This window comes from Ziziphus jujuba, chromosome 4 (assembly GCF_031755915.1).
Source record: "Ziziphus jujuba cultivar Dongzao chromosome 4, ASM3175591v1".
In the NCBI taxonomy this organism is placed as follows: domain Eukaryota; kingdom Viridiplantae; phylum Streptophyta; class Magnoliopsida; order Rosales; family Rhamnaceae; genus Ziziphus; species Ziziphus jujuba.
In genome coordinates, this window is record NC_083382.1 from 23,734,416 (window position 1) to 23,806,310 (window position 71,895).

Sequence of the window (71,895 nt, forward strand, 5' to 3'; positions counted from 1 at the left end):
TATGGGGAAAATTAGCATAGAAAACATTTACTAGTAGTGACTCGAATAAAGCTCCTAATTGGCTGCACACACTTTCTAAAAAGAAAAACAAAAAAAACAATTTTACTTTGCAGTGACATGAAAGTTCTGAATTAATTGAATCACGTTGTAATCCTGTTCTCTTCCAATTACCTTTTTGTATCTTTCTTCCAAATCTTAATTATTAATTAGTTCACTTTGGACACCTGCCTCCTTTTCCCTGTTTGTTTCAAAATTATACTTCTCTCTTTCGCACTTTTTTCCCCTTTTTTTTTTTCAGATCTTTAATATAATATATATATATATATATTGTACATTAGAATTTTAATATATTAAAAATATATTCTAATTTTATATTTAAAACAGTATTAGATATGACACCTTTATTAGTGTTTTAAATACAATTACATATCTAGTTTGACAAAAAGCAATTTTAACATTTGTTATGTTCGTATTCTGAATGATTCATAACCTACAATGAGATCATATGTCCAACCAATCAAAATTATATATTTTTATACACATACATATATGAATATATATGAGGACAAATATTAATTAACAACCCAAAAGAGAAAGGACAACCTAAAAGGAGGCGTCAAAAGAAATCCAAATTTTGAAGGAATTTCACACCAACCATAAATTCAACCATAGGGTTGGACATATAAAGGTGCTGTATAATGTGGGGAGCTTTTATTATAAAGAAATTAAGAGAGGTTTTTTGGATTTGAAATGTTTAAGACCCTACGTGAAGAAGAAAATAAAGGTGTATCCATTTATTGCTTTTGATTTAGAATTTATGACAAGTCACGTGACTCACAGGGGGAGAGAGAGAGAGAGAGAGAGAAGAAGAAGAAGAAGAAGAAAGAAAGAAGAAGATGAAGACTGAAGAAAGTTGGAGATAAATGTAGTGTGGGAAAAGGTAAAGAGAGGATGACCCTTTAATAAATTTTGCTCTTTTGACTTCCACTTTCAAATAATGCGGCCCACCCTACGCCTCCCCTCCTACAATATGTTGCCAATCCAATGACTCATTCTACACATATCCAAACGTCGGATTTTATTTGGAAATTTTAGGCTTTTAGCTAAACATGTTTCTACACTTTTAGTTTTCACTCTTTTAACTAGGTCTTTTTTTTTTTGGGTTCATATATTTAGGAAGATTATATTTGGTAATTCCATCTTATATATGCATTTTTCACTTTTTTTCTTTTTTGGGTAAATTATTCATTTTTCACTTCAAATCACTTCAAACATCTTTTCATACCATGTCATTGCTTTGACATATCAGTCTTTGCTTCAATCAGTCTTAAGGTCCCCCCTCACTCCCCCAACACACCCCCTACGCCCCACCACCCCCCAAACCAACTCCACAACAAACAAACCAAAAAAAAAAAAAAAATATTGAAAAACCTTTTTATTTTTTTTTATTTTATCATTTACACACTTTTATAAACTAAAAATTTTCAATAATTGAATAATTTTTTCAATTTAGTTTGGACGTTGCAGTATAAGTTTTATATAATACAATTTTATAAATTCATGAAGATTCATAAATAATTAATGTCATAATAAGTCTATTTAACAATTTTATTATAAAAATTTCGTTTATCGATTTTTAAATTGATTTAAAAATTAAAATTTAAGAATATATTAATGAATTATAGAGATTCATATTCTATATAAATTTTTAATATTCTAATAAACTTATAAATGCTATTAATATATTTTTAAATTTCAGATGCTTAAATAATCCAAAGATTGATAAGTTATATGTCACACATAAAACCAAACTTCTGTTTTGGGTTAGAAATCAGACTTACATATATATTATGGCAATGCACAAAAAGATATTTTAAAATAGATATAAAAAGGGTGATGAATGCCAAATAACATTGACTTTACTTTTGAGAGATCCTAACATTGGTTTTCATTAAAAAAAATAATAATAATAAAATACCCAACGATTGGTAAAACATCATGTCTCATTAAACATGCAAAGGTCTTAAGTTAGGATTTTTTATTTTCCCCCCCTTGCTATTTGGGGCCTAGTTGCATGGTAAATTTGATTCTTTGTAGCTTTTTATTTGAAAAATTGAGAAATAAAATAAACGAGGAAGATATGCTGTAAATGAACTAGAAATTGTAGAAGTCGTGGATTATTCGTTTTCATACTTAGCAGACAGACAGTTCTCATAAGAAAAAAAACATATAAATAAATAAATTAATAATAATAATAATAAAAGGAAAAGAAAAAAAAAAAATGAGAAATGAAAAAGGCGGAGGATGGATTTGGTGTGTATGAGTGGACGGAGTCAACCCGTCACCGTCGGTCCGAAACAAAGCCAGGCTCTACGTGAGTGGAGTCAAAATTGGGATCTGGTTCTGGGGGGCGCATTAGTCATTGCCAAAACGAGTCGTCACCATGTGGGCCCGCCACGCAGGTCCACATCACAGCCGTTGACTCAGACTACTCTTTTTCACGAGCAAGAAGCGCCGGACCAATCGGGGCGGTGAATTCTTGGAACGCGTCAATCTCATCCCGCACATCTGACAACAAAAATATATATTAAAAAAATATAATCAATAAATATTTAAATCAAACGGCTGTCCTCATATGGACCCCACACAGACTCGTGGATCCCACGGTCACGTGGGCCCTACATCCTTTCTTCCACTTGTCTTCTAGTGTTTACCTCAACATTTACAAGGAAAATAAATTCTCTTTTCACAATATATATATATATATATATTGCGTGTTATCCTTTCCATTTAAATCCCATGCTAAAAATTTTATGAATCCACTTGTACCAAAAAGCCAAACAATATCTCAAATTTTTCCACGTCTCAATTGCTTGTGATTTTTATACCCAAATTGCAAAAATGAGTGGACCAGAATTTCCTTCCCTTCCTAAATATCATTTTCTTTTTCTTTAATTTTCTATCATTAAATAAAATAAATTCACTCTCTTTTTTCACAAATATATATATATATATATATATATTATTAATTTTATTTGGGGTTGTCAATAAAAAAAATATATATATAGGGATATCGAAATATAGTAACACATGTACAAGGAGAATAGTTCTTTTGACAATCATTTTTCAACTCAGAATGAATAGGATAACAACATGATAAATAATCAATATAGATGACATTTCAATTAATAAATTTAAAATAAAAAATTTATTTAAGATTCAATTCTAGACACTTACCACACAGACCAGATCAATTATATATAAGAGAAATTTTTATTCACTTAAAAATCAATGATTTTTCTTATTTATTAAAAATAATAAAGAAAATAAATGGGAAGATAGGAATATACTGTCATGTGACACTTTGAAGGAAATAATGGTAAGCAATAAATTTGACTGAGCTGTGGCCAATGTGAGCATGATCTGATACATTTTCCCACACAAAATCCCCTAATTTTCTCTCATTTTCTTTTTAATTATCTCTGCATCCAAAAATCTAATACAATATTCAACACAAACAAAAACACACCTTCCCCACTACTACTCTTTTGGTCTTCTTCTAAAGTCTCATCCCTCCCTTTTTATTGCCGAGTCCATTGCACCGTTTAAAGACTTCGCACACTTCTCTTCTCTCTCTCTCTCTCTCTCTCTCTTTCTTTTCTCTCTCTATAATTTTCTTGGGATTTATGGCCAAAGGAAGTGGACTCTCCATTGATTCAGATCCAATTGGGTTCTTTCTTCACAGGCCTATAGTACTTAACTCATTTCAAGATGATAAGAATAATTATATCCATCACAACAACAAGAAGAAACTTCTTTCTAATTCCATGGATAACACAATTCACCAAAGGTCTCCTCCTCCTCCTCCTCCTCCTACCACTCTCCAATTCCCAGTCAACCTTAATCGTACCGGCCATGACGATGATGATCATCATCATCATCGTCATGATTCTCCGCCATCTTCGTCTGATCAGAAACGGACTGTCATCGATGAGATGGACTTCTTTGCTGATCATAAAAACTATGACCATCGTTCCAATGCTAATTCTTCTTCCGCTGCTGATAACAACGGTCACCGAGAGATACAACTTAATGTAAACGTAAGTGTTTTACATTTGAAAATATTCTCTTAATTTCTTTTATTCATTCGTGTTACTGTTTATTTAATTAGGACAGTTTGAGCCTGGTTAATTGAATTTAATTTTCTTTTTTTCTTTTTTCTTTTTTTTCTTTTTTTTGGATTTGTTTTCGTGTTTATAGACTGGTTTGAATCTTCTCACTACAAACACTAGCAGCGATCAATCAGTGGTCGATGATGGAATATCACCAAATATTGTAGACGAAAAAAAAGCTAAAAGTGAGGTAAATTAAAGAAAAATTAAAAGAAAAAATCTCTTGGAATTCTGACTTGGGTTAATTTGTTTTTCAAAACCAAGCTTAATCTGACTTTTAATTTGGTGATCTTCTCTTCCGCCTCTTTTTTTTTTCCAGCTGGCTGTTCTTCATGCGGAGCTTGAGAGAATGAACGCAGAGAATCAGCGTTTAAAGGATATGCTTAACCAGGTTACTAGCAATTACAACACCCTTCAGATGCATTTGATGACTTTGATGCAAAACCAAAAGGCTGACAACTCATCAGAAGGTCATGGAGTATTTGATGGTAAATTGGAATTAGAAAAGAAGAACAGCGACAATGGTGGAGCTGTAGTGCCTAGGCAGTTTATGGATCTTGGATTGGCAGCTACCAATAATGGAGATACTGATGAGCCTTCCCTGTCTTCGTCCGAAGAAAGACGATCAGGGTCGGCTGGAAATAACATCAAGAACGGACATGGTGATGATCAAGGGCCAGTACTCGATCAGGAAAAGAAAGAATTTGATAGAGGAATAGGTAGAGAGGACGGTGCAGATCAATCTAATTCTCATGGTTGGGGTCCCAACAAAGTTCCCAGATTAAATTCTTCCAAAGAAGCTGATCAAACTGAGGCCACCATGAGAAAAGCACGTGTTTCAGTGAGAGCTAGATCGGAGGCACCTATGGTAATCATATGCCTAATTTTCCTTCAGTCTGTTTTAATTTTTTGTAGCACTTATTAAATTTAACTACATAAACTTCCTCTGGTTAAATTTTTTAATCGGAAATTTTTTTTTTTTTTTTCAAGATTAATGATGGTTGCCAATGGCGAAAATATGGACAAAAGATGGCAAAGGGAAACCCATGTCCACGAGCATATTACCGATGCACCATGGCCGTCGGTTGTCCTGTTAGAAAACAAGTGAGTGAGTAGTGAATTTATCATTAAAATCTGTCTTTCAATCAAATATTACTTAGAATCAAAGTTATAAATTTTTGTAATTCTTCAATATTTCTTTTAAAATTTTAGTATTTTTGAAAAAATGATATTTTCAGCTTTTAAAAGGTTTTTAGTCAAAATGAAGCTTTTTGATATTTCCATCAATGCTGATATTTTAAACTAGTTTGGAATTGGAAGTTTTATAAACTGGTTCAAATATGAAATTTTAAAGTTCTGTTTTTTTTTTGGTTTTTTTTTTTTTTTTTGGGGTTAAGTTTTAGTAGGTTTTATTATCAGACTGTTTATGATCAAGAATTACTTCGAATAAAAAATTTTATAAACTAATCATTCAAATATGAAATTTTTAAACAGGTACAAAGATGTGCTGAAGATAGAACCATCCTTATTACAACATATGAAGGAAATCACAGCCATCCATTGCCTCCGGCGGCCATGGCGATGGCATCGACTACTTCATCAGCAGCAAGAATGCTACTGTCAGGGTCTATGTCAAGTGCAGATGGTCTAATGAACCCCAACTTCCTGGCTAGAACCATACTTCCATGTTCCTCTAGCATGGCTACAATCTCAGCCTCAGCTCCATTCCCTACTGTTACATTGGACCTAACCCAATCACCTAATCCTTTACAGCACCAAAGGCCACCAACACAATTCCACATCTCATTCCCTAACCCTTCTCAGAACTTGGCCAATTCACCATCCTCTTTGCTTCCTCAAATTTTTGGTCAAGCACTTTATAACCAGTCTAAATTCTCAGGCCTCCAAATGTCCCAAGACATGGCCGAACCTGCTCAATTAGGCCACCAGCCGCAACCACAACAGCTGGGGCAACACGGCTCTTTGACCGACACCGTGAGCGCCGCCACAGCTGCCATTACAGCCGACCCGAATTTCACCGCAGCTCTTGCGGCCGCCATCACTTCCATCATCGGCGGTGGTGCCGGTGCTCATCCAAACAATAGTGCCGCAGCCACTACCCCTACCAATAACAACACTAGCAGCAATGCCAATGTTACTAGTAGCAATAGTAATTAGAAGTTCAAGTTTGCCAATTCTTTTTTTTTTAATTTTTAATCGTTTTAGAAAAATTTTCCTTTTTTTGATATATAATTAAAAAAAAAGTGCAAATATATACCTATATAATATCTTTTTTTGTTTTCCCTATAGGTTTTTATTTTTATTTTTTTTTAAATTTTTGTTGGGATATTCTTTCTTGAATAATTATGTTTCAAATTGTATGTGAGTACAAAGTGGGAAAAGAATAGAAACAAAGAAGAAAGAGAAAAGAATGGCAAATGGTTTTTTTTTTTTTTTTTTTCCTTGCTTGGTGTCTATATGGATTCGGAAATTAAAAGAAAGTTGTTTTGTCTGCTATCTTTGTAATTTTTGTCAATGTTTCTATGCATGTTTTCGTAGATACCCTCATAGGAGAAGAACAAAGAAAGAAATAAAAGGCCAAAAAAAAAAAAATAATAATAATAATAATAAAGAAAAGGAAAAAGAAGAAGACAAAGGATTATATTCTTTTTTTGGTGCTACGTGCATTAAATGGCAGTCAAGGAAAAGAGTCAACAAAACCGTCTGAAAGAGTGGTTAAAAGGGATGGGATTTATTTGACACGTAAAAGAAAGAAAGCGAAGAAGAGAAAGTGACTTTTGGAAAAAAAAAAAAAAAAAAAAGTTGGTTGTCACATTTCAATTTTGGTGTTTGTCTTTTGCTGGTTAACTTAGACCAGCATTTTTGAAATTTGGTTAAACTTCTATCCTGTGACCACATCTATTTCTGCCGTCTCCTTTTGCGTAACCTCTTTGGCATTTTTCTGGGTGGGTTTTTGTTTTCATACTCCTCGTGGATAAAGTCATTGTCTATTAACTATGGACGACTTATTTGGTGCCGTGTTAAATTGCTAAATGATGATAGGAATAGCTTATCCATAATTACCTTCTATGATTCGTGTACTTTTTGGTTTTCATATTTCTTCTAGTTTTTTGTTGACTAATTGTTTTGAAAAATATCAAGATTTGATTGGAAAAATAATATATGGTTTTGTTTATTACACAGTGTCCTTTCATGGCATAATATTTTTAATTGATATAGAACATAAAATATAAAATTAAATCTTTAAAAGGACAGTATGATAATAAAGTTTATATTTTATTTTACATAATAATTTTGAATTTGAATTTTTTTTACTTAAACTATTCAGTTTATGATCTTTATCATATTTTTCTACAGTAATATATATATACAAAATCCATATCAAAATTTAAATAAAACTTATCAAAAATGGAACCCGCAAGTCTTTTAAGCACATGTGATACATCGGCGGCTTCCTTGCATTTGATCCACCCCTTGGGTGTCGGTAGTATCAGGTCAATTGATACCACTCCAAATCATTTAATACCATCTGTTAAAAAAGTTATGTTATCCGGTTAGCTCATCATCCCATTTACTATTATCAATAAAGGTATAGTCTTTTACACGTGTTTATTCTTCTTCAATCCTCATTCAATTCTTCCTTACCCTTCCCTTTCATGGTTGTCATCACCCATAAACCCTTTAAAATAGTCGGAGAAAGAAAGCATTATTTATCTTCTTGATACCATTCATCAGTATTTACTATTGGGTTTTGTTTTTCTGAAGCTTTCATCTTAAACCTCTCTGTCCGTTCCTCTCTTTTTCGTTTCTTCAAACCCATCTCACAATTTTTTATTTATTTTTTATTTGCTCTTTTAAAATTTATATTTATATATATATATATATATATATATATATTAAAAAAAGAAAATAAAAAGAAAATAATTAAGTGGAAGAGGGGTTTCATTGAATTTTGGATCTGGTGAAGCTAAAGGTTATTGGTGGCAATAGAGACACCCAAATGTGTCTTCGTTTCTTGGTCTCTCTTTTAGTTGAGAAACAAAACCCATTTTTGTTCACTTTTTTGAGTTTATAGGGCCCTTGCATTTGACATCTACCTTTTGGAACCTATGGTCGATTCTTGTGGTTTAAATCTTGTATTCTCTTGGTACCTTGATTCATCAAATGCCTAGCAAGAGAATTCGGTTGCTTCAATTTCTTAAGAAACCATGCAAGGGAGGAAGAGAGATCTCTAAAAAAATGCAAAAGAAGAACCATAATATAACGCATGCAAAAGATTTACCTTTTCGATAAAAAAAAAATAATAATAATAATTGGAATGTTAAGCTGGTCTGATGACAGGATAGTTTTTAACAAATATTAATAAATAATTAAAAATGATACCAATTGATATGGTACTCCTGATTCATAGAAGATTTTCTGAGGTTTGTTTTGGTTACAATGGAACTCAAAAAGTCAAAAACAAAAATTAACAACAATAGTAATAAACTACTACAATGCCAATGAAGGAAATCTCCTAGTAATCATTTCGGGCTCTCAAATCCTATACTTGATAAGGAACTTATCAGACACATGTAAACATAGAATTCGCTGAATGCTCAAGTAAGTAAACAAACTTTGCAACTTTGCTTTTCTTAATGAGGTGACAAGACCTGTCAAAACTATTCCATTCAAACATCTACTCCAATTGAATTGATGACTGGCCCATGCACCTCTAAAAAAGACAATACATGCCTGCTTGAAATGAGAATATGGATTTTAAATTTAGTGCGATTATTTTAAATTTAATTAAATTTAAGTGTCCCATATTTAAAATGGTTCAATCCACTCTCATATTCCAAACAGATTTCAAGCTTAGAAAAACACTAGGTTTATAATGCCTACTGGTGATTTCATCCAAACCTTCTATCACAATTTCCATATTAGTGATTTGGGGAGGATTTTTTTGTTTTAATGGAAAACTTTGAACTTATTCAAGTATCCTTTTTCTATATGTAGATAGATGACATGGAATTGACAATAATGCAACATTTTGGAAATTTTTTTAATACGTTTGTAGTAAGAATTCAACTGGGAAAAGTGAATTTATAGAGAAGTTTAATTTTTGATAAATTTCGAGAAATTAGTGTGGAAAAGTAATACCAGGACACTATATATAAAGCATAAATTTTCCATGCTTCTATTATGTAGAAGTAAAAAGCAACATACACACGGCTGGTGGAGGAGCATAAAGCTACGTGATAGAGGGGATGTACCATGTGAGCCGAGAGCTTACTTTCCACAAGCCTGGAGTCTTCGCACTATCAACTTTTCGCTGTTTTATGACTTTTGTAGTTATTTGAATTTCATTTTCCACTGCAATTATTACTTTTATTATTGTTATTATTATTACGTTTTTTGAAATTTGGAAGGCTCATTAGTGAAATAGTACCAACTTCACTTCATCTAATAAGACTACGCTCGACTTGAATATTATGTTTGCTTTTTTCCCTATTTTATCTTTGTTCATCATTAATAATAATATCACTTTATTTAAAATCATTAGTAAAAAAAAAAAAAAATAAGAAAAAAAAAACCACTTTTTAAAATAAAATGTAGTTTCATCCCGAATAGAAAAATAAGAGAGAAGATTCACATTCATACTATCCTACCTATGTTTTCTTTTAATTATTTTTTTTCAACCAAATAATACTAATTAATTAACTTCCCAAAATAGTCGAGTGAAGCAATAAAATATAATTATTATTATTATTTTTTAAAATGGTATATATTTAATTGGATTATGATCCTAATACCAATATCATACCTTTAATATTTAAATTTTATTAAAAACATTGTCTTGAAACTGGATTGATAACCACAAAGGTCATAAATAACTAAATCTCTAGAAAAATTAGATTGGGAGTTCTTTTGCCAAAATGTCTTCTAACATTGCTATTTTCTCTTTAACATTTTCTTTACAAATTTAACCTATAAAAAGTTACTTAAAAAAAGACATTTATAGAATATATCTAAACACTTATACAATGTTTGGTTGAATGCAACCAAACATCATATCGATATTCCAATATTAACAACTAAACATTTTATAAATGTTTAAATTTAAACAATCATATTTACTGATAAATAAGGTGTGTTTAATTGATAAATCACTCATAATTATATTTAAAAAGATATGGGTTTGAAACACTTAATGGAAGAATTATTGTAAATGTAAAAAATGTATTATTATAAATGATAAAAAAAAAAGAAAAAGAAAAAGAAAACCAAACTTACCAATAATTTTCGCAAAATAGGTGTGTTAGACAATAAAAGCTTCAACAAGGAATTATTGTAAATGTAACAGGGTTGTTATTATAAATAATTAAAAAAAATTAAACTTAATCATTTTCATATTATTATAAATGGTTAAAAAAAAAATTAAACTTACCAATCATTTTCACAAAGTAGGTGTTGTCGACAATAAAAGCCTGAACAATCTAAACTTGTTCAAGAAAGAATCAAATATTACTTTAACACTACAATGTTTTATTTTTTCTTTCTCCATATAAACCAAAATCTATCTTAATGCATCCAAACCTCGTTTACACATTTAAACCCTTTTAAAACAGAAAATAATTAATGATATACATTCTTGTAGTTTTTTTAATGTAGGAATCAAAATAAGTTTAATCTTGTAAATAATTTTCCTTTGAATCGAAAAAAGTTTTAGTCTCTTTCTTTTGAATGTCTTGCAATTCTCACTTCAAACCTATAAATTAATCTCGAACATCTTTTAATTCAAACTTCAAACCCATAAATGGACTTCTACATATTGCAATTTTGTTTGAGGAGTTGGGTATGTTCCGATTTCGTTTAAGAAGGGGCTATATGTTCCAATAAATGAACTTCAAAAATCTTGTGATTCAAACTTCACACTTAGAAATCAACTTCTACGTATTGCAATTTTGTTTGAGAAGTTGGGCGTGCTTATGATTTTGGGTTTAAGAAGATGTTGCATATTTTTGGTTTTTAAGAGGTCTGTATAACTGGAGTAATTTGATATTACCTGAAGTGTAGATAGATATTTTGGAGCAACCAAAAAAAAAAAAAAAAATTTGAATGGCTATGGCTTTATGAAACTAATTTCATTTCTTTTTTATTGGGCCTGTTTCATGGACTTCAATGTTAATTGGATGGGGTATTTCAGTAAGCCCATAAAAACCCAAAGTTAAATATTATTGGGCCTAATTCTAGGGCTTGAATCTCCTCTCCGTTTAAGTTACATTTTAGCCCATGGCTATTCGAATCAGTTTGAATGGTAGTTGAACAGCGAATAACGTCAGTTTTCGGTTAATCCCAAAAAAAAAAAAAAAACAAAAAAACCAATAACAGATTGACACCTCATCATCCGCGACCCACTAAATTTTGTTGACCGTTGGATAAATATCGCTTTAATTCCAACTGACGGTAAAAGCATCGAACGGTCTGTATTCCATCAACTCGGACGATCATCTCGCTGTTGTTCTTTTTATTCTTTTTATTTTTTGTCATCTTTGACTTCATTTTCCTCGTTGTTTCAGTTTTCCTTCGTTTCGTCCGTGCTTCCTCTTAGCTACTCTCCAGTACTGTAAGTAACATTTCCAATCCCATTTTCATTCCGATTCTATGATTTCGATTTTTATGCTCATTTTTTATTGGTTTTTCTTTTGTTTATAATTTATGTATAATGATTCGTGTGGTTAAGATTCAGAAATTGCTGTTGCTAGTTGTTGATAGGGGCTGAATGATCTATGTTTGGTTGCTGAGAAAGTTTGGGAAAAGAAAATCATAGCATTACAATTTGATGTTGTGTTGGACTTAGGGAAAGAACAATCTGCAACTATTAAGTTTGGTAAAATCGTTTGGATTTTCGGGCCCTACTTGTTACTTAATAAGTAGGATTTTGATCTTGCTTCATTTACTTTATTATTCTTATTCTTATTATTATTATTATTTTTCAAAGGGTTTTGTACCCTTTTGTATTTCGTTCGATATTCTGTTATTTTGCTATGCTTTATTTTTGGGCGTTGAGTGTCACTGGAAGATTGAAAAACGATAATAAAAAATTAATAAATAAATAAGTAAAAAAAAAAATTTTAAAAAAAAAATTTCCTTTTTTCTCCACCGGGATTTAGGGCTGCAAAGGAGTTGTAATATAGAAGCACTAATCTTACTGTTGCACTATTTTTCTTTCTTTTTTTTCTTTTTTTAATACTAAAAAATATCCTATATGGTTTGTTGCACTGCTGAATATTTGTTGGAGAAAATATATGGTAATATAGAAACTTCTTAAGTGTTTCATTAGTTAATGATTTTGTTCTTCTTTGCTTTCTATGAATATAGAAACTGGGATATCATGTTGGTTAATAACCGTATTTGTAGGCATGGCCCATTGGTAAAACCACTGATAATACACCTCTAGGTCTTGGGTTTGAACAAACTTGGGTGGAAATCCCCTCCGTTTTAGTTTAAAATATATTGCAATCCTTATCCCAAAAAAATAAAATAAAATAAAATAAAAAAATAAAAAAATGTTAACTGATAACTGATTACTATTGTTAGTTTGAAATACAAACAGCTTTTGTTTATATGTATTTATGTTTGTAATATGCCAGCTCACTTAAATATTTTCAGGAATAGAAACCATTTAGCAAAAAACACATAAGTCCATAATTCTTAACCTAATTTCTTGACTGGTAAAATTAGCAACTGGACAGAATGTTACTGGTCTATCAATTGTCATGATCGCTGTCAACTTTTCAGTATTTTGTATATGCAATCACTGAGCAAGAAATGTTTGCACATTCTTTTTCAGTTCTCAAAATGGGCATCAAATTTGAAGCCAGTTTGGTTGCTGTACTTCTTTTGTTCATTCTGTCGCCTGTTGTGTTTTCCTCTCACAATGATGGGTTGATTAGAGTTGGACTGAAAAAGAGACAGTTAGATCGAAATGTCCAGATCCTTGGACATAATGATGCTAAGGGAAAGCAAACGTTCAGAGCTTCTTTTGGAAAGAGTTGTCAACATGGTAATCTCAGGAATTCCCAGGATGCTGAAATTGTCGCGCTAAAGAACTATATGGATGCTCAGTATTTTGGTGAGATTGGCATTGGCACACCTCCTCAGAAGTTTACTGTGATATTTGACACGGGAAGTTCTAACCTCTGGGTTCCCTCATCGAAGTGTCATTTCTCAGTAAGTTATAATCATTATTTGGGGATTATTTGAAAATATTTCTTTTAGTGATTGTCTTTTTTTTATTTTTATTTTTTAAAATATATATATACATATATATATATATACATTTTTCAGTTGGTTTACTTTTTGCATTTGACTGCAGATTGCATGCTTTTTTCACTCCAAGTACAAATCTAGCTATTCAAGAACCTACAAGAAAAATGGTAAACCTTTTCCTGGTTCATAGCAATGTTCTTTATGTTCAGATGTTACCAACCTGTTTTTCCTAATCTTCCCCTACCTGGCTTTTTCCTTTTCCTTTTGAGATCGATATATTTATGTGACCAATAAGATTCATAAGATGCTATATGTACTTCTAACAGATACTCTTTAAGCTTGGGTTGAAAAGATTGTTGTTTTCTAAATGAAATGGGACTTGCATACTTAATTATGATGATATTTTCCCAGAAAACATTCTTGAATTCGTTTGAATAATTGAATCCCAGTATGATAGTCTGTGCTGATTGTTCTCGCTGACATAGTTTCTATCAGGACAGTTGATTGTCCACATTACTAGTTATTGAACTCCACGCAGCTTACAAAGATATGAAGAAAATTTGCATATGTGTTTAGATATATGTTTTCACATGCATACATGAAAAGCTGATACATCACTTGTCCCAACTGAAAGTATTTTAGTAAAGAAAGGTCAGGGGCATAATTTATAAATCAGCTTATAACTTTTCTGAAAAATGGATGAAATTATTTTTAATTAGCCATGTATTTATTCTTAATGTAGGGAAATCTGCAGAGATCCATTATGGAACTGGAGCAATTTCAGGTTTCTTTAGTCAGGACCATGTCAAAGTTGGCAATCTGATTGTTGAAGATCAGGTAATCTTTAGCGAAATCTATACAATTAATTATCATTATTGCAGAATTGCTAATACCGTGAAAGCCATTAGGATTTTATTGAGGCAACAAGAGAACCTAGCATCACATTTGTGGCTGCTAAGTTTGATGGTATACTTGGCCTTGGATTTCAAGAGATTTCAGTTGGGAATGCTGTTCCTCTTTGGTAAGTCAACACTTCTCATCTGTTAAACAGACTGCCACACAAGTTTGAATAGTTGAACCTAAAACATGTGAAAGGCTTGTATGTTAATTCTTTATACCATATTCAAATGCTGAAATTTTTGTGAGAGGACCATTTGTCTCAGGTGTTAATTTCTTGTACTGTCCCCTTTAAGGTTTCAATGTTGATTTCTTTGCCTAAGTACTTTCTGTTCATGACTAGGTATAATATGGTTAATCAAGGTCTTGTCAAAGAACCAGTTTTTTCATTCTGGTTGAATCGCAATATTGAAGGGGAAGAAGGCGGTGAGATAGTATTTGGTGGTGTTGATTCTAATCATTACAAGGGAGAGCATACATATGTTCCTGTGACACAAAAAGGCTATTGGCAGGTAATGCTTCAAAATTTACATTATCTTTGAGGTTACCCTTCATGTACTTTTATTTATTATTATTTTCTTTTCTCTATCTTGGCAGTTTGATATGGGTGATGTCCTTATTGATGGTGAAACAACAGGTAATTTTATGGAACTTGTGTTTGAATTGCTATGTTAAGACATTAATATTTCAAGTTATGGTTTTAGCCTATTTTATTATTTATGTTGTTGAGAGATCGGCATATTGCTTGCAGGATTTTGTGGTAGTGGTTGTTCAGCAATTGCTGATTCAGGAACCTCCCTATTGGCAGGGCCAACGGTGTGTGCTATAGGAACCATGCTCATGTTCTTATTTTTCTAACCATTCATTTAAGTCAAGAAATATGACAAAAGACAAGCATTTCAAATGATTTAGTTTCAGTTGGATTGTAGATTTCTGGCCGTCTTTTTAGTATGACTATAGTATTTTTTATTTTTTATTTTTTTCTATTTTACTGATGCTTTTGTCTTGAGGATAAGGGATGGGCCTGTAAGTTGCCTAGGGATCTGACTTGGTCATATATTGAGTTTATATATATAAAAACTCAACCTATTTGATTTGGAGAGATAATTTTATCATTTTAAAAATAGCTAGAAGATTAGAAATTGTAATAAAATTTAGTGGCCAACTTATGCAAGTTTCTTCTATAAGGTCTTAGTTATGGGGTACTCTAATTGCTATTAAATAGCCCTAAATTCACTGTAATTATGCTATCATGTCTTGCTTAACCATTGCTATAAAATTTCATATTTCCAGACTATTATTACTCAAATTAATCATGCCATTGGAGCCTCTGGTGTTGTAAGCCAAGAATGCAAGACACTGGTTGAACAATATGGAAAAGAAATACTTGAAATGTTGCTGGCTGAGGTACATCTTCATTATTTGTTTACAATCCTTTGTAACTTTATAGCATATCTCCTATCTTGGTTTTGACATGTTCATAGACTTGTTTCCCCGAGTCTGTTTTTGTTTTCACACTATCATTCAAATTCTTTTAGTTGAAGAGATTTCTGCTTCTGTTGGCATTTTTTTACAGGCACAACCTCAAAAAATCTGTTCGCAAATTGGCTTTTGTACTTTTGATGGAACTCAGGGTGTTAGGTTAGATACAAGTTCAACCTATTTTCTCAGAGTTATTTCAACTATAAATTGTAGTAGTATATGCATTTATAACATGTATGATTTAGAGGTGTCAACATTTTTTCTCAGTATGGGAATTGAAAGTGTTGTGGATGAGAAGATGGAAAAGACTTCTGATGGTCTTCATGACGCCACGTGTACTGCTTGTGAGATGTTAGTGGTATGGATACAAAAACAGCTGAGGCGAAATAAGACTGAGGATCAGATCTTGAATTATGTTAATGAGGTAAACTAGCCTCCTTCTTCATGTCTCCATAGAATATGTCTTTCTGCAAGCTCATGCCCTCAATTCCACTTGCAGCTCTGTGAACGACTTCCCAGTCCAAGTGGAGAATCAGCTGTTGCATGTAACTCTCTGTCTTCCATGCCCAATGTGTCATTTACCATAGGCGATAAAGTATTTGACCTTGCACCGGAGCAGGTAAGTAGTCATGCAATTTTATAGGCTTTTCCGCTAGTTTACTAGGAATGAACTCTCATCTTCTATTAGAACAGTATAGAACTTAGTTGTGCAATCCAATATTCTATTCCATAAAGTCATTGTTGCCATTATTATAGTTTGCAACTGTTCTTGTCTTTGTCTTATATAACCCAAAATAAAAATCCTTGAATATGTTATTTGTGAAGTATAATGTTCTATAAGTATAGATGTATTCTCAAACTACTAATATGTTTTCCTAAATTTCTGGATGTGTATGTTATAAATCAGTATATTCTCAAAGTGGGAGAGGGATTTGAAGCTCAATGCATTAGTGGATTTATAGCTCTAGACGTGGCACCTCCTCGTGGACCTCTCTGGTATTTGACCCTTACTATTGTTGGTTATACCATCTTGTGGATTTTGATCTTGATTCTGGCACAGTTTGTACTTTATAGAACTATAAATGATCCATGCTCTGTCATGGTGCCTTTTATGCTTAGTAATGCTGCAAATATGTGATACAGGATTTTGGGAGACGTTTTCATGGGTCGATATCACACGGTGTTCGACTATGGGAATGAAAGGGTCGGATTTGCTGAAGCAGCTTAACAATAGAAGTCTCTCTGATGTTACATTATCTTATTTTCTTTTGCTAAAACTGATGTTACATTATTGTAATAAATCCCGTCTGGTGGACAGCAACCTTAACTTTCTATCTGTAAATATAAATCAATACGATGATTGACAAATATATTTACGTCAACTGGGAACAATTGAGTAATGTTATTGCCTTATTTCGAGAAGAAATTTGGTGATTTAGACTGATAAGCTTCCTTGCGTTGCTTCTACACCTCAGACAATTATATATATATATATATATATGGTGAATAATTGGTGCCCAAGTGGGCCAGTCAAATTAGGACACATGTGCACTCAACTTTTGTCCAAATCACAACGAAATATGACATAATCTCAAGGACATGACCTCAAGCTGACATGGACTTGAATAGATGTGGCAGGTTATTGTGGATGTGTTACCTTTTTAGGTTTCTAGAAGATCTAAAATTTGTGCGTTTTTGGTTAGGAGAGACTTCCACACGTGTTTCATGGATAGAGAAACGACAAGATAATGGAGATTGGAAAAGAAAGCTAGTTTCCTAATTCAACCAAGAACCAACCATGCAGTGACACATAAACAAATTTTATGCTTGGCCCCTTTCTGTTCCACCTACTTATAACGGAACGTCCAAGCAAACACATTAACATCTGTCTCTGCTCATTCAATGTGCCGCTTAACGACCTTATCATTCCAAACCAACACTCCTTTTCATCTCTCATCCAATCAGAAGTCGAGGACAATTAATAATTGTTTTCAAAAAAATATATACAAATAATAATAGTGGCGATTAATTATAATAAAATAACAAGGTCACTAATGAGTAGCTTAAGTTCTTCTTACTCCTTTGCCCACCTTGCTTTTGTGGCAAAAAGTGCACTTTTAGACCCTCATGTACTCTCTCTCTCTCTCTCTCTCTCTCTCCCTCTTTATCTCGCTTTTGTAAAAGCAATTTTCTAACTTCCTAAGAATTCCTACACAATATGGATGTAAAAAAAATAATAATAATAACAATAATAAAATAAAAAATAATAGAATGACAGGCAAATGACGTATGCATGAAAGCTTAGAGGAACATAGTTCAAACCTCCCATTCATGTTAAAGAAGAAATTGCTGAACAAAATTCTAAGTTTAGAATATTATAATATATAGAATTAATTATATTTTAATAAGTTTTAGTTTTAATAGGTTACAATTTAAACTTTTTTATTTTAAAATTCACCATATCAAACCTTTTATTTTTTATGTGGAAATTTGGTTCACATTGATCCAATTATTAACCAAATTCTTCGTTATAAACCATCAAAAAAATTATATTTGGTATGCTTAACAGTTGTCAATTTAATTGTTATGTCAATTATAGAATTTTATTGTTACCTCAATTATAGAGGTTGTTGATATTTGATCATTAATAAATATCATATTTTAACAGATTTTAAGAAAGAGTGATCAAAGCCACGACATTTTTTTTTTTTTTAGGGTGTAATTTCAAAACTAGGACTTTATGACTGAAAAATATCTAACTAGTACAAAAGAAAGTTGTTTATATTAATTGAGCAATAATTAAGTTTCAATTTCTAATGTAAATTTATTGGTAAAAAGGTCAAGATAAGACTAATAAACTATTCTATATTTATTGATACAGTAGCTGTATTATCCTCTGGCGTAAGGCAGAGACATTAAAATGCAATAAAGAAAGGCAACTATGTAACTATATCGTACCAAGCAGCGAGAAATGGTGGGTAAAATAATGAAAGCCACTAACTTGTTTAATCTCACTTGAATTAAACGCACCGAAAACGTTGCCACTCTCCTGCCCATTCACTAACAAAACGTGGCCCTTATGTGCTTCGACACGCATACATATTTGTACCCTGTGCCGCTGCTTTTCTTGGACCCCATTCGCATGCCATAAGTAAGCAAAGCCTTTTTCCAGCTTCGAATAGGAACATATTATTGTTTTCTTTTATTTATTTGTTTTATATACACGTGACTTGAGTGTGAACGAAGCCTCTTCATAATTGGCAATTTAGCAACCTTAGAAGCCACGCATAGGAATTGAGAGGCGTTATTTTGATCCAACCAACGGAGCGAAAAATTGAGACAAGCATTAGATGGACAAGTAGTGTGAAGAGGAACTATTAGGGGATTCTTAATTTTCTTTTGTTGGGCAGATAAAAAAAAAAAGGTTTTTTTTTTTCTATATTAAATGAAAAAAGAAATTGTTTACATATATGCTTATAGGGATTTTTAATTGAGTATAGCTATTTGTAATCCACTTATCATTATTAGTGAGATTTATAAAATATCTAAATTATTAATTTTAAATTACTTTTTTAACTTTTTAAAATTTAAAATATATGTAAAAAATGAACTAATAATATAAATTAATTAATAGTTGACAAATCAATATAAATTCTATTAATAATCCCCATTAGATATGATAAAAAAAAAATAGACTTTTCGTTTTTAATTAGATCATTATTGACCTTCATACTTAATAACAAATAATAATAATAATAAAACAACTGAAGCCCACCTGCTTATTTATTGTGAATTGTTTACTTTCGGTATTAGTTACAACCTCTATACCACCTTTTTTGCCCTTTTGCTTTGATTCCGCTCTTTAACTCTCACCCAAGTTCCAAACCCTCCCCTACCCCCTTTCGTAGCTAGCCTTTTTTAATTTACGATCCTAATTCTTCAACCATTTTGTTTATCATTAATTATGTGGTAGACTAAAGTGTTTAATTTACGTGGGTATTTGTAATTTTCGTGTAAGGTCGAGTTTGGAGGATCTAAAGGGATTTTTAAGGGCTTCAAACAAATTGCGTGTGGTTCTCCATTGATTAGTCAAATAGGGTGTTAGACATAAATATATATTATTTTATGGCGGTGTTTTCGTGTAATTAGATTATTGAGGGGCTATTAAGAATTTGAATTACATTAATTGGCTTTATAGTAGATAGAATCTATTTTGTTTCTTTTTGTAGGTAGCTATTATTAAGTGGATCAATATCACCTTTCCTTTGCATACAATCTAATCTAGTCAAGAAAAAATGGGGTAGCTAGGGATTGAGTACCACGTCCAAGATATATATAATGATTGCTTTACTTAGGGAACACAAATCCTCTGTTTAAGTTAATTGATTCATATTTGTAATTAACCTTTAAACTAAAATATACTTTCTAGAAAAAAAAAAAAAAGGGGTTGGGTGTGAAAAATAGAAATAAGTGTACAATTTGGAAATTAACGTGGGTTCATGTTTTTCTACAATAATCTGATGTAAAGCCATGATGTTCAAGGATTTTCTAAGTTTTGGAAATGACCAGGAATTGGCATTCTGGAAGAGGAAAAAAAAGCAGCATATCATAAATATACATGCATTTTTTTCAAATTGTTCGCCACATTGCCTAAAGCACACTCTTTGGATGAGCATTTGACTTTAGCAAGCTTATTATCATGAAAGCCATTATTCAATTTATTGGTTACCCCCCCCAAAGGGTTACCGAAGAAAAGTCATATCAAGTACTTTCATGCATGAAGTTTCCACCAATCCAGTGGCTAAGGCATTTCAATCAAAAAGCAGTGCATGGCAAATTAGTAGCTAGAAGTCATACAAGTACATATATATATATATATATCTTCTTCTTTTTTTACTTTTTGACAATGTGCTTCACGTATAATTGACTCCTACTTTCTTTTTTAATCCAAAAGACCTCAATTTTGACAATTATTTTGCACACACAAAAAAATAATAATAATAATAATAATTCTTTTAACAATATAGTATTAGATTCAACTCACTACCAAAAACCTAAAAAAAGTGATACTAAAATTCAACCATATTGGTGGTTCAACCCACCCCATAAATTTTCCACAACCTGTATTATATTAAGAAAAAAAAAAAAAAAAAAACCCTCAAAACACTGAATCCATACAAAACACAGAATCCAGTTTGGATTATCCATCGCAGCTAACTTCATCCCCCTACTCAACCGTCAACCCCTCTCTTGTCACTTCCACCAAACCAAAAATACCAAAAAAGTGAAAAAAAAATCCAAAAATCTATTTTTCCCATTCTTACACTCTTTATTGGCCCTTTTTTACACGTGTCCACGTGTGGTTTTGCCAAGCCATCATACTTAGGCGGCAGGCAGATGCCGTCAACCCCACCCAAAGTTTGACACGTGGTGGACTTACGTTGAAGGAATTGTCAACTCTTTAGAGAGAGAGGGAGAGAGAGAGAGAGAGAGAGAGAGAGAGAGAGAGAGACCTAACCAACCAGTTAAAAGCTAAACCTTCAAAAATTCCCACCTTTGAACTCCATATATATATATATATATATATATATATATGTATTGAGCCAAAAACAAAAAATAACCATAACAAAATTCTTCACTTTCAGCTTACCCCCAATGGACTGGACCAGGGTCCGTCCCCTCGGAAATGGCTCATCGGCCACCGTCTCTCTCGCCGACTCTCGCCGCTTCGGTGGCTTTATCGCCGTCAAGTCGGTGGAGTTTTCCCAATCCAAAATTTTGCAAAGAGAGCAGAGGATTCTATCTACTTTGAGCAGTCCTTTTGTGGTGAGCTACATAGGTGAAGATGTTACCTTAGAGAACGACAACAAGCTCATGTACAATCTATTCATGGAGTATGTACCTGGTGGTACACTCACCGATACAACTATCCGCCACGGTGGTCGTCTCGATGAATCGCTGATCGGATACTACACACGGCAAGTCGTTCAGGGGTTGGAGTATTTGCATTCATGTGGGTTGGTACATTGTGACATCAAAGGTAGGAACATCCTGGTCGGGGAAGATGGTGCGAAGATTGCAGATTTCGGATGCTCCCGGTGGGTTAATCAGCCGGCGGAGATCGCCGGAACTCCAATGTTTATGGCTCCGGAGGTGGCTCGTGGTGAAGAACAGGGGTTTGCTTGTGATATATGGGCTTTGGGTTGTACGGTCATTGAAATGGCTACTGGAGGTTCACCATGGTCTAATGTGGGTTGTGACGCAGTTGGTGCTCTTTATCGGATTGCATTTTCCGGTGAGTCGCCGGAGTTTCCGAGTTTTCTTTCCGAGCAAGCAAAGGATTTCTTGGGACAGTGCTTAAAGAGGAATCCGAAACAGAGGTGGACGGCTAGTCAGCTTCTGAAGCATCCGTTTCTTGAGGAATTCAATTCATGTTCCAAGCAAATCAAAGAATCTAATTCAAGTAGTTGTTCTCCAACAAGTATTCTCGATCGGGGAATTTGGAACTCGCTGGAGGAATCAGAGACGAGGTGTTGTGAGAATGAAAATTCTACTGTTGCTGACGATAATAGGATCAGACGGTTGGCAATGTGTTCAGGGTTGCCTGATTGGACTTCGGATCAGAGTTGGGTCACAATCAGAGTGAATCATAATTATGATGATGATGATGAAGATAAGGTTGAAGTGGTTGGTGGGTCAGGAATGGCTTCAGTTAGTTATAATATAGAAGATTTTGAAATTCCAGCTCCTTCTGTTAGGAAGGAGTTGGTGAATTTATCGTATAGCAATGTTAGTGATAGAAATGGTAGAGATAGTTTTGAAGACTTCAAGAACTGTAGGAAAAGCAGTGTAGATTGTAGCAATTTCATTTTTGTTAGGGACAAAGACAAATTGTTATCTTCTTTAATTTCAAGATGTTAGGAATCACAAAACTTTATAACATTTTTTGTTTGAATTTTTTTGCGTTCTAGTTTTTATTACTGATTATATGGTATTTATTATGCCCCCCTTTAGTTTCCAGGTCTTGTAATTGGTGGGGATCAGTTTGGGTTTAATTCCCAAGACCTAAAAAAACAGGAAAAAAAAAAAAATTTGTTAATTTACTACTACTAATTCAGAAGCTAAAACCATTACCATATTCACCCTTTTTCTTGCTTGGTAGGTATATTTGGTAAATTCCCATAGACCCATAAATGGTATAAAACTGGCCAATTCTACAGAATTTCTGAGAAAACTCCTCTGTTTTCTCTGTTTTGTGGGTAGGCTTGGATTGGATGTAAATTAATCAAATGGATCAAGAAGTTGAATCCACCTAGAAGATGTTATTCCTACTCTCATGATGACACCTACTCTGCCAACTGCTACATGAGTTGGGCACATTTCATCCGATCCTCAAGTGCATAAAAAAGTGAATACACGAATAAAGTTAGTTAAGTATGAAAACTTACTTCCTTGGTAGCATTTATCATTTTGGATGGAGATCTTATGCCTTATCTGCAATTTTGTCCAATCAATAATAAAATCTCACATATTTTAAAAAAAAATGTTGTTCACTTTATTTATTTATTTATTTATTTATTAATATTTTGAAATGATATGCTATCATATGAACAATGGATTTGAAATGCAAACAGGATAAAAACTACATTGCTAACTATTTCTAACTATTTATAAAATATAGCTTAATTATAAATGACTAACAAACAAAGCTTAATTATAAATGCCTAACATAGTAATAATAATTTATCACTCATATAGATTCAATCTCTCAAACAAAAAATGAAAAGCAATAAACTTTATCAAAGGAGACCCAATTGTCAATAAAGATTGGGCAAGTATATTTGGTAGGCTCATAATCTACCATTATCAAGGGATCGTTTTTTAATTCCCATATTGAGAAATAATATCACGGGTATTGGTCCCTTCACAGAAAGAAGAAACATTGGTTTATTCAGATCCTTGGAACACCATAAGTGGCCAGAGTTCTACCATGTGGAAATTAGCCTAAAGCTTTCTCTTCTGGGGCAGAGTAAAGGTTTCCAATTCCGTAATACCATCCTGTCCTTTTATTCTGGTCTCCACATCATTTATCTGAAACCTTCTACGCTATTCTTTCATATTTTAAGCAATAATGATTATATAGATTTAAAAAGTTATTGGTGAATATAAAAGCATAGTCGAACTATCCTTTTCGGATGACAAAAAAATTTAAAAAAAAAAAAAAAAACATCGATGGTGTAGATATATATATATATATATATTTACTATTATTATGGAAGGCGACCAAATATGGATTTTCTTTATTTCATTAAATTAAGTTGTTTGTCACTAATCAAATGGGAAAAAAAAAAAAAATTCTAAATATGCCAGTTTCCAAATCGTGTTCAATAAAGAAGTGGGGATGTGGAATTGGAATCCTATGAGAAAATTATATGGGAAAAAGGGTATAAAAATGACATGAAAAATAAATGATAGAATACAAGTGCTATAAAAATGACATGAAAAATAAATGATAGAATACAAGTGCTAACGAAGCGAATTTAAAACTCAGCATCTCCCATGGGAAAAATTAGCAACTCTTCAAGTGACTAAGATCCTCCTTATAGCAGTTTTTTTTTTTTCAGTATCATTGTAAAGCTTTTTAAAGGACAAAAATGTTACTTTTGATTGATGATTAAAAATATCAATTTCTTTTTTTTTGTTTTAGTTTTATTATTGTTTTTAGGAGAAGCATCTAATAAATACTTTTTAAGAGAACTTTTTTTTTTTTTTTTTATAATATTTATATAAAAGGGACTTTTTACAAAACGACACCAAAGTATATGCCAAAAAGTGCAAATTTGCTTCCAAGGCTATTAGTATACGATCTGTAATTGGGCTTCAGTATGTCCGGCTAAGCCAGTTTGTCTCCCGTGGCCCATATAAAGAAAGTCTCATTTCCAGGCCTTTTTGTATGGGCATGGATAAAAATTTAATTTTTGAGGACCAGAATATTAAAATGACCATTTCAATCACAGCCGAAATTGATGTATTAAAAATTTATGAATGTTAACTAAAATTTTAGGTCGGGCGTGATAATTTATTATAAGTATTATTATTTTCTTAGCTCCATACATGATCAAATCCAGATCAACACCCTTATTATTAACCTGGCTTGTTTCAAGAAAATAAAAACAAAGACCATTTGGATTTTCACTAAAAACGTGGAAACCATTGCGATTGGTTTTCCTGGTGAAAACGTCCAAGTTGATGGATAACAAGTCCCAAATATGAGGTGCGAAATATGTAATTTGCGTATACTATGACCAACAAGGTTGATTTAAACCGTATTTACCCAAAAAAAAAAAAAAAAATTCTCTAAAAGAAAATTTGATTTAAAACGTGAAAAAGAAAATAGAAAATAAAAGTTTTCCTCACTGAACTTCAAACGTGAAAACTCCGTCCCTCTATTTTCTTTTATTAGTTTCAAATATTCAGTGCAAAGAAGGATGAGAATTTTCTGTTCCTGTTTTTGTCTTTATTTATGTTCAATCACTAATAAAATTCCATCTAAATTTTTATTTTTATTTTTGAAAGAACACTTATAAATGCATTAAGAAATAGAGAAACCTTTTACATCAAACTTTAACAGAGAAAGTAACTACTCAAGGTTCTCCTCCATTGAAAACTTGTAATTATCTAGGGATTAAGCAAGACAGGCAAGTTTACAAGCTACCCGATTAGCACCTCTACTAAAACAAGAACCAAAATAATAATAATAATAATAATACGAATAATAAAAACAAAAATAAAATACTTCAAATATTCCTAATTCCATCTCATTTTAAAAAGCATTTTTTCACTTGGTTTATTTTATTACTTTTTTAGTATTATTACGTTGATTTAGACCTTTCCAATTTGTCCTTTTCCATAACTACTTGCATTTGATATTAAGTCAAGGAATACATCCTTAGAAATTTACAAAAAAAGGAAAAAAAAAAAAAAAAAAAGAGAAATAAATCAATGTCATTGAGTTACAAGTTAATTTATAACTCTACATCAATTCAATATGCTTCTAAATAGTTGAAGATGCTTTGTTATAGTCCGATGGGAATCACAACTAGGCGTCGGACTTGGAGGATCCGTGGCTGCTGCTGGAGGCGGCAACAGCATGTTTGAATGGAGTGCAGTGACTACTAATAAGATGAAAGACACCAAAAATGAGATGGCCAATAAAACTAGCATCATTGCGTGCGCTATGCCTCCTTTCACTTCCTCCGCATATTTTGCTGAAGACAATGCCAGGACTGTCAAAGGAAATGAATAAGCCCACCAAGCCACATTGAATTTTTTCATTGATTTTTTGAATAGGGCTGGCCTTGAAACCTGTTTTCATCAAGAATCAAAAAGAGGTTAGCAAAAGTTCCACTAATAATAATAGCATTAGTTACAAATTTTTGAAATAAAGATTGTACTTTGACTGCGGTGGCAACGCTACTATATATTTTCTCATATAATAATTCTGAACTCAAATCACCATGCTTTCAATAAATAAATATATATATCTATATATATAAAGTCTTAATGATCTAATCAAATTTGTGGAATTAAAGAACCAAAAAGATACATTCAACTTCAATGGTTGGTGTCTAAGTATGACCTGTAAAAGTCTCTTTTTTTTTCTTTTTCATGAAAACGACAGGGACAGTTTGGCCTATAATTCACATCAAAAAAATTCGTAGACCCACATAATATATTTAGTCACTTTGAATATATCCCCTATGAATTCTTATCTATTTTTTTTATTATATATTTTTTTCAAAATTAATCAACTAAACCTAAAATAGAAATTAATAATATTGGTAGCTAGCTATATAGTTTGATTAATAATTTACCAAGGACATGAAGAGGAAGAGTGAGAGGAAAAAAAGCATCTTGGAAGTGTTGTCGAACTTTCCAGAAATGGATTCCCAAGCGAAGCTTGCCATGCTCGGAGCTCCAATGAACAAGAAAAACACCGGTCTCAACATCACAGGGAGGTTATTATTCCCGGCTAACCTCTGGTAAAGCGTTACAAATAGCACCAAATAGTGTGCCATTCCTAACGAAAACATACACACTGCACTCTCTTTCCACCCCATTTGAGCCGCAGCACTCGAAGCCACCAGGTTCCCAATCACCGACAGCTGACTCGTCGGATTAGCCACGGTCGATAGAAACCTCTTTCCTTTGGTAAACCACTGGCCGTAGATCTTGACATCGAGAACAACTACTGGGGTCACGAATACCCACCAAAGCACTTGATAAAACACAGTCTTCGGAGCGAAGAAAGGAGAACATTGAAGCAAAAGAAGCCATGAAATCCATGGAGCGAATAAGTAGTTTACGCCGACGCGGTGCAAGAACTCGGCCTTAACGAGTTCGAAGTGAAGCAGACAGCGGAGGACATAGAGGAGGGATTGTAAGGTCAAGGTGAAGAGTGCGAGGGACCATAGAAAGTTGAAAGCCGTTGGAGGAACCATGAGAAACATGCGTCTGAAAGCATGAGCATTGTCGATTGGCTTCACTAGGATTTTCCATAACAAGGCTTGGCTGCAGAGAGAGAGGCTTATCCGAAAGTAGCCTGCATGGAATTTGGTTAAGATTGAAGATAGAGATCGTTTTCCGACGATCAGATTAGGGTGGTGGAAGTGGGGTGGTTTCATAGTGCCAGTGGGTACTGAATCAACCACCACCTTGATTTGGGATTGTGATTGTGGTTGTGGTTGTTTGAGATCCATTTTTCAAGAATGGTAAGTTTAGATTTTGGTGGGTTTTGAATATATGTTGAAGATATTATAAGCTAAGTGATGTTTAAATAGGGAATTGGAGATGGGGAAAGATGGCATAGCCATTGATGTTTGAAAAAGAATGTCCAGAAACGTTTATTTTGGGTGGGGGGGCTCAAGGCGGCTGACACGGCTAGCCTTTTTAGACTTTTGGGTGTCAATTTGCATGAAACATGACTTGTTTCGATCCCTTTACAGCTAGATCAGGCTTACTGGGACCTTTAGCTTAATTTGTTTTTTCTTTTTTTTTCTTTTTTTCTTTTTTGTTCTTGTTTTTGGGGTTATCGTGTAGAAAAAGTAGGAGTTGGAAGCATGAAAATCCATTTTATTTAAGGATCCTAATACGGTACCCCAGCAAGAGATTTATTTATATATTTATTTTTGGTAATGGGTTCATGAAACTGGTAAAAATTATATATTAGAGTGACTTGGACCATATATCCGAAGCTGTACGTGGAAGAGGGAGGCTTATAACGGTGGATTTATAAATGTTAACGACATGGGTTTTGTTTGTGTTTAATTACTTGGATTATTCGCCTTACATTAGTACGGAAAATTTGGAAAATGATACAAGTAGTGATTTGACCCCTTTGGGCTCTAACTTGTTGGGAAGTTTCCTCAAGTGGTGCCAAGAATTTCTATTATGAATTCGAGGCCAGTTGTTCATCATATATGTATGATGGGGGGTTACGATGTACGTAATTTCAGCTGCACAATGGGGTCCCCAAAGTCCTCATTTCAATTCGTTAAAATAAAAAAAAATAAAAAATCTCAATTCTCAAAATTTCTTGGATATATATATATATATATATATATATATTTGACAGAATTCTTGAAGGGATGGAGATAGATGTTTGAATGTATTTTTTAGCTTCGAACGTTTTAAATCTAATATTGCAATTAATAGAAAGTAATAATATATGACAGCCTAGGGGCAATATCCTCCAATGATTAAAAGAAAAAAGAAGAAAGTAATAATATATATTATGGTCAAGAGCATACCATTGATCGATATATATGTATGTACATTTATTTTCTTTATTCTTAATAAAATGCAAAAAATTTCATCTTTTAAAGGTTTGAGTTTTTATAAATTAAAAAAAAAAAAAGGGTATTTGAACATGGTACAAAAGCTGTTGTTTCTTCTAGTTCTGACTATAAACTTTTTTTTTTTTTTTTTCCTAATGCTGACTATAATCTTTAAAATTAGGAGGCCTATAAAACTTGGTACACCCCACGTTGCACTATCATTATCTTTTATTTATAGGTTGTTTTGGACATTACAATTCTTAATTATTTTAACCTCTTTTGTATTTCTAGGCTGTTATGTTCCTTACAAATGTTAATTCTTTTAAATAGATGGAAATGTGATTAAACCAATTTTTTTCTTTTAAATTCTTTTAAATGTCTGGTAGTGTGATTTGAACCAAGATTTTCACTTATAGGTTGTTTTAGTCATTACAAATATTAATTATTTTAACCACATTTATACTTGTAGGCTGTTATGATCTTGACAAATGTTAATTCTTTTATTTGTACTTATAGGCTGTTATGATCCCTTACAAATGTTAATTATTTTAAATGGACGGTAATGTGACTTGAACTAAGATTTTCACTAATAAATTGTTTTGGTCATTATAAATGTTAATTATTTAACCTCATTATCTAGATTTTTCTTTTAAATTCTTTTAAATGGATGGTAATCCTTACAAATATTAATTCTTTTAATTCTTTTAAATAGATGGTAAAGTGACTTGAACCTAGATTTTGAGATTGTTATGGCCCTTTACAAATGTTATTTAATCATTATAAATGTTAATTATTTTAACCTCATTATCCAGATTTTTCTTTTAAATTCTTTTTAATGGATGGTAATCCTTACAAATGTTAATTTATTTAATTCTTTTAAATAGATGATAAAGTGACTTGAACCTAGATTTTGAGATTGTTATGGTCCCTTACAAATGTTATTTAATCATTATAAATGTTAATTATTTTAACCTCATTTGTACTTGTAGGCTGTTATGGTCCTTCACAAATGTTAATTATTTTAAATTTAGATTTTTTTCTTTTAAATTCTTTTAAATGGATGGTAGTCCTTACAAATGTTAATTCTTTTAATTCTTTTAAATAGATGGTAATATGACTTGAATCTAGATTTTAAGATTGTTATGGTCCCTTACAAATGTTATTTAATTTTTTTAAATAGATGGTAATGCGACTTGTTATGGTCCTTTACAAATGTTATTTAATTCTTTTAAATAGATGGTAATGCGACTTGAACCTAGATTTTTAGATTGTTATAGTCCTTTACAAATGTCAATTCTTTCTTTTAAATATATGGTAATGTGACTCGAGCTTAAGTCTTTAAGATTTTAGATTTTATACCATTATAAATTACTACTAATTCTAAAAATTTAAATTATTAAAATGTAAGTTAATATACATATATATCAAGCTAGTGTCTATCACATGATGATATGTATACTAAAAATGAGACTTTTATGATCCGAAATTTATATATTTACCCTTAGGTTGTTCATTTTTCTATATTAGGTTTTAGTATTAAAAATAATTTTTTAAAGGATTAATATGCAAAAACAAATGGATTGATGGATATAAATCCAATTTTTATTGTTTACATTATCATATGTTTTAAAATAAGTTAATAAATAGTTCCTAGAAAATCAGTTCTACACACACACACACACACACACACACACACACACATATATATTCCCTAATCAAAGAATTTTCGAATGAAATTAAAAATATTTTTTATAACATAAAAATTATCACATTATATTTAAAATTTTATATTTAAATTTAAATATTAGATATTATTTTATTTTACAATTAAACCTTTTCTACATAAATAATAATAGGATATAATATCTATATATATATATAGAGAGAGAGAGTCTACCATGGGGATCGACCGCATATCTCCTGTGCGGACCAAACATGTGTTCAAAATTGGAGCCATCCGATCTGCACATTTGGCATCAACGGTCCAGCTTCAAATTGCTCTCACGTGAGAATTTTGGCCAAAATCTCCCATGAGCCCTTCGCAGCTTCCTCTTTTATTTGCCTATGTATTTCCTCTTTCCATTCATGAGATCTTTGGCCAAATTTCCTCTAAGCCCTTCGCAGCTTCCTCTTCCATTTGCCTCTGCATTTCCCCTTTCCATTCGTGAGATCTTTTTTTCGTATTTCCTTCAATTTGAGTTCTTGGAAACTGGAGGTTAAAGGAAACGAAATGTAGCTTTTGTACTAATGAGAGTCTTGGGATTTTGTATTTTCTTTTTTGGGTTTGGGGATAAAGGATTTGAAGAAAAAAAAAAAAGAGGAAGAGAAGAAGAAGACAGCAGAGGCTACAACTGAGCCAAAGAAGAAGGAAAAAAGGGTTTTTGATTTGTCTGGGCAGAAGCAAGACCCTCCTGAGGAGGTATATTTGTCACTTTTTTTATTCTCTGTGAGAGGGAGAGATAGTGCTCGAGAATCTTTGAGTAATTGTAATGTCAAATTTTGAAATTTCAGAGGGACCCATTAAGGATTTTCTACGAAACGCTGTATAAGCAAATTCCACATAACGAAATGGCATAGTTCTAGTGAGTGAGAGAAACCAGTCTTTCTTAATTACCTTCTACATATCATATGCATACATTCAGTTCGGTTTGTAAAAGGATTATATAGAATAAAATTCTAATTGCATTGGCATTCTAGCAAAACTATATTCTTAGGATGCATTAAGTAGAAAACTTATGATGTGGGAACCAAAGCATGATTAAAGTATGGGACGACACTTTCTTTTACTGAAAAAGAGAGACTAAGAGGATGAATCACTTGGTGAACGGATAGCTTATAGAAACTTCGCTTGATAAAAACATTGAAAACCTTTGATCTGCAAATCTACTTGAGCATTTCCTAAAGCAATGTGCATAGGTCCATTATTTATAAAACAAGATTGTTAATTGTTTAACACATGCTACTTTTTTCTGTCATTTCTTAACATTATTTACCACACTCCATATTTTTGTATTTTTATTGGACTTTTCTGTGTAAGATTCTATTCTCAATCATGCGTATGGGTTCAAATTATTTGAGCTTCCTTATGTGTTCTTGTGGTGCATTATAAGTTAGATACCTCTCAGAACAGGGGTCTAATAATATAGATGACCAATTATGTTCTCAATGCCATGTTTGTATATTTGTTTTCTGGCTTATTACTGGATATCAAAAGGCTTGTCTTCAAGCATGGGGTGCACTCTTAATCATGAGAATGTACCTTATGATAATTAAATGCTACCTCTTTTTGTGTTAATAATATTTTTGTATTGTTTCTCTTGTAGTCTTATGTAAAGCCTTTCTTGTTTCTTTCTTTTTGAAATTACATTTTTTGTGTAGGCTAAACATTACTCTTCTTGTTTCATGGTTCGTTGTTATATATTGCATGATGCTAACATGATAGTCTCTTCTTTAAACCTAGCAAGTCATGTTGGATTTTCAGCATGACTAAATTAACAAGAAAAGGATGTTTATAAATTACTAAGCTATGGATAATGACATTCAGCATGCACAATAAGTTATTCGCACGACTAGTAAAATAATAACTGTTCAGCTCTGAATAAATTCATGTTCCAAAAGTGATGCTTAATCAGTTGGAATTGAGTTAAGCAGAATAGAGGTAAGGGGAAAAAGGAGTGTTAGGTCATCTTATACAAGCATGCAGCTACTTTGTGAGATTTTTGCTTTTGTATCTTTAAATAGACAGCCTTGTAGCTAGATAGAAAAAAGTGTGATAAAGAAGTGGCAGATTTAATTCAATCACACGCAGAGTAAATGGCAAAGAAATACAAAAAGCTTCTTGAATGAAAATATGGATTTGTTATTAGAATAAAAGGAACGAAAATCCAACATGACTTGCTAGGTTTAAAGAAGAGACTATCATGTTAGCGTCATGCAATACTTAACAACGAACCATGAAACAAGAAGAGTAATGTTTAGCTTACACAAAAAATGTAATTTCAGAAAGAAAGAAACAAGAAAGGCTTTACATAAGACTACAAGAGAAACAATACAAAAGTATTATTAACACAAAAAGAGTTAGCATTTAATTATCATAAGGTACATTCTCATGATTAAGAGTCCACCCCCATGCTTGAAGACAGGCCTTTTGATATCCAGTAATAAGCTAGAAAACAAACATACAAACATGGCACTAAGAACATAATTGGTCATCCATATTATTAGACCCCTGTTCTGAGAGGTATCTAACTTATAATACTTCATAAGAATACATAAGGCAGCTCAAACAGTTTGAACCCATACGCATGGTTGAGAATAGAATCTTACACAGAAGAGTCCAATAAAAATACAAAAATACGGAGTGTGGTAAATAATGTTAAGAAATGACAAAAAAAAGTAGCATGTGTTAAACATTTAACAGTCTTGTTTTATAAATAATGGACATATGCACATTGCTTTAAGAAATGCTCAAGTAGATTTGTAGATCAAAGGTTTTCAATGTTTTTATCAAGTGAAGTTTCTATAAGCTATCCTTTCACCAAGTGATTCATCCTCTCAATCTCCTTTTTTCAGTAAAAGAAAGTGCCGTCCCATACTTTTATCATGCTTTGGTTCCCACACCATAAGTTTTCTACTTAATGCATCCTAAGAATATAGTTTTGCTAGAATGCCAATGCAATTAGAATTTTATTCTGTATAATCCTTTTACGAACCGAACTGAATGTATGCATATGATATGCAGGAGGTAATTAAGAAAGACAGGTTTCTCTCACTCATCAGAATTGTGCCATTTCGCTATGTGGAATTTGTTTATACAGCGTTTCGTAGAAAATCCTTAATGGGTCCCTCTGAAATCTTTAGAATTTGACATTACAATTACTTAAAGATTCTCGACCACTATCTCTCCCTCTCACAGAGAATAAAGGAAGTGACAAATATACCTCCCCAGGATGGTCTCGCTTCTGCCCTAGCAAATCAAAAACCCTTTTTTCCTTCTTCTTCGGCTCAGTTGTAGCCTCTGCTGTCTTCTTCTTCTCTTCCTCTTTCTTTTTGTTCTTCAAATCCTTTATCCCCAAACCCACAAAAGAAAATACAAAATCCCAAGACTCTCATTAATACAAAAGCTGCATTTCGTTCCTTTACCCTCCAGTTTCCAAGAACTCAAATCGAAGGAAATACGAAAAAAAGATCTCACAAATGAAAAGGAGAAATGCAAAGACAAATAGAAAAAGAAGCTGCAAAGGACTCAGAGAAAATTTAGCCAAAAATCTCATGAATGAAAAGGAAAAATGTAGAAGCAAATGAAAAATGAAATTGCGAAGGACTCAGGGAGATTTTGGTCAAAATTTTTATATGAGAACAATTTAAAACTGGACCATTAATGCCAGTTGTGCAGATCGAATAGCTCCAATTTTGATCACGTGTTTAGTCCGTATAAGAGGGATACGGTCGGTCCCATGATAGACTATATATATATATATATATATCATGTACTAAAAACAAAAAAAAACCGCCATTTACAGATCGAGAGAATTGTATACATCATATATGTTTGCAGCAAGTACCATCGAGCAGGATTATTTGCTAGTACGTAGTGGTCCTATTGGTGTCCTTTCTTGACTGAAATGTTAGATTAGGTGTTCAGTCCATTCACAGTTGGCTAGTTTTCTTGAGTCATTTAAGACAACATATAATAAAGTCGTGTTCCCATCCAATTCCATTGCAGAGAGCTGGTATGTTTCTTTATCCACCCTTGGTCCTTGGAATGGTGATAATGAATTGTAAAGAAGGTGGATCCATCATCCACATTAATCCATAAATTTGAAGGTAGCAAAAACTGGCATGGCGTTGACGTGTATCCTACGTTTCTTACACTTTCTCGATACAACTTTTTCTTTGCGCACAGAAAACCTTAAAACAAAAAACAAAATAAAATATAATACTAATAATAAATAAATAAATAAATGAAAATTGGGTGCTAAACTTAGTGGACTCCTCTGACTGATCTCATCTCTGTACTTTTAGATCGATCATATCCAACTTTCACAATCCCACAGCAGAAAAGCTTGTCCATGCATTTGTTTTATTATACGTCACCCTTTCATAAAATTATTTTGTAATTGTGTTTATCCCATGAACGAGGTATGTAGATACGTGTGTGTGACATGGCTATGGGACTGGGAAGGCATATATGTGTTTGTGTGTGGTGTTAATTAAGTTCAGGGCCATCAATTGGAAGCCATGCTGATCAGGAGAAAAGATCATTTCTTCAATTTATTATCTCTGGAAAGTAAAGCTACATTTATATAACTAGGAATATATATATATACATTTTTTTTTTCAACTTAATTAACTTCAAATATTGAAAAATGGAGAGAAAACAAAATTTTAAAATGTGTCACGGAATCATGTAGTTTTAAAGGTGATTTACTACTTTCATTTGTCACTCTACTTATCGGGACAATATATTGTTGTCGAAACTTTGTTTATCAATTTATTTATTGTATCAACTATATTGTGTGTGTGTGTTTTCGTTTTTTTTTTTTTTTTTTTTTCTCCCTCTCTTTTGTTCCCATTTGAGTCTACTAATTAATACTACATCATTTAAAAACATCAACAAAGAAATAAGTAAAATTGAGTGAAAAAAATAACTGTTTTTAAAAATTAAAGTGAGATTCTATTCTTAAAAATATATATATATAAAAAATAAAAAAATAAAAAAGAAGAAGAAGAAGAAGAAGAAGAAGAAGATAGAAGAGGTCTATCCATCAGGAGAAACGAATGCATAGCTACATAATTCGGAAGACTACCAATTGTAATAATTAGGAACATCAGAGAGAGACGATTTCCTTGCGATCTTCGGAAAGTAAAGTTATATATATATATTTGCAATTTAGTTAATTTTAGATATAGAAGAATTGAGAGAAAAGAAAAGGGTAATCATGTTGCACAATCCTGTAGTTTTAAAAATGATTTTCATCTTTATTTATCTGAATATATTAATTATTGAATTTTTAATATAAGCTAAGTAAGAATAAGTGAATTTTGAATGGATAGATGAAATTTACTACACGTTAAACTAAAAGAGCTGGTATACAAGTGAAACCCATTATTGATTTTGTTTAATGTGTTTTATGACTCATTTATAAATATTTTGTATCAAATTACATTTTATTTAAGTCTTATCTTTTAGGATGGGTATGGGAATGACAATTTTCTATCATCATTTATATGTCTTCCTTCTTGTTCATAGAATCCTACGTTCTTTTAAAAAAACCATTTTTTTTTCTTTCACGTACTTTATTTGATTTGTTTATTATTATTATTTTTTTAAAAAAAATGATATCATATTAATATTGACAGTTAGTTTCAAATAATATGTATTTTATATTGTTAAATTAGAATTTATTTTTAATGATTATTGAATTCTGTTAATAGGCTAGATCTCATATTTTAAATAAGAATATAATATGAAGAATGTATTGTGATTTAATAAAATAAAATGAATTTTATTTTAGTCTCATTATTAGCAATGAACATATATAAATATATGACAAAGAAGATATAATACATGGACTTCTTTGGGGATGGGTTTGTTGGGAAAATTTGATTAATGTACTTTTACTTAAAATTGTATTAGTGTCCTTTTATGGAAATAAAATGTTTTGAACTCAAAACTTAGGATTTTTTTATTTATATTTTTTATATTTTTTTAAATTTTTAATATTAAAAGTTTGTTTGTTGGGGGTGAGGAAGAGGCCGGGTTTATCCTTCATAGAATCCTGTGGATGAGAAAGGGACATGCTGACTTAGAAGAAGGGAAAGAAAAAGAGTTGTAAATATAAGTGGAGTTTCCTTCCAATCGTATGGCATTTTCACAAATTTCAACATTTAAGACCAAAAGCGCCCAAGTTGCGCCCAAGTTGTAGAAAACAATAGTCCAAATTTTCAACTATTGGTCCCTATAGTTAGATATCCAATTGGCTGATTCCTTTATTTATTTCTTTATCTTTCTTTTACTTTTTTTTCGGTCTTCCAATTGGATTATTCTGGATACATCATGACAATTCATTGTATACACCCACTTACGTTCAGCCTCCTTATCTCTATCTTTATCTCTATAAAATGTAATGCGTATTTAGACACATCCTATCATAGTCTCTTGATTAGGAATTTAGATGAGCTTTTAAACATCTGTATGGAATTTCAGATTTGAGCTTGGGCTGGGGTATACAAGTGCTTGGTTAAAGGAAACACACAGCATTTTATTTTATTTTAATTATTTTGTTTTTTGGGTTTGCATCAAAGTATATTTTATCACAATTCTCCACCAAACATTGCATCCCTTGTTGGAAACAGGAATATAAGCCTAAAATCAAGTCCAGTAATTTCAGAGTAAAGGCACAAGCATAAAGATGTGAATTTTTATTTGGATAAAGGTCTCATTAATAATAATATGATATATTTTCTTTTCGTACGGAATGAATAATAATATGAGTGGAATGGACAAAGTCAAATAATTTCTCTGGTGGTTATTCCAATTCTATGGAATTAGAATCTCTGGTGGGCCTTAAAATGTTAGCAATTTTTGTGACTGAGTTAGGCTTTTATGAAGATTTACAAACCGTATTAGATAAATCTTTCAGATTAATAAACTTAACAGCCAAAAAGCAACAGGCTAATAGTTAATAATATCAGAACTAGTAACCTTATACGGTCACTATTTTGAAGTAGACATTAACAATTTTATCACATTGTCTTCTTTCTTTTAACTTGGAAGCAGATTAACATTGCACCTAATAATTGAGTAGGAAATTCTGGGATCATAATAAATTGTCTCAAAGATAGCATAGCCCTTTGCAAACCTGAATGCCCCAGTTCCTGAAACCACAGATATCTCTTTGTACCTCTCGAATTGACGGCTAGCCCCTTGTAGCTCTAAAGTGCTACCAGTATAATTGAAATTGGAGAACACAAATGAGAGTTGTGCGTGCACGTTAGAGCCATCCAATGCTGATGCCACAAGTATGCCTTGGGCTCGACCAACTTGGTTTGAGTTCCTATCTGGGGTTTCTGTAATTAGGTCATCCATAACAAAGATGGTGCCAAATGTGGTGAATGACCAATTCTTGCCAGAGATGCCCGTCACCGGGACAACAGTCGCATTCCGGCCTGAAGCTAAATCTTGCAAGTAAAATGACATGGTTGTAATTTGTTGTACCCTCCGAGACTCAGATGGACAAATGAACAAAGCTACAAGCAAGAACAATCCGGTTGATCTCAAAATTGGGTTTGATGCCATTGGTGGAAAATGACTAATCAAAGAGCGAAAAGAGGTTTAAGAGATTGTTACGTTCTTTAGCAGGTGATATTTCTGTTTCTGAGAGAAGACTATTGTAGATAAATAAATAAATGAATAAAACTCTACAAACCGTTAAAGTGGGGAAGAAGCTCGCCGTTTTTTAGTGGTGTGCGTGGTTTTTGCTATATGATCAAACCAAATGCAAGTATCATGTGAAAGAAGCTTCTTCTATATATTTTATATAAAAAGTTAATCTGAGGAAACGAGTAATTTGATGCGAAAAAAGAATGTAGAGGAATTTTTAGATGATCATGCATGTTCCTTGCTCACAGTTGAATAATAAGACTCCTAGTACTCCTTTTCAACAACCCAAAAACAGAGGAATTTTCAGATTTCAGACAACTCGTTGCCTTTGATAGAGATAGGATAATAGGATATAGCACTTTTGGATTAGCAAATATATATGTATCAAGGACATTGAAGATGCTGGTTTTGTATGTTTCAGTTTGGGGATTATCAATTTTTATGTAATATTATGGACCTAGGAACTAGCAATAGGGGCAGAGAGGACCTTGTCTATTCTACAGAGACTACAAGCACTATATTTTTTGGGCGTTTAAACATTTTAAAGTTTATTTGAAACCCCCCCCCCCCCCCCCCCCCCAAAAAAAAAAAAAAAAATTCAAGCGTGGAAATAGAATTTAAAAATGCGCTGAATTGCTTAATTTCATGGAACAGAATATGTAAGAGTAGGGTTATAAATAGGCTTGAGTAAAGCTTCTGATTTATTTGGTTTTAACTATCTCAAACTCAATTCGTCATTAAAATAAACTAATTTTAAACCCAAAAAAATGAAACTTAACAATGTAATTTTGAACAAAAAATTAAGCTGATGAGCTGGGCAGAGCTAGGATTTTCATACAGTGGGAGCAAAAGATAATAAGCAACCATTCTTGAGTTATGAGCCTATTGGATGAAAGACCAATCCAATAAGAAGTTTAGAGTCCATTTGATATTTGAAAATCAAGCCTAATTTTGATTTGATTTAAATAGCCGTTGATTTAATTGGGTAAAAAGAAATCAAAATTACTTTGTTAACTTATTAAATGCAATTATTATCTCATGCATCTTTATTTCAAATGGACTCAATAGGGGCAGAGCCAGGATTTCATTTTCAGGGGGCAAGTTACATTGTTTTTTTTTTTTTTTTTTTTGAATGTTCAAATTAAGTTACAATTTCTTTCTTTTAATCTTCAAATCTTCTATATTTATAATCCCTAAAAAAATTGAAAGCTAGCTTTCGTAGAATTTCATATAATTTATTATTTTAACATCTAAATAAGTTTATTCAAAAATTTGATTCCGTTTGTTACAACCAAAAAAAAAAAAAAATCTATTAGAATAGTATAAGAGAATCTATTTTAATGAACAAAATTATACCATACAAAAACTACAATATCTGAATAAAAAAATGATAATCAAATAAAAATATAATTTAAGATAAAATGTCAATAATAAACTATAAAACAGAGTAATAAAAGATAAAATTTTTACAAAATACTAACTAAAATAAAAAGGAAATAACATTAATACTTTCCATTAAACAATAAATGTACCATAAATAAAAAATAATATTAAAATTTTCATTACATTAACTAAGTTTTCTAATTATAATGTTAAAAAAAAAACTAAAATTTCTAATTAATAACAAAAGAAGTAAATATCGAAATTTGGAATAAAAATAATTTATAAAGATATTGTACTTTAACTCAGGGGAACCAAATATATTATCTAAAACAATTATACAACTATTATGCTAAAATTCGAAAAACAAATATACATTAAAAAAAATTAAGAACCTTAGTTCCGCCCCTGGGACTTACTCTATCCAATTGTATTTGGAATAAAAATTAGCCCTATATATTTTATTTTGATTTTATGATCACATCCTTTACTCAATTTGATTTCAAAGGAAAATATTTGGAGTAAAGAAATTGGAGTACAACAAAATTGCAAATTGCTGAATGTCATTTTTTTTTATCAATGCACTTTCAATTTGGCTATTTTTCTTTTCCAGCCATTCAACATTTCTTTTGTTTTTAATTAGCTATTAATTTTTTTTTTTACTTTTATTTTTTTGGCTTTTATCAAATTTAATTTTTTAAGGCCGTGGTTTCCTTGCCTATTTTTAATTGAATTAATTATTTTTTATTTTTGGCTATTTTCATTTTTGCCTTTTACCAAGAATTTTGGCTTTTATGTGGATTTTTCTTCTATTTTGTCTAGTTTTTTTTTTCTTTTATCAATTTATCAGATACTGTTCAAAATACATTTTTTTTTATCCCTTTTTCATTATCCATACTTTTAGCACAAATAAATTAAATTTAGTATTATAAAATATCCAATATCCATGATAGGAATACTGTAATAATTTTCTAAAGCCAAGATACTAATATTTTTATATACTTGTAGAGATGTAAATAAGTTGAGTATTAGCATTTTTAAACTTGGTTTATGTGATTTTAGAAGTGCTAAAATTTATAAAATTTCGAAATAACTTGCTTACTGAATTGTTCATGAAAAGCTAGCATTTAAGATTGGCCTCGTGAATTACAATATTAAAACTTCAAAATTTGAAAATTCATTCTTTAAAATAATGATTTTAACAATAATCAATAATATGTTCCTTATATTTTATTAATTTTATTATAAATTAATTTTTTTAAATTTTTTTATAAATTTAAAATATAAAAAATATTTTTATGCATTATAAATATTCAATGCGTTTAAATTCGAAATTAAATTTTTATATAAATATATATAAATAACAAATTCAAGCTATTCATATGTTTGTTTTATTGTTCAAGATTTATTGTTCAAAATCTACCCATTTTCTTTATAAATCGAGTTTGAACGAGTTAAAGTCGAGCGCGACTCAAGCTGATTATAAGCTATTCGAGCTTATTTACAGTCTTGTTTATAAATATATGTGATGCCTGTCAACCATCAGAAATACTGCAGCAATTTTGTAAAATTTTTTATTGGCATTTTTATTACTAGTATTTATGATGTTTGTCAGGAATATAGTAGTAATTCTCTAAGATCGAATACTAGTAAATTAGATTTATTTACCCGTGCTTATGATACCTTTGGGAATACCATAGTGATCCCCTAGAACTAGAATATTGGTATACAAATCTAAAGAGTTTATTTAGGGGGAAAAAACGTAGAAGTAAAAAGCTAAATAAAAATATTCAACTTTTTTCTTGTCCTTCTAAAAACAACTTCTTCTTTTTTTAAGAGTTTCTACACTGTTTTTTTTTTTTTTTTTTTACTCCTTCCTCCTCTCCTTTAGGCTTTTCTTTCTATTTGTAGAGATAAACATTCTAGATGAAACATAATTTTGAATTTCAAATGTATCTTATCTCTACATATGAAAGATTTAATTTGATTACATAAAGATTTTGATTCAAATGGAATAACTGTATTCCTATAAATCTCTCTCATAATTTAATATATTTTTCCATTCAATTTTTTGTTTTTTTGGATTTTTTAATGTTTAACAAAACCATATTTAGTAAATTTGGAAAAAGAACTTGTGCATATGAACCTTTATTAAAAAAAAAAAGAAAAGAAAAAAAAGAAAGAAAAGTGATATGAGCCTAAGCAATCCAACTTAGATTCATATAAACTAATACTCGACTGTCTAATTGATACAGATTTTGTGGAATGAATGATGCTACAAAAGGTTGCAGAAATACCTTATTGACAAGTTAAGGTTTGAACATTAATTCTTAAGTTAGAAAAGTTAAAAAGATAGTTGTTAAAAAACTAAAAGATTTAACTTTCATAAGTATTAAATTTTACTAAAGATCAAAAGTTATTATATTAACGACATTGAAGCCTTTTTATAGAAAAAAATACATGCCAAAAAAAAAAAGAAGAAGATAAAATTAGTCAAAATTGTTTCCTAAAACTTAAATCTTAAATTCTAATTTATTTCCTAATTTAAATTTGACTAGTCAATTCCTTTATAGTTTAGAAAAGTGAGTATATACATGACAGATTAAGATTAGAAAACTAGTTCAAAATTAATTGTCCAAATAAACATGATTAAAAATATAATAAAATTAAGGGTTTCCTAAAATCAAAATAAGACTAAAATTGTAAACTTGGAGAACACGTAACTCAATGATCAAGTAAGACACGTAATTCGATCTAAAAAGGAAACAAGCTGATTTCTTTATATTCAATCCATGTTGGACAACCACTTAGATACCACATGTCCAAATATGCCATGTTATCAAAGTGTCATGTCATCATGCTCTTGAGAAATGACTAAATTGCCTTTAACATTGGCCTCTTTCATGCCTTCATATCCATAGCGTTCAATGCTTAATATTGTTGCCAATTTTGATTCTTCTTTAGCAAAATTCTTACACTCTTGATTGATAAGCACATTTCGGATAAGATCATTCAATACTTCTTTAAAATTTTTTGCACGAGCTCTTATAATTAGTCTAATTGGGAACTTCAATGGCTCAGGCCTCCATTTTTTAGTGTTCCTATAATGATCATCATCATTCCCCTCTTCTCGAAGATGGTTTATCCTCAAATTATCACCTGCATAAAAAAGAGATAATTCGGGTACATTAATAGTAGCACTAACGTTAGACTCACTTGGAAGATCTAGCTTATAAGCATTATCTCCAATCTTCTATAATACTTGGAATGGTCCATCTCTTCTTTATATAAGTTTTGATTTCTTTTTTTCAGGAAACCTCTTCTTTCTAAGGTGCAATCATATCCAATCTTCAGGCTCAAACACAACCTTCTTTTTTCTTTTGTTGGCTTGTTTTGCATGTTACTCTATCTTTCTTTCTATGTTTGCACGTGCCTTTTCATGTAGAAGCTTGATCAATTCGGTTTTCCTCTTCCCATCTACACTAACTCTTTCATTTAGAGGTAATGATGGTAAATTCAATAAAGTTAAAAAATTAAAACCATAAACAAGTTCAAAAGATGAACAGTTAATAGTAGAATGAATAGTCCTATTGTATGCCAACTCTACATGTGGTAAACACTCTTCCCAAGTTTTAATTTTTTTACTAATTAAAGCTTTTAACAAAGTAGATAAAGTTATATTTACTACTTCTGTTTGACCATCAGTTTGAGAATGATAAGTAGTAGAAAACAACCACTTAGTACCTAATTTAGCCCATATAGTCTTTAAAAAATAACTTAGGAATTTAGCATCTTTATTAGAAACTATTATTTTAGGCATACCATGCAATTTAACAATTTTTTTGAAAAACAAATTAGCAATACGGGATGCATCATATGTTTTATGACAAGCAATAAAGTGTACCATTTTAGAAAAGCTATCAACCACAACAAAAATAGAATATATACCACTTTTTGTTCTGGGTAATCCTAATACAAAGTCCATAAAGATGTCAATTCAAGGATGACTAGGAATAGGTAATGGTGTGTAATCCATGAGGGTCAATTTTGATTTAGCTTGTTTATACTTAATACACTTATCACAAATTTTCTCTACATTCTTTCTCATGCACGGCTAGTAAAAATGTTCATGTAATATAGTTAATGTCTTAGCTACACCAAAATGTCTCATTAAACTGCCATAATGAGATTCTCTAACCAATACTTCATGCAAACTACAGCTAGGAATGCATGGTTTATCTTCCTTAAAGATGAAACTACCAAAAAAATAAAACTTACCTTCAGCATGCCTTTCACATTGCAAATAAATTTCAACAAAGTCTTCATCACTTGCATAAAGACTTTTAATATGTTCAAGCCTTAACAAGTTAGCATGCAAAGTGGAAAGTAAAGTATACATTTTTGATAATGCATCAGCCACTACACTATCTTTACCTAATTTGTACTTGATCACATATGGAAAGATCTCAATGAATTCCATTCAACGTCCATGATGCCCACTTCAAATGTTTTAAAGACTCATTATCAGTGTGTAGTACAAATTCTTTTGGCCAAAGATAATGCTGCCACGTCTCCAACGCTTTAAAAAATTAATAGAGCTCCTTGTTATATGTCAGATAATTCAATGTGGTTCTACTCAATTTCTCACTAAAATAAGCGATGGATCTGCTTTCTTGCATAAGAACAACTCTTATACCAATATATGATGCATCACACTCAACTTTAAACGTTTTAGTAAAGTTAAGTAAAGAAAGTAAAGGTGCATTAGTAAGCTTATCTTTCAGCAAATTAAGATACTTCTCTTGCTCCTTTCCCCATTTAAAGCCTACACTTTTCTTAATCACTTCTGTAAATAGTGTAGCAATGGTATTGAAGTTCTTTAAGAATCTCTTGTAGAAACTAGCAAGACCATGAAACTTCTAACATTGGTTATATATGTAAGGTGGGCCATTTCCTAATTGCCTTTACGTTGTCATTGTCCTTGATGCCTTCTGCACTAATAATAAAATCTAAGACTACAAGATCATTAGTGCAAAAAATACACTTCTTAAGGTTGGCATACAATTTTTCTTTTTCTTAGAACATCACACACAATCCTAAGATGCTCAACATGCTCCTTTAAATTTCAGCTATATATTAAGATACTATCAAAATAAACAACAATATATTTTCCTAAATATGCTCTTAATATAATTCATAAGATGCATAAATGTATTAGGTGCCTTAGTTAAACCAAGAGGTATAACTAACCATTCATATAATTCATGTTTAGTTTTAGAAGTTGTTTTCCATTCATCACTCGCTTTCATGTAAATTTGATAATATCCACTTTTAAGATCAATTTTAGAAAAAACACAAGCACCATGCAATTCATCAAGCATATGCTACATATCATCTAACCTAGGTATTGGATGTCTACACTTAATGATTATGTTTTTAATGGCTTTATAATCAACATTCATTCTCCATGTCCCATCTTTTTTGGGCACAAATAACACAAGCACTGCACAATGACTCATATTTTCTCTAATATAGTCTTTATCCCGAAGCTCAATTACCTGACATTACAATTCCTTTGTTTCCTCCGAATTGATTTTGTATGCAAATTTGTTGGGTAATGAAGCTCCAGGAATGAAAGCTATTTGATATTTAATTCTTTTTAATGGAGGTAATCCTTTAGGAATCTCCTCTGGAAAAGCATCTTCATATTCCTGTAAAAAAGACATAACAGAACTAGACAAAACAGGATCATTAGGCTTAGCCAAATAATTCAAATAACATTCTTCATACATCAGTACAACCATTGGCTTCTCGCTCAAGAAAGCTTTCTTTATTTCACTTTGCTTTGCATAAAATGCCTCTTTTTTCTTTCCTTTCTATCCCTCTTGTTTTTCTTTTTCTTTACTCTCACTTTCACATACGGATTTAACACGCTCTTTCTTGGAATGCAGTTCAGTTTCATATGATTTCTTCTCCATTGAGTTTTTGTTGGTGACCAAAGGTGGAATCATTCTCTCCTTTTTTATTTTTGGCTTCTCTTGCAATTGTTTCCACATTGACTTTTGTAAGACTATTTGATCTTCTAGTGCCTGTCTAGGAGATAATGGTGCAAGTACAACTCTTTTACCTTTAAAATTAAACTCATACTTGTTAGTTTGGCCATTATGCAAAGCATCCTTGTGATATTACCAAGGACGGCCTAATAACAAGTGTCTAACATTTATAGGAACTACACCACACAAAACTTCATAAATATATTTTTTAATAGTAAAAGTAATCCTAACTTATTTAGTCACCTTTACATCACCATTATTATTAAACCATTGTAGCCCATAGAGATCTGGATGTTTAAAGGTAGGTAAACCTAGTTTTTCAACAAAAAAAGTACTAGCAACATTTGCACGACTACCATCATCAATTATCACACTACATACCTTGTCTTGGATTTTACATCTAATATGAAAGATATTCTCATGTTGTATATCCTCCTCATCGTTGTATAATGTCAATGCTCGTCTCGCCATCAAATTCAATCCTTCATGATATGGCAGCTCATCCTTGTCTCCACAATCAATGCAATCTTCCAAAGGTGGCATCTTATTATCACTTGAATTCTCCTCCTTGAGCTTTACTTCTCCACTCTCTTATATGGCAATTGTCCTTCGATTTGCATATTGGCTAGCCATATGTCCCCTGACTTAACACTTGAAACACATTATATCACGATTACGAAAGGGGGTTGAATCAAACTTACTTGATTGGAGTGGCTTAGAACTTTCAACTAAGCTTCTATTTCAGCTTTGAAGTTGTTTTGAAATCTGGTTGTTGGTGCTCCATGGATTGGTTATTGATTTCCTAGGGCTTAGTGCACTAGATACACAGGCGGTGCCCCTCCTCTTAAGTTGTTGCTCTATTTTAATTACCATATACAACATCTCCTCAAGATCCATATATTGGTGCAAATCCACTCGGTTTGAAATATTCTTGTTTAAACCCACAAGAAAATGAGTCATTATAGATTCCTCATCCTCCACTATATCAACTTTAAGTATTAGAGACTTCATCTCTCTTGATGGTACCCCTCTACACTCCTTGAACCCTAAGAACAAGTTTATACTTTTGATGAATATTACAATAATAATGGCTAGGTACAAATCTCTTTCTTATTAAAGTTTTCATCTCTTCCCATGTAGAAATTGGTGTTTGGCCAGCTCCCCTCCTAGTAGTGCATTCCTTATCCCACCACTTTAGAGCATAGTCAAGAAACTCAACACTTGCTAGCTTGACCTTCTTAGATTCCGATTAATCATGATAGTTAAAAACCATCTCAACTCTTTGCTCCCATGCAAGGTAAGCGTTGGGATCCATCTTACCATGGAATGAACGTATTATAAAGTTTGATAGCCCATTGTCTTCCTTATAGTTCTTCCTTCTTGTACTTGTTAAATCAACCCCTTCATCTCTCGAACCATCTCCATAAGTTCTTCTAGTATGTTCATATATTTGCACACTTTTTCCCCTAATTCTTCCAACTTGTGGGGCGGTGTATTATACTGAAGCATCAATCCTTGATTAGACTTCATTAATTTCTCCCGTAAGCTCTTTTATTTCTGCCTTCAGTTCAACCTTGAATTCCGCCTTAAGCTTTTCCACCATGTCACCAATTAGAGCTTGTAAAATTCTTGAATCAAAATCTATTTTTTGTGTCATTTATTCTAGGAAAAGATTAGTAAAATCACAATAATATAAGAGATCCTCACAATTTCACTCCCTCATGTGTTTCACTCAATTAAGATATCAACACTCGTGTATGCACACTAATTTTGGCTTTTATCCTTTAATGAGCTAACACTCTCTTGCCTTTTTTCTCTCTTAGTCAAATCTATTGGTTCTTTGCAAACTCAATCCAACACAATATTAAGCTGAAAATTAGGTCCAATTAACTTATCAACAAGATTGACTAACTTAGAAAAATAAAAAGAAGCAAAAATAAATAATAGAACAACTATTTTCGACCAATGAAAGAAATTGACTAAAGAGTTGAAACAAAATGACCACAATAGCAAACCTGAAAATATCAAGTGATTTAGATAGCAAAAGACAATTTAAGATGACAAAGAATCAATTAAACCCAAGAATCAAATAGTAAAAAGACAATACCTTGAATCAGCCTTAATTGTTTCTTTGAATTTTAAGGCTTAGTGCTCCTTTTTTCTAACCAAATCTAAACCACTCAATTTACTATATATATATATATATATATATATATATATATATATGTTAACCAAAATCAGCAGTAAGATCACAATAATCTTCACAATAAGCTCAGCTTTCACCATTTTTTTTGTTTTTCTTTACTTTTTTTATTTATTTATTTTTTGTACTAATATAGCAATAACAATATCATCAAATATTAATCTCAATCCAAGTAATTCAACACAACTCACGAAGTACACCAATGGATAAAATTTGATTCAATTCAGTTCTACTAATGTATTTTGGCTAGGATGCAATCCGATGCAATTTTGTTAATCAAGATATTATGCTGAGAATACAAAATTAATAACTAGAATTCAACAAGAAAAGATCACACAAAAACCAAAATATTCAAGGAGAACAACTAATGCAATTTCGACCAAAATTCAAGATTAGGAAACAACAAATTTTTTTTTTTTTAAGTAAAACGGACACAGAGATACCAAAAGTTTGACCCAAACAAAGATTGATACCCAAGAAAGACTAAACAAATTTGGACTCAAACAAAACCTAATGCAAGATGAATTTATTTTCGGATTTTTTTTTTTTTTTTTTTTTGGATTTTGATGATGATGGATAACTAACACAAATATATTAGAATGCAGTCTACCTAATGCTAAATTGCAGCAAGAACACAAAAATTAAAATTAGAAGATAATCAAACTTGAAAATTAGAACCTTGTTGTAACACCAAATTGATATGAGTTTAAGCAATCCAACCTAAATTCGTACAAACTAATATTTGATTGTCTAGTTGATTTAGGTTCTGTGGCATGAATAACGCCACAAAAGAGTTGCAGAAATACCCTATTGATAAGTTAAGGTTTGAACTTTAATTCTTAAGTTAAAAAAGTTCAAAGGATAGTTGTTAAAAAACCAAAAGGTTTAACTCTGACAAGCATTAAATTTTACTAAAGATAAAAAGTTATTGTATTAATGAAACTGCAGCCTTTTTATAGGGAAAAATACAGGCAAAAAAAAAAAAAAAGATAAAAATTCATTCAAAATTGTTTCATAAACCTTAAACCCTAAATTCTGACTTATTTTCTAATTTAAATTTGACTAGTCAATTCTTTTATAGTTTAGAAAAGTGACTATTTACATGACAAATTAAGATTAGAAAACAAGTTAAAAATTAATTGTCTAGCTAAAAATAATTAAAAACGTAATAAAAATTAAAGGTTTCCTAAAGTCAAAATAAAACTAAAATTGTAAAATTTTGAGAATAAGTAATTTGGTGATCAAGTAAGACACATAATTCGGCCTAAAAAGGAAACAGACTAATTTCTTTCTATTTAAGCTAGGTTGGACAGCCACTTAATTGCCACATATCATGCCATATGTCCTAGGATGCCATGTTATCAAAGTGCAATGTCATCATACATTTTAAAATGACCAAATTGCCCCTAATATTGGCCTCCTTCATACCTGCATATCTGCAGCCTTCAATGCTTAATATTGTTGTCAATTTTGATTCTTCCTTACTAAAATTCTTATTCTTTATTGATAAGTATCTTTCGGATAAGATTATTCAATATTTCTTTAAACCACTTTGCATGAACTCTTATAATTAGTCCACTTGGCAACTCCAATAACTTAGGTCTCCATCTTTAAGTTCTTCCATGGCGATCCTCATCAAAAAGAAAACCATTTGTATAACATACATAACTCAATTATATCGAAGATTATGTTCTTTTGTTTTTTTTGTAGTGAAAGTATTGAAAGTATATGATACTTTATCTCATATAAAACATGTAAAAAAATGGTTTAAATCAAAATATAAAGAAATAAACGGTGAAATACTTTATGCTATATTATTAAACTACTATATTAAATAATTGTTGGTTTTTTACCTAGTTTACTTTGATTTTTAGTAGATTAAATAATTATTATATTGTTAGTATTTATAAATTTTATTATGTATATAAAATAATTTATTTTAATATATATTTGATATTGTATGTCTTGTCCCATATTTTTCATTACATAACTATTATACCGAATTTATAAAAATTGTAATTTTTGTACTTTTTAAGCCAAATATTTATTGCATTCTTTCATTAAAATAAATAATTTATACATATATGTATTTTTACTGTTTTATATGTAACTAAGTATGAGTTGTAGACATCCCTGCTTTCACTTTCAATGGTGGAAACATCTAGTTTCGGAAGAACTTTTTTAGAAGAGTTAATGTAACTAATACTTTAAGTGAAGAGGTCATGATAAAATTCTTTGTCAATCCAAAAACAATGATAAAAGTGTACATAATTTACAGTTTTTAACTTTTTCTTCACATGAGATTTCAAAGTCTATTGTCTTCAAAAACACATTTTCTACTATTTCATGGGCTGGAACAAGTCCAGGAAGATAGTTGATACATATACAGGTCTAGTCGTGATGACAAACACTGTGCGAGCAAGTGCTAGTGCCTAATTGAAACTATCATAGCATATTGTTGAAAATTGAAACTATCATATCATATTGTTGAAATGAAGAGAAAAATCTGTGGGATATTTGTTATGTGTGCTGAAATAATGTTTCCACTACTTGTTAACTTGTCCCCCAAAAGGAACATCTAATTTCTTTTTTTTTTCCTTTTTTTTTTTTTGTTCTAATAATGTAAATTTCTTTTATAAATCAACTACAAGCTTGTGTCAATGGATGGATGTATGAAACCTAGTTAGTAAATTTGGTAAAAATTCACATACATATGAATTTTTAAAAAAAAAAAAAAAGAAAAGAAAAGAAAAGAAAAAAAGAGCGCCTTTCACTTGTAGAATTCAATTATACAGGAAAAAATGCATTTTTTTAAGTTAAAGTATTAAACGCATATAATACTTTATCCCATATAAAGCATGTAAATAAATGGCTTAAATAAATTTATTAAAAAGGATAAAAATAAATAAATGGTGAAGTATTTTAATGTTATATCATTAAACTACTATATTAAATTATTGTTGGTTTTTGACCAAGTTTATTTATTTCTTTAATTGATTAAATAATTATTATCTTGTTAGTAATTATATTTTTTTATTATGTATATAAAAATGATTTATTTTGATTCATATTTGATATCGAATTTTTAGTTTCATGTTTTTCATTACATAACATATTATAAATATAAATATCTAATATATAAAACTTATAATTTCCATATTTTTTGGCTGCATTTTTACTAAATTTTTTTTGAATAAATAATTTATACATATATGGACGTATCATGTATGCATTTATGTCATTTCCATATTTAGCAAATTACAGTTAGATCATATGGATTAGAGCATTTTCAATGGTTCTATGGATTATTAAATTTTATTTGCCACATCAGAAATATAGACATTCATTTGCGAAAATCTCTCCATTAAATCTGTTTAAATACTCTATCAATCTAATATAGCTAAAAAAAATAGATAGACACTTTTAAGAAGACTATCTATTTTACATTGTTTGCTAGATAATGTGACTCAATAAAACAATATTTATTAGAATATAATTTTTTTAAGGAAAAAAATAAATAGATAGATATTATCAGTTATTATTATTTTATTTAAAGAAAAAGTAAATATACACATAGTAAATTAATTGGGATTTAAAGAGGATTATTGTAGATCAATTTTAAAATTGAATGTATATCAAGTAGATATTCATATTATATAGACTAGAAATTCTTTTAATTTCCATACCACATAGATTGCAATTCATAAAACCATTAAAGATGTTCTTATATATCAATTTATTTCAAGAAAATCTTATAGCTTCTTGTTGCTTAACAAAGAAATATCCTGACCACACCTTTTAACAAGGTGAACAAGTATCATATATTGGCTCAAGTGTCAGTAAAATAGTTTTCTGAAAATGAATTAGGAATTTCAATTTTTGTTTTTTTTTTTTTTTTAATATGTTTTTGGGTAGTACACCTGTTTAAATAATAAGCACGGTAAACATAAATGCAGGTCAAATAGTATTCGCAAGGTTTGCATTTTGTTATGCTTAAAGCTCGATTTTGTTATGCCTCATTTGTATGTTAACTTCGTGACTCTGTTGGAATTTATAGAAGTTGATAAATTTGAGCATCTAAAAGTGTAATCTTTTTTTCTAAAATGCAAGTGAACTGTGTTAACGTTGTTAGGAAAAGAAATCAAAAAACAAGAATGGAGGAATAGATGCCTTTATCAAGGAGGTTTCGATGTAAGTTTCAAAAAGAAGGATAATCAACTTTTTTAAATCTTTAGATGTTCTTTACTTTGACTGCTCACAAAATTGCTAGGATATGTTTTTTGTAAAGATATTAGTGCTTTAAATCAACAATGAAAGTATTTATGTTAGAGTTTGTTAAAATAGCCATGTGCTTGCACGTGCTTTTCTTTTATACAGTCAGAGTTAGTTAGTTTTTTCTAATATCAGTTTTTAATCCTCCTATGTGTATCAATAAGATTGGTAGCTGCTTTTCTAGTTGGCTAGTTGTTTAGATTATAATGAGCTATTTAAATAGCTCTCGAACTGTTTTGCAGTATAAGCAATAATCATTTTTTTTCTGTCTATTATTCTCTGAAATTTTTCCTCTGTTTCTTTTCATTTTGCTTGCTGGTTATCTCAGCTTTTCTTATTTTTTCTTTCATTTTCTTTTCTGCCAAACACCAGTTCTCAAACCTTAAGTTCATTTTCTGAACATTATCACTTGCTAGTTTTCTCAGCTTTTCTTGTTTTTCCTTTCATTTTCTTTTCTATCAAACACCAGTTCTCAAACCTTAAGTTCATTTTCTAAACTTTATCATGGTATTAGAGCCTTATTCCATGGTGGAAGTGCAAAATCCGATCCTCACTGTTTCTGCTTTTCCCAATAATGTCATCAAGCTTGATGATTCCAATTTCTTCATCTGGAAATCGCAAATTTTACCTGTTATCAAAGGGCACAGATTTCTCAAATTTCTGCAATTTTCTTCTTATGAGGATTATCTGAAAGATCAGCGATCTGATTCTATTCAACTAGAAACAACTTCACCAAGCTCATCGATCCACTCCAATCAACTGAATAAAGAAGATTGGGAAATTCAAGATCAATTTCTTGTTGGATGGCTCCGAAGCACAATTGAAAAAGAGGTTCTAGGGCATTTCAATGGAAAAGAAACATTTTTTCAGTCTCTGGAATGCCATTGTGAATAGGTATGCGGCTCAATCTCCCACTAGAATTTTTCACTATCAACAATTGATTCAAAGTACCAAAAAACATGGTCTTTCTGTAGATGCTTATATTTTGAAAATGAAGAATTTAGCTAATAAACTAGTGGCTGGTGGGGATAATGTAACTAAAAGAGATTTAGTCTTGTATGTTCTTGGGGGGTTAGGATCTGAGTTTAAGTCAATTTCTACGGTTCTTCAAGTTAGACCAGAGCAGTATACATTGGATGAAATTCAATATCACCTACTCTCTTATGAAGCTCAACTTGAAGAAGAAAACATTGCACTTAACTATGAAGTAACACATAAAGCTGCTCAGCTTGCCCGTATTTCTGGTTTAGTCTCCTCAAATGGTGCTGGTTTACCTCTCGATGCAAATCAAGGACCTAATAATGGTCATGGATTTTACGGTGGTTTTCCTAACCAGTTTCAAGCAACTGAGCCTCACTATCACCCTCCTGTTTATGGTTTCACAAGAACAAGACTTTCAGCGTCAAGTCTTTACTGCTGTTTAGCAAATTCTTGGTGGAGGAAGAGGTAGAGGCAAGACTTATGGTAGAGGAAGTGGTCAAAATTCAAAGCCAACTTGTCAACTCTGTCACACATATGGTCATTCAACTCCTTACTGCTACAAGAGATTTGACAGTCAGTTTATGGGACACACTACAGCAAACTCTGGTTACAACTCAAATTTTCAATATAATCCTCAGCCATATGTTCCTTCTCAATCTTATGGGCAACAACAAGTTGTCACTCCACAGTTTGAAAGTCCACCTCAGCATTCTGCTTTTCCTTTACCAGCTTCCCACTATCCTTCTTCTCGGTCACAAGCTTATAATAACAATCAAAACCAGTCTTCTTAACTACCTTACTCTGGTTATCAAAAGGGCTCGACTTCTTACTCTCAACCTTCTACTTCTCAGATTCAAGGAAACTTGGCCTATACTAGTGTTGCTTTTTAACATTCAGGAGGACATAACTCAGTTTCACCTATTGTCACAGTTTCTGAGACGTTTGCCAGGGCTTGTTAAGTTGCTTATCCCATGACTCTCACTGACTCTTCTTGGTATATTGGCAGTGAAGCAACAGACCATTTTGTTGCTGATAGTGCATTTTTACTTGACCAAGTTGAATATAAGGGACCTAATAAGCTAATGGTTGGAAGTGGCGCACATATGGACATAACTCATATTAGTAACACTCTTATTCCCATTTGTCACTTAGCTGTGAAATTGTTAAATGTGCTAGTTATGCCCTACATTGCCAAAAACTTACTTAGTATTTCGAAATTGACTCATGACAACAACATGTCTATTGAATTTTATTCTTCTCATTGCATGCTAAAGGATCATCAAGGGAAGTCCATCCCTAGAGGAGTGAATGAAGGAGGGCTTTATAAGCTGCTGCTTCCTTCCTTTCCACCTCACCAGCACCAAGCCATCTTAGTTCCATGTTCCAACTCAGCCTTGTCACAACGTTTTTCTTCACCTAATAGGCCTTTGTTACAACCTTCTCCATCGAGAAATGAAGATAATATAGTTAGTTTTGATGTCAAGTGTCCTAAACAGAACTCTAGTGTTCCTATGATCTCATCTTGTATCTCTAATTCAGTATCACCTTGTATTTTAGTTTCAGCTTGTAAGCCTTGTAATTCAGGTTTTCATTTGAATAATGAAGTAAATGTTTGTACCTCTAATTCTTGTAATTCTGCTATTGTACCTACTTTTTCTATCAATAATACAGACACTACAATTGACAATTTTTTTTCTTTGTCCCCTAAATCACTGTTTTCTGCTGCTACAAACTCAATAGATATTAATATTTTTCATAAAAGACTTGGACATCCTTCATCCAATGTTCTCTCTAAAGATCTTACTTTGTGCAATCTACAACCCAATTCGACTTCTCTTCATTTTTGTGATGCCTGTCAACTTGGCAAACAACATTTAGTCCCCTTTCCTAATTCTTCCTCTCGAGCTTCAGCTCCTTTGGAACTCATACATACTGATTTATGGGGCCTTGCTCCTATAGTTTTCTTAGATGGTTTTAGATACTATACTTAGTTTCTTGATGATTTTTCTAGATATGTTTGGATTTATCCCTTGAAATTAAAATCTGAAGCTTTTCCTACATTCCTTGGGTTTCAAAAATTGGTTGAACTGACTTCTGCTAGAAAAATCAAATCAGTTCAATCTGATTGGGGAGGAGAGTTTCGATCTTTCTTACCTTACCTTAACTCTCAAGGAATCCAATTCTGACACCCTTGCTCGCATCTGCATCCACAAAATGGGAGAGTTGAAAGAAAACATAGACATATTGTTGAAGTAGGTTTAAGTTTACTAGCTGAAGCTAGTATGCCTTTAAAACTGTGGTGGGATGCCTTTAGATGTTCTGTTTATCTTATAAATAGACTTCCTACTCAAGCTTTGAACAATTAAATACCTTTTTCAATTTTGTTTAATGAAAAACCAGATTTTCAATTCATGAGAGTTTTTGGTTGTACTTGTTATCCTTTTCTTCGACCTTATAATGATCATAAGTTTCAATACCATACTCAAAAGTGTGTTTTCCTTGCCTATAGTTCTGACCATAAAGGATATCGCTGTCTTCATCATACTGGTAGGATTTAAGTCATAAAGAGTGTCAAATTCAATGAAATTGAGTTCCCTTTTGCTACTGATACAAATTTTGTTTCCATGTATTCGTCTTCTTCTTCCCTTTCTAGAAATACTGCTGATTTTTCAGCTCCTCTCTTCATTCATCATCGACCTTCAGTTTTTAAGTCTCCTAGTTCCCCTCTTAGTTCAAATTCTGTAACTATCACAACATCTCCTTCTCTTCCTACTCATTCAACTGCTGATTTATCTGATTCTATACCACCTTCTTCCTCTCTTTCATCTTCTCGTTTGATTACCAAACCCTCTTCTTTACCAACATCTTCTGTTCATCCAATGGTCACTAGATCTAAAGTTGTACCTTCTTCTTGTCCTCATCCAATGGTAACTAGATCTAAAACTAGCTCTCTCAAACCAAAAAGTTTTCTTACTATAAAATTCCCTCTACCTTCAGTTTCTTTTGCTTCAATACAAGAACCTTTCAATATTAAACAAGCTCTAGCTGATCCTTCTTGGAAACAAGCCATGACTCAAGAATATAATGCCCTTCTTCAAAATAACACCTGGAAATTAGTACCCTATGATCCTAGCATGCATTTGGTTGGACATAAATGGGTCTTTCGAACTAAATATAAAGCCGATGGCACTGTTGAGAGATTAAAAGCCAGGTTAGTTGCAAAGGATTTTTATCAAACTCCTGGTATAGACTACAATAAAACATTTAGTCCTGTGATTAAATCAGCTACAATTCGTATTCTTATCATTGGCATTGTCAAATCATTGGGAAGTAAGACAATTTGACTTCAACAATGCCTTCCTTAATGGTGATCTAACTGAAGCTGTTTATATGGAACAACCTCAAGGATTCGAAGATTTGCAGAAACCTAATCATGTTTGCAAGCTTACAAAAGCTCTTTATGGGCTCAAGCAGGCTCCTCGAGCATGGTTTGAAAAATTAAAAACAGTTCTTTTACTTTTTGGTTTTAAGAACTCGGTCTCAGATTCTTCATTGTTCATTCTCAAGACAACTTAAGCTTATGTTCTTCTTCTGGTTTATGTTGATGATATTCTTATCATTGGAAATGATTCAGTTTTTGTTGCTCAATTGCTCAAACAATTGCATGATATCTTCCTTCTGAAAGATCTAGGGTCTTTGCACTATTTTCTGGGTATTGAAGTCACAAGGACTGATACAACAATGTTCTTGAGTCAAGCTAAATATATCTCTGATTTGCTAAAAAGGTCAGCCTTAGATGGTGCTAAACCTATTTCATCTCCTATGTGCCCAAATATAAAGCTTTCTAAAAGTGCTAGAGATCCTTTTCATATCTTGCAGTTTATAGGAGCATCGTTGGTGCTTTGCAGTATCTCTCACTCACTCGGCCTAACATTTCCTTTTCAGTTAACTGTTTGAGTCAATATCTATCAGCTCCTACTACTCAGCATTGGGAAGCATGTAAATGTGTCCTTAGATATCTCAAAGGAACTCTGTCTTATGGTTTGAAGCTTACTGTTGATTCTATTTTACAAGTTCAAGGGTTTGCTGATTCTGATTGGGCAAGTAATGTAGATGATCGAAGATCTGTCAGTGGATATTGCATTTATTTTGGCTCGAATTTAGTATCATGGAGCTAAAAAAAACAGCACATGGTTGCAAGGTCCAGCACGGAAGCAGAATATCGTGCTCTAGCTCATATCATCTCAGAAATTTGTTGGCTTCAAAACCTAACAAAAGAACTTGATTATCATATTGACTGTCCTATAGTGTGGAGTGATAATACAGGAGCTGCTGCTCTTGCTGTTAATCTAGTTTTACATCAAAGAGTAAAGCATATTGAAATTGATCTCCATTTTGTGAGAGATAAAGTCATTCAAAGAAGCTTAGAGGTGTTGTCTTTAATCACTTTGATAGGGTCCTAGATGCATTAAAACGTTCAATTCATTGATCCTACGTACGAGCATCAACCCTAGTATGAAGTTTGTCAAAGCCATATCTAGCAAAATACATTATGGAAGCTTTGTATACTGAGGTCAAATTAAGGATGTTGCCACGATGTTGTCTACTTTGTTTCATTATCTTTGAGATGTGGTTCGTTCTATTTCATAACGGTGTTTCATTCTTGGGAGGTGTTTCAAAAGAATTTGTGCACCTAAATCTTTCTAGTGGTGTGAGCTTGAAAGTTGGGAGGAGGAGTTTTGCAGAGAGAAAAGTTTTAGAGTTCAAGTGAAAATGAGCAAATGAAAGGGAAGATGAGATCTTTGTATGGTTTAAATACTTTAATGAACAGCCAAGATCTGGATCTAAAAATTATCATGAACGATGAGGATTCAAAGACTTTTGATGGGATAAATGAGACAGTTTTTTTAGTTTTGGGAATCGAAACTCTTTGATAGTTTTCGGAACTGAAACGCTTTGCCACGAGTCAACTGTGTCGTGCATGGTGTCTTAATTCGCAGGGAAGTCGAGCAGGCTCTTAAGCATCATCGTTTGGTGTAGCTGTCATCTCATAATTTAATGTCCCATTTCCGAGCAGAATTAAATTATCTAAGTTCGGAAACTATATTTGGGATGACTTTTTATTAAGCAACAGTCAATCCACTGAATTTATTTTTTATTTTTTTAAGAATTTATCTAAATTACAAACTATTTAATCCGTATTCTCATGAGGATAGCACTAAAATTAAATTTGAATATATATTTTATCATTATTTTATTGCCATGCTTGATTGATCAAGTAATATGGGCCTTCGACTTTCCACTAGAAACAACACTTGAGTGTAGACGCTTGATTGATCACGTGGGTGTTTAACTTTCAACTCGGAACAATACTTGGGTTGGGATTTATGATTGGCCTTCTTGCTCGGCCTTCTATCTTTTGTCAAAAATGAATGTTTTGCTTATGGGGGAGGGATGTGAATGCCAATGTAATTTGGGCGATTTGGCTCAACGTGTCATTCATTTGTATCTTTTATCATTATCAAACTTCTTGTCTTCTTACATTCTCCATTATAACTAACTAATTTCAAGCACAACATTTTATTTTCATGTAATTAATAAAAATTATATATTCATAGTATTGATTTCATTGATAAAACAGACTGTCATCATGGATCAGAATTTTATGGCTTGTTTTTTTTGTTTTATCTTTTATCTTTGTTTAACAATGATACGATGTTATTTGATATAAAAATATTACAAAGAAATAAAATTACTCGAATGAAAAAAATTACTAATAAGTGTTTTTTTAGATAAGGCGAAATTTTTACTCTAATCTCAAAGAAATAGAGATAGAAAATTAGACCTAGTCAGAATAATATTCAAGTGAAACGTCCAACTTCTCGTTGGGTCCAACGGAAGCAACAATAACAAAGAAGAACAGAAGAATCAAGTTACTGCATAAAGCTTCACTCATATATGAAATGAACATTTTGCAAAATATATTTTCTGACCTGCAAAGATTGTTTTGATAATCGTTCTTAAGTTCTGGACCTCATACAAGAATACGAAGATGAATTACATTTATTTTAATTATTAAAAAAAAAAAAAAACACCTTCTAGACTTCTTAAATAGACACGAGCATAAAGGATTTAGTAAATCCTAACAAAAGCTCAACAAACAAAGCATAAATAATGCCGACTCTAAAAAACAAATCATACATTAACTTTTAACACTTACTAGCTATGTTTTACATGCCAGCTTTACGGCTTAGATTATTCAATATATCATAGTTGACCAATATATAAATATAGAGAGAGCGAGTTCATTTTCAGTAGTGTAATACTGTGACATTCCACCTGATAATGGCATTAGAGTTTGGGATATCAAGGAAGACAGTTTCTAGAGTGGCAAAACCCCTAGCCAGTCGGAATATTCCGGTTCCAGAAACCACAGAAACATCCCTGTACTTTTGGTAAAACCTATCGGACCCTTGAATCTCCAAAGTGCTGCCATTAAAGTCCTTGTTGGTGAAAACCAGCGACATGAGCAAGTGAAGGTCCGAACCATCCAGAGCGGAGTTCACATAGATACCTCGAGCCCTACCAACCTGGGTTGAATTCCAGTCTTTTGTCTCTGTCAGCTTATCGTCGATCGCAAAGACCGTTCCAAATGCGAGGACCGCCCAGCGCTTATGCGGAATCCCTCCTACCATTTTGGTAGTATGACCGTTGAGGCCAGACGCCAGGTCATGCATGTAGAAAACGATGTTGGTTTCTTTTAGGTTTTGGGATTGGTATTTTGTGGCTTCCGAGGATACGGCTAAGACTACGAAGATCAGAAGGGTTAGTATGGGAATTCTTTTTAGTGCATTTTTGGCCATTTTTGAGTGAGGGTTAAAGTGAGTTTGGAAAATAAGCTATAGCAGGTATAGAGGGATTAATGGAGAATGGAATTGGTGCATGGTTGGGAGTGAAACGCCAACTATATATAATGGCAATGGAAGAGAGACAGAGAGTAAATATACTTTAATTCGGTCGCCACCTAATAATTGATGTCTCTTTTGGAAATTTTGGAAATAAAGTTCAAAAGTTGAATGAATTTGGTTGGTGGAAAGGAATCTTCATTTTTAGGTTTATCCTTTTTTCTTTTGATTGGAAAAAGGACAATGATATGACTATTCCTCAGATGAAATGTTTGGATTTTACTATAGTTTTACTAGCCCAATAATTTTTCACGTGTCTCTTAAATTTTTTCTTCAACAACTTTGAAATTTCAAAGTGCTTTTGAGAAATCATGGGCCATGGATATGCAGCCCCCCCCTTAAAAAGTAATTTTAGTAGCAGAAGCTGCTTCCTTATGTATACGTAGTAGATAGCCATGGCCAATGACAATGACTTTAATCATATTAACCAAAAAAATACAATGACTTGGGGACTTTTGTCATCGGGAAGTGATGGTCTAGGTGATTAAAATGAATGTCAAATTACCATCGGGTGCTGGGCATCGAATGCTAGTATTCTACTTCATTTTTTCATCATCAAATTCCAATACGTGATGTACCGTCTGGTAGTTGCCTAGCTACTTCGCTCTTGAAAGACGAATATTGTAACAGCTTTAAGTCTTTATTTGGACTGTTATTGTAGCACGTTACGTGTAGATAGTGGGTAGGTATATCATTTAGTCTCCTTAGTCATATATCACCAACACAATTTTTTTTTTTTTTTTTTGGGAAGCCATCCCTATTTTTGAATGTTCTAAGCTACCGAGGATCCAATTTCTAAACCAGTTTACACAAAAATATGTTAATCAAAAGCAAAACAAGTATTAGAGCCTCAGATATCCAAAATAATATGACAAGCCAACATTTAAAGGAGCATCTGCCACTACTTTAGGGGCAGCCCTAAGGCATTCCAGTTACAGAGGGAGGATAGCCAAGGCAAAATATGTAATCACACATGCAGTAGTTTTAACAATTTCAAGGACAGTTTAGCAAATGCAGTATTATATTACAGTCGAATTTCATCGTTCTGAAGGACATGCATGCTGAACCTAGACTTTGATTTTTGTTGCTCTTATCCAAACCAGAATATGATTGGCACCCAATTACTGTGGCTAGCATATGTTGGAATCCCCATGGACTCATTAACATGATCCAAATTTAGATAGAAATATAATATCAAATGCAGGGAGATCAATGCCTATGTATCAATTATCATTAGTAAGGAATATTACATATGGATCCTGAAATTTAGATTAATTACAATTTAATCTTTCTAGTTTCAAAAATTACAATTAACATCTTAAAGGATATGGATAATATTATTTCAAAATATCTAAATAAAACACTAGAAGAGAGAAGATAGTGACTTTTTAAAATTTAAAGGGAAGTTAATAATATTTTTTATTGCTTCAAGCAGTCCCCATACGATCTAAATTATAGATTACTCTAAATTACTGCATAGTTTCACTAAACAGAACTCTAGTGTTCCTATGATCTCATCTTGTATCTCTAATTCAGTATCACCTTGTATTTCAGTTTTAGCTTGTAAGCCTTGTAATTCAGGTTTTCATTTGAATAATGAAGTAAATGTTTGTACCTCTAATTCTTGTAATTCTGCTATTGTACCTACTTTTTCTATCAATAATACAGACACTACAATTGACAATTTTTTTTCTTTGTCCCCTGAATCACTGTTTTCTGCTGCTACAAACTCAATAGATATTAATATTTTTCATAAAAGACTTGGACATCCTTCATCCAATGTTCTCTCTAAAGTTCTTACTTTCCTAATTCTTCCTCTCGAGCTTCAGCTCCTTTGGAACTCATACATACTGATTTATGGGGCCCTGCTCCTATAGTTTCCTTAGAGGGTTTTAGATACTATACTTAGTTTCTTGATGATTTTTCTAGATATGTTTGGATTTATCCCTTGAAACTAAAATCTGAAGCTTTTCCTACATTCCTTAGGTTTCAAAAATTGGTTGAACTGACTTTTCCTAGAAAAATCAAATCAGTTCAATTTGATTAGGGAGGAGAGTTTCGATCTTTCTTACCTTACCTTAACTCTCAAGGAATCCAATTCCGACACCCTTGCCCACATCTGCATCCACAAAATGGGAGAGTTGAAAGAAAACATAGACGTATTGTTGAAGTAGGTTTAAGTTTACTAGCTGAGACTAGTATGCCTTTAAAACTGTGGTGGGATGCCTTTAGATGTTCTGTTTATCTTATAAATAGACTTCCTACTCAAGCTTTGAACAATCAAATACCTTTTTCAATTTTGTTTAATGAAAAACCAGATTTTCAATTCATGAGAGTTTTTGGTTGTACTTGTTATCCTTTTCTTCGACCTTATAATGATCATAAGTTTCAATACCATACTCAAAAGTGTATTTTCCTTGGCTATAGTTCTGACCATAAAGGATATCGCTGTCTTCATCATACTTGTAGGATTTATGTCACAAAGAGTGTCAAATTCAATGAAATTGAGTTCCCTTTTTCTACTGATACAAATTTATTTTCATGTATTCATCTTCTTCTTCCCTTTCTAGAAATACTGCTGCTTTTTCAGCTCCTCTCTTCATTTATCATCGAACTTCAGTTTCTAAGTCTCCTAGTTCCCTTCTTAGTTCAAATTCTGTACCTATCACAACATCTCCTTCTCTTCCTACTCATTCAAGTGCTGATTTATCTGATTCTATACCACCTTCTTCCTCTCTTTCATCTTCTCGTTTGATTACCAAACCCTCTTCTTTACCAACATCTTCTGTTCATCCAATGGTTACTAGATCTAAAGTTATACCTTCTTCTTGTCCTCATCCAATGGTAACTAGATCTAAAACTGGCTCTCTCAAACCAAAACGTTTTCTTACTACAAAATTCCCTCTACCTTTAGTTTCTTTTGCTTCAATACAAGAACCTTTCAATATTAAACAAGCTCTAGCTGATCCTTCTTGGAAACAAGCCATGACTCAAGAATATAATGCCCTTCTTCAAAATAACACCTGGACATTAGTACCCTATGATCCTAGCATGCATTTGGTTGGACATAAATGGGTCTTTCGAACTAAATATAAAGCCGATGGCACTGTTGAGAGATTAAAATCCAGGTTAGTTACAAAGGGTTTTCATCAAACTCCTGGTATAGACTACAATAAAACATTTAGTCCTGTGATTAAACCAGCTACAATTCGTATTGTTTTATCATTGGCATTATCAAATCATTGGGAAGTAAGACAAATTTGACTTCAACAATGCCTTCCTTCATGGTGATCTAACTGAAGCTATTTATATGGAACAACCTCAAGGATTCGAAGATTTGCAGAAACCTAATCATGTTTGCAAGCTTACAAAAGCTCTTTATGGGTACAAGCAGGCTCCTCGAGCATGGTTTGAAAAATTAAAAACAGTTTTTATATGTTTTGGTTTTAAGAACTTGATCTCAGATTCTTCATTGTTCATTCTCAAGACAACTCAAGCTTATGTTCTTCTTCTGGTTTATGTTGATGATATTCTTATCACTGGAAATGATTCAGTTTTTGTTGCTCAATTGATCAAACAATTGCATGATATCTTCTTTCTGAAAGATCTAGGGTCTTTGCACTATTTTCTAGGTATTGAAGTCACAAGGACTGATTCAATAATGTTCTTGAGTCAAGCTAAATATATCTCTAATTTGCTAAAAAGGTTAGCCTTAGATGGTGCTAAACCTATTTCATCTCCTATGTGCCCAAATATAAAGCTTTCTAAAAGTAATGGAGATCCTTTTCATATCCTGCAGTTTATAGGAGCATCGTTGGTGCTTTGCAGTATCTCTCACTCACTCGGCCTAACATTTCCTTTTCAGTTAGCTGTTTGAGTCAATATCTATTAGCTCCTACTACTCAGCATTGGGAAGCATGTAACTGTGTCCTTAGATATCTCAAAGGAACTCTGTCTTATGGTTTGAAGCTTACTGCTGATTCTATTTTACAAGTTCAAGGGTTTGTTGATTCTGATTGGGCAAGTAATGTAGATGATCGAAGATCTGTCAGTGGATATTGCATTTATTTTGGCTCGAATTTAGTATCATGGAGCTCAAAAAAACAGCAGGTGGTTGCAAGGTCCAGCACGGAAGCAGAATATCATGCTCTAGCTCATATCACCTCAGAAATTTGTTGGCTTCAAAACCTAACAAAAGAACTTGATTATCATATTGACTGTCCTATAGTGTGGAGGGATAATACAGGAGCTACTGCTCTTACTGTTAATCTAGTTTTACATCAAAGAGTAAAGCATATTGAAATTGATCTCCATTTTGTGAGAGATAAAGTCATTCAAAGAAGCTTAGAGGTGTGTTATGTTCCTACTCTTGATCAAGTAGCAGATATCTTCACCAAACCTTTTGGTACTCTTCGTTTTCAACTTCTGCGAGGCAAATTGCATGTGGGAGATGTTAAGAAAGTGATTGGAATTTCTTAACAAAGAAGAAGAGGTTCCTTCTAAGTAGGAATGTTAGAATTTGTTAAAATAGCCATGTGCTTGCACGTGCTTTTCTTTTATACAGTTAGAGTTAGTTAGTTAGTTTTTTCTAAAATCAGTTTTTAATCCTCCTACGTGTATCAATAAGATTGGTAGCTGCTTTTCTAGTTGGCTAGTTGTTTAGATTGTAATGAGCTATTTAAATAGCTCTCGAACTGTTTTGCAATATAAGCAATAATCTTTTTTTTTTTCTGTCTATTATTCTCCGAAATTTTTTCTCCATTTCTTTTCATTTTGCTTGCTGGTTTTCTTAGCTTTTCTTATTTTTCCTTTCATTTTCTTTTCTGCCAAACACCAGTTCTCAAACCTTAAGTTCATTTTTTGAACATTATCACTTGCTGGTTTTCTCAGCTTTTCTTGTTTTTCCTTTCACTTTCTTTTCTGTCAAACACCAGTTCTCAAACCTTAAGTTCATTTTCTGAACTTTATCAATTTGCATTTTTCATTCTCCTATCTTCTCTTTTCTTTTCTTTTTTCTAAAACTTCTTTATGGTATCTAGCAGGTTTGACTCATGGCTTTAGCTTCTGCATAGTTTATTTATGAAATAATTTTATTTTTGATTAATTTTCTATTAATTAGTTTACCATTTGATTTCATACTTAATTTGTTTTATTTGTAGTCTATTGTTATTTCATACTTAATTTTTGTTTTATTTGAAGTCTATTGTTGTTTTTAATCACTTTGATAGGGTCCTAGATGCATTAAAACGTTCAATTCATTGATCCTATGTACGAGCATCAACCCTAGTATGAAGTTTGTCAAAGCCATATCTAGCAAAATACATTATGGAAGCTTTGTATACTGAGGTCAAATTAAGGATGTTGCCACGATGTTGTCTACTTTGTTTCATTATCTTTGAGATGTGGTTCATTCTATTTCATAACGGTGTTTCATTCTTGGGAGGTGTTTCAAAAGAATTTGTGCACCTAAATCTTTCTAGTGGTGTGAGCTTGAAAGTTGGGGAGGAGGAGTTTTGCAGAGAGAAAAGTTTTAGAGTTCAAGTGAAAATGAGCAAATAAAAGGGAAGATGAGATCTTTGTATGGTTTAAATGCTTTGAATGAGCAGCCAATATCTGGATCTAAAAATTCTCATGAACAATGAGATTCAAAGACTTTTGATGGGATAAATGAGACAGTTTTTTAAGTTTTGGGAATCGAAACTCTTTGATAGCTTTCGGAACTGAAACGCTTTGCCACGAGTCAACTGTGTCGTGCATGGTGTCTTAATTCGCAAGGAAGTCGAGCAGGCTCTTAAGCATCATCGTTGGGTGTAGCTGTCATCTCATAATTGAATGTCCCATTTCCGAGCAGAGTTAAATTATCTGAGTTCGGAAACTATATTTGGGATGACTTTTTATTAAGCAACGGTCAATCCATTGAATTTATTTTTTATTTTTTTAACAATTTATCTAACTTACGAACTATTTAATCCATATTCTCATAATCATAGCACTAAAATTAAATTTGAATATATACTTTATCATTATTTTATTGCCATGCTTGATTGATCAGGTAATATGGGCCGTTGACTTTCCACTAGAAACAACGCTTGAGTGTAGACGCTTGATTGATCACGTGGGTGTTTAACTTTCAACTCGGAACAATACTTGGGTTGGGATTTATGATTGGCCTTCTTGCTCGGCCTTCTATCTTTTGTCAAAAATGAATGTTTTGCTTATGGGGGAGGGATGTGAATGCCAATGTAATTTGGGCGATTTGGCTCAACGTGTCATTCATTTGTATCTTTTATCATTATCAAACTTCTTGTCTTCTTACATTCTCCATTATAACTAACTAATTTCAAGCACAACATTTTATTTTCATGTAATTAATAAAAATTATATATTCATAGTATTGATTTCATTGATAAAACAGACTGTCATCATGGATCAGAATTTTATGGCTTGTTTTTTTTGTTTTATCTTTTATCTTTGTTTAACAATGATACGATGTTATTTGATATAAAAATATTACAAAGAAATAAAATTACTCGAATGAAAAAAATTACTAATAAGTGTTTTTTTAGATAAGGCGAAATTTTTACTCTAATCTCAAAGAAATAGAGATAGAAAATTAGACCTAGTCAGAATAATATTCAAGTGAAACGTCCAACTTCTCGTTGGGTCCAACGGAAGCAACAATAACAAAGAAGAACAGAAGAATCAAGTTACTGCATAAAGCTTCACTCATATATGAAATGAACATTTTGCAAAATATATTTTCTGACCTGCAAAGATTGTTTTGATAATCGTTCTTAAGTTCTGGACCTCATACAAGAATACGAAGATGAATTACATTTATTTTAATTATTAAAAAAAAAAAAAAACACCTTCTAGACTTCTTAAATAGACACGAGCATAAAGGATTTAGTAAATCCTAACAAAAGCTCAACAAACAAAGCATAAATAATGCCGACTCTAAAAAACAAATCATACATTAACTTTTAACACTTACTAGCTAGGTTTTACATGCCAGCTTTACGGCTTAGATTATTCAATATATCATAGTTGACCAATATATAAATATCGAGAGAGCGAGTTCATTTTCAGTAGTGTAATACTGTGACATTCCACCTGATAATGGCATTAGAGTTTGGGATATCAAGGAAGACAGTTTCTAGAGTGGCAAAACCCCTAGCCAGTCGGAATATTCCGGTTCCAGAAACCACAGAAACATCCCTGTACTTTTGGTAAAACCTATCGGACCCTTGAATCTCCAAAGTGCTGCCATTAAAGTCCTTGTTGGTGAAAACCAGTGACATGAGAAAGTGAAGGTCCGAACCATCCAGAGCGGAGTTCACATAGATACCTCGAGCCCTACCAACCTGGGTTGAATTCCAGTCTTTTGTCTCTGTCAGCTTATCGTCGATCGCAAAGACCGTTCCAAATGCGAGGACCGACCAGCGCTTATGCGGAATCCCTCCTACCATTTGGGTAGTATGACCGTTGAGGCCAGACGCCAGGTCATGCATGTAGAAAACGATGTTGGTTTCTTTTAGGTTTTGGGATTGGTATTTTGTGGCTTCCGAGGATACGGCTAAGACTACGAAGATCAGAAGGGTTAGTATGGGAATTCTTTTTAGTGCATTTTTGGCCATTTTTCAGTGAGGGTTAAAGTGAGTTTGGAAAATAAGCTATAGCAGGTATAGAGGGATTAATGGAGGATGGAATTGGTGCATGGTTGGGAGTGAAACGCCAACTATATATAATGGCAATGGAAGAGAGACAGAGAGTAAGTATACTTTAATTCGGTCGCCACCTAATAATTGATGTCTCTTTTGGAAATTTTGGAAATATCTACATGAGGAAAGTTCAAAAGTTGAATGAATTTGGTTGGTGGAAAGGAATCTTCATTTTTAGGTTTATCCTTTTTTCTTTTGATTGGAAAAAGGACAATGATATGACTATTCCTCGGATGAAATGTTTGGATTTTACTATAGTTTTACTAGCCCAATAATATTTCACGTGTCTCTTAAATTTTTTCTTCAACAACTTTGAAATTTCAAAGTGCTTTTGAGAAATCATGGGCCATGGATATGCAGCCCCCCCTTAAAAAGTAATTTTAGTAGCAGAAGCTGCTTCCTTATATATACGTAGTAGATAGCCATGGCCAATGACAATGACTTTAATCATATTAACCAAAAAAATACAATGACTTGGGGACTTTTGTCATCGGGAAGTGATGGTCTAGGTGATTAAAATGGATGTCAAATTACCATCGGGTGCTGGGCATCGAATGCTAGTATTCTACCTCATTTTTTCATCATCAAATTCCAATACGTGATGTACCGTCTTGTAGTTGCCTAGCTACTTCGCTTTTGAAAGACGAATATTGTAACAGCTTTAAGTCTTTATTTGGACTGTTATTGTAGCACGTTACGTGTAGATAGTGGGTAGGTATATCATTTAGTCTCCTTAGTCATATATCACCAACCCAATTTTTTTTTTTTTTTTTTTGGGAAGCCATCCCTATTTTTGAATGTTCTAAGCTACCGAGGATCCAATTTCTAAACCCGTTTACACAAAAATATTTTAATCAAAAGCAAAACAAGTATTAGAGCCTCAGATATCCAAAATAATATGACAAGCCAACATTTAAAGGAGCATCTGCCACTACTTTAGGGGCAGCCCTAAGGCATTCCAGTTACAGAGGGAGGATAGCCAAGGCAAAATATGTAATCACACATGCAGTAGTCTTAACAATTTCAAGGACAGTTTAGCAAATGCAGTATTATATTACAGTCGAATTTCATCGTTCTGAAGGACATGCATGCTGAACCTAGACTTTGATTTTTGTTGCTCTTATCCAAACCAGAATATGATTGGCACCCAATTACTGTGGCTAGCATATGTTGGAATCCCCATGGACTCATTAACATGATCCAAATTTAGATAGAAATATAATATCAAATGCAGGGAGATCAATGCCTATGTATCATTAGTAAGGAATATTACATATGGATCCTGAAATTTAGATTGATTACAATTTAATCTTTCTAGTTTCAAAAATTACAATTAACATGTTAAAGGATATGGATAATATTATTTCAAAATATCTAAATAAAACACTAGAAGAGAGAAGATAGTGACTTTCTAAAATTTAAAGGGAAGTTAATAATATTTTTTATTGCTTCAAGCAGTCCCCATACGATCTAAATTATAGATAACTCTAAATTACTGCATAATTTCACTAAATATTTTACATTAACATATTATAGACAAAAACTGTGAAAAAAATAAAAATAAAAATAAAAATAAAAATAAATACCCTCAGCCTTTTTCCTTTTAAAATATCCTCATACCAAATAGACAAAAAGAAGAAATTGTGCATTATTAGTAATTGCCCCTCACATGTTCTTTCTGTTATCGGAATGGGACAAGCTTTGGTCTAGCGACTCTAACTGGTTTCGAAGGTTCTGATTGTCCTCCTGCAAGCGATCATACTCCATAAGAAATCCTTCAGATTGCTTTCGTAGGGCCTCCGCTTCAGCTTCTGCAGTCTTTGCCTCCTTTGCTTTTGTCTCAAGTTCAGACTCCAGCTTCTTTATCTTTGTCTTCAGTGCAGCAACCTCATCTTCCAGGGCTCTAAGCTCCTCTGCACTTCCATTTTTCCCATCTTCAAAACTTCGGCTTTGTTTTTTTACAGCCTCCATGGTCTTCCTGAGTAACCGGAGCTCTCTCATATAATAGTGTAATCTATCTATCATCAGAGAGAGGAACAGCATAAAACCTGCAAGTATCATAATCCAATTTAAAAAATAAGAATGGTTACAACACAAATCAACTCGACTAAGATATCAAATGTAAAATATGAGTCTTGAAGGAAGTACTTCACTAGCTAGTTCCTGGATCTTTTATTTTAATAAGTGAATAGTTATTGAAACAATTTTAGAGAATAATATGAGTTTTCAAAAGTTAAAACATTATTTCGTCATCATAGGCTCCTGCATTGTTTAAGAATGAAATTGAGAAGACAAGTTCTGAATATTAAGCGACCACAATGACTTGTACAGGAAATACTTCACAAGCTAGTTCCTGGATCTTTTATTTTAAAAAGTGAATATTATTGAAACAATTTTAGATAATAATATGAGTTTTCAAAAATTAAGATATCATTTCATCATCACAGACTCCTGCATTCTTTAAGAATGAAATCGACAAGACAAGTTCTGAATATTAAGTGACCACAACGACTTGTACAGGCGATATTTCACAAGCTAGTTCCTGAATCTTTTATTTTATTAAGTGAATAATTATAAGCAATTTTCGAAATCTACTACAGTAAGTAAAAAAAAAATGAATTTGTGAAATATAGGACAGGTTTCACAGGAACTTGGAAGCACATACACAAATATAAATATAACTTCTGATGTTTCTTATTCACATGCACACTTAAGAACTTGATCATTAACAGAATCATATAACACATCCTCAAGTTTCAGATGACTAAAGATTTCATAACAACATGAAAAGAAAAAGAAAAAGGGAAAAAAAAAAAAATCTAGTGGGAGGTATAAGTAGCAGATGATAATGTCAGAAAACTTTCAAGGTAAAATTTTAGGACAAACTGCCCCCACTGACGCAAATGCATGAAGAAGACACCGTGCAGACTAATATCTAATTTTAGAAATTGTCAGAATCAAAAGATTAGCAAGCCATAGCACGTTTTATATAAGAATCTACTTGCTCAATCTTTTGCATCTCTTAGACATATCATCACCATCACACTTTCGTATTCTCTTTTCTAGGTATATCCCAAAATTGCCATAAACAGAAGTCTTGCGAGACAGTTTATAAACCGAAAGCCCAGTAGTCTATACATAGGCACACTAGACTGAGCAATGCAGCGTTTATAGAAAGACAAACTTGGGTGCAATTTTGCAAGGATGGGTTTGCTTCTTTGATAAAGAGTACAATAAAAGAAAAAATAAACGCTTATAGCAAGTATACAAGCACATAGCCATGAAACTTGAGCAAACAAACATGCTTATTGATAGTGAGCTCTATACGAAGTGAACAGATGGACTTTACCCAAAAAAAGAACAAAAAGGAAAAAAAAAAAAAAAAAAAAAAAAAAAGTCTAAAAAGAGGGAATAAATGGACAAAAATTAGTAAATAAATAAATAAATGCAATGTCATATGTTTCATATTGACTCTCCCCTCGGTTAGATCACTTATGTATTACATAGGACCATAATTTGAATCCAATATGCATCGAAGCATTTGATATCATGATTTAGTTATGCCTCTAACCAATACCTTCTTCGTCAGATTTCCCAATTAAAGAATGATAACCCTAACATGATTGGTCTAATTTGGTGAAAGCTAAGTCCAAAACTTCAATCATATCAAAAATGCAGTAGATAGTTTCAACGGCAACCATCATGAACCAGATTACGTGGATCAACAGCAGATTTGAGAAAACATACATGAGATTAATTCGAACCACGACAACAATTACCCAAACTTCCCAAGAAAATGCTACCAAACAACGACAAGCCCTTTTTTCTTTCCTGAAAACCTATCTTGGAATTAGTATTACAAGAAGAACATAAACCACTGCTTTTCCAAGAGTAGCAAGAACTTGGTCTACTTGGCATCAGCCATCGTTCTACGAAAACCAAACATAGCATTGGTCTCCTATTAAAAGTAGAAACTCAGCAATAATATTCTTGAAATATGAAATTGTAATATTAATAATTAGGCATCTCAACTAGAACCTACTTTATACCAACACATTTTTCAATCAGCCACGCAAAATTTTCCATTTATAATTTCACTTAACAATTAATGGTAGTTAGACCCACATGTGAATTTCAACATAAAGTTTTGGCAAATGTATGAGAATCACATGTTGAAAACTTATGAATTTAAGGGAAAGCTGATATTAAGCACGTATGAAGCTTCCTCCATGTAGCATTCTTCCATGGACTAGCATTAATACTGCAACGCCA

The 71,895-nt window shown here is 32.1% G+C and overlaps 8 protein-coding genes across 11 annotated transcripts in view; 3 read left to right on the forward strand and 5 right to left on the reverse strand.

Annotated features, from left to right (window-relative positions):
- Positions 1-3,460: 3,460 nt before the first annotated feature.
- Positions 3,461-6,477, forward strand: LOC125420373 (probable WRKY transcription factor 31). Of its 2 annotated transcripts, XM_016022282.4 has the most exons (5): positions 3,464-4,100; positions 4,261-4,362; positions 4,492-5,040; positions 5,163-5,276; positions 5,667-6,477. In XM_016022282.4, the coding sequence occupies exons 1-5, from the start codon at positions 3,687-3,689 to the stop codon at positions 6,348-6,350; spliced, it is 1,863 nt and encodes a 620-aa protein (XP_015877768.3). In that variant the 5' UTR covers positions 3,464-3,686; the 3' UTR covers positions 6,351-6,477. The 2 variants fall into 2 exon arrangements, with proteins under 2 accessions (XP_048323105.2, XP_015877768.3); XM_048467148.2 differs by lacking the exon at positions 4,261-4,362 and having other exon boundaries at positions 3,461-4,100.
- A 5,170-nt stretch (positions 6,478-11,647) lies between these two features.
- Positions 11,648-17,274, forward strand: LOC107414182 (aspartic proteinase A1). Of its 3 annotated transcripts, none has more exons than XM_048466983.2 (15): positions 11,662-11,802; positions 11,942-12,109; positions 13,030-13,409; positions 13,555-13,615; positions 14,191-14,285; positions 14,357-14,469; positions 14,689-14,857; positions 14,943-14,982; positions 15,097-15,161; positions 15,639-15,752; positions 15,922-15,986; positions 16,095-16,251; positions 16,327-16,446; positions 16,735-16,823; positions 16,971-17,274. In XM_048466983.2, the coding sequence occupies exons 3-15, from the start codon at positions 13,038-13,040 to the stop codon at positions 17,053-17,055; spliced, it is 1,545 nt and encodes a 514-aa protein (XP_048322940.1). In that variant the 5' UTR covers positions 11,662-11,802; positions 11,942-12,109; positions 13,030-13,037; the 3' UTR covers positions 17,056-17,274. The 3 variants fall into 3 exon arrangements, with proteins under 3 accessions (XP_048322941.1, XP_048322940.1, XP_048322942.1); XM_048466985.2 differs by having other exon boundaries at positions 11,786-11,802; positions 12,037-12,109; XM_048466984.2 differs by lacking the exon at positions 11,942-12,109 and having other exon boundaries at positions 11,648-11,802.
- A 4,151-nt stretch (positions 17,275-21,425) lies between these two features.
- LOC107414154 (mitogen-activated protein kinase kinase kinase 18) lies at positions 21,426-22,783 on the forward strand. Its single transcript, XM_016022250.4, has one exon. The coding sequence runs from the start codon at positions 21,483-21,485 to the stop codon at positions 22,746-22,748; it is 1,266 nt and encodes a 421-aa protein (XP_015877736.3). The 5' UTR covers positions 21,426-21,482; the 3' UTR covers positions 22,749-22,783.
- A 2,952-nt stretch (positions 22,784-25,735) lies between these two features.
- Positions 25,736-27,816, reverse strand: LOC107414155 (S-type anion channel SLAH1). Its single transcript, XM_048467141.2, has 2 exons — positions 26,702-27,816; positions 25,736-26,192 (listed from the first exon to the last, which is right to left on the reverse strand). The coding sequence occupies exons 1-2, from the start codon at positions 27,584-27,586 to the stop codon at positions 25,866-25,868; spliced, it is 1,212 nt and encodes a 403-aa protein (XP_048323098.2). The 5' UTR covers positions 27,587-27,816; the 3' UTR covers positions 25,736-25,865.
- Positions 27,817-37,291: 9,475 nt separating this feature from the next.
- On the reverse strand, positions 37,292-38,101 carry LOC107414143 (dirigent protein 23). Its single transcript, XM_048467149.2, has one exon. It carries the CDS (start codon positions 37,962-37,964, stop codon positions 37,431-37,433), a length of 534 nt encoding a protein of 177 aa, XP_048323106.2. The 5' UTR covers positions 37,965-38,101; the 3' UTR covers positions 37,292-37,430.
- Positions 38,102-58,921: 20,820 nt separating this feature from the next.
- Positions 58,922-59,894, reverse strand: LOC132799186 (dirigent protein 22-like). Its single transcript, XM_016022264.4, has one exon. It carries the CDS (start codon positions 59,798-59,800, stop codon positions 59,249-59,251), a length of 552 nt encoding a protein of 183 aa, XP_015877750.3. The 5' UTR covers positions 59,801-59,894; the 3' UTR covers positions 58,922-59,248.
- A 6,766-nt stretch (positions 59,895-66,660) lies between these two features.
- LOC107414167 (dirigent protein 22) lies at positions 66,661-67,624 on the reverse strand. The gene has a single exon (XM_060816522.1). It carries the CDS (start codon positions 67,537-67,539, stop codon positions 66,988-66,990), a length of 552 nt encoding a protein of 183 aa, XP_060672505.1. The 5' UTR covers positions 67,540-67,624; the 3' UTR covers positions 66,661-66,987.
- A 1,416-nt stretch (positions 67,625-69,040) lies between these two features.
- LOC107414161 (uncharacterized) overlaps positions 69,041-71,895 on the reverse strand; it is a 3,688-nt gene continuing 833 nt past the window's right edge. Inside the window, exon 2 of the mRNA XM_016022257.4 lies at positions 69,041-69,671. Coding sequence (XP_015877743.3) covers positions 69,289-69,671 — 383 coding nt within the window. The 3' untranslated portion in view covers positions 69,041-69,288. The remainder of the gene's footprint in view (positions 69,672-71,895) is intronic.

Bases quoted from the DNA above. Each gene is read 5' to 3' on its own strand.
- LOC107414143 (XM_048467149.2), bottom strand. From the start codon at position 37,964: ATGGCATCAAACCCAATTTTGAGATCAACCGGATTGTTCTTGCTTGTA.
- LOC132799186 (XM_016022264.4), bottom strand. From the start codon at position 59,800: ATGGCCAAAAATGCACTAAAAAGAATTCCCATACTAACCCTTCTGATC.
- LOC107414182 (XM_048466984.2), top strand. From the start codon at position 13,038: ATGGGCATCAAATTTGAAGCCAGTTTGGTTGCTGTACTTCTTTTGTTC. The intron at 13,410-13,554 runs GTAAGTTATAAT...ATTTGACTGCAG, and splicing joins CATCGAAGTGTCATTTCTCA to ATTGCATGCTTTTTTCACTC. The intron at 15,162-15,638 runs GTGTGTGCTATA...TCATATTTCCAG, and splicing joins CCCTATTGGCAGGGCCAACG to ACTATTATTACTCAAATTAA.
- LOC107414167 (XM_060816522.1), bottom strand. From the start codon at position 67,539: ATGGCCAAAAATGCACTAAAAAGAATTCCCATACTAACCCTTCTGATC.
- LOC125420373 (XM_016022282.4), top strand. From the start codon at position 3,687: ATGGCCAAAGGAAGTGGACTCTCCATTGATTCAGATCCAATTGGGTTC. The intron at 5,041-5,162 runs GTAATCATATGC...TTTTTTTTCAAG, and splicing joins CTAGATCGGAGGCACCTATG to ATTAATGATGGTTGCCAATG. The intron at 5,277-5,666 runs GTGAGTGAGTAG...ATTTTTAAACAG, and splicing joins GTTGTCCTGTTAGAAAACAA to GTACAAAGATGTGCTGAAGA.
- LOC107414154 (XM_016022250.4), top strand. From the start codon at position 21,483: ATGGACTGGACCAGGGTCCGTCCCCTCGGAAATGGCTCATCGGCCACC.
- LOC107414155 (XM_048467141.2), bottom strand. From the start codon at position 27,586: ATGGATCTCAAACAACCACAACCACAATCACAATCCCAAATCAAGGTG. The intron at 26,193-26,701 runs GTAAATTATTAA...TGATGAAAACAG, and splicing joins TCTTCCTCTTCATGTCCTTG to GTTTCAAGGCCAGCCCTATT.